Genomic DNA, 63,223 nt, shown 5'->3' on the forward strand with positions numbered 1-63,223 from the left:
TCTAACAAAATCTTATTGGTTATCTTTTGTTTTTAAATTTAAAACTTATTGATTTTTTTGCAAAAACAGATTTTTCAACAAATTATTATTTTTCTAAAAATCTTTAACTGAGACATCTCAAGTTTTTAATTGAGTTTTTTTGAGGGTGATATTTTTAAATTTTATTTTTCTGTTTATTTTCATTTACGTTTTCAAGTTGGAGTAAAAATTTTTTAAAAAATGTTGATTTGACGTGCTGATGAAAATCCGATAGCTTGCTAATTTGCAGGACATCTGTATTTCAAAAAATAAATTTGGTCAAAAATCTAAAGGGGTTTTATAAAAAATTATATGGAAGTATCGGTAAACACTAAAAAAACCTTATAATTACCAAAAAGTTTTTTAAAAATAGAACTGATCCATTATAAAAATAATGAAGAAAGTTGTTTTTTGTTTCCATCATAACTAATTCAAAATTAATCACCTTAAAACTCTATGTTTTTATTTCAAGCGATATTTTATAAGAATATCCAAATGATATATGTCTATTGTTTTATTAATATTTTGAATAATTAAGTAAATGTTCTTATTGTAGACAAATACACTTTAAGTGAATAAAATGGCCAATACTCATATGATTCTAAATAACATTTACTAAGTATTTTAATTGCAAAACAATAATCAAATTAGAATATCTTTCAAGCAGATAATAGTCATGATCCTTCAGGTACATAAATAGTACACCGATAAAAAATTGTCCGGCCTCCATTTGTCCGTCCGTACACAATTGGTGGTCCGTATAAAAAAAGGATGTTACGTGTGATTTCTTGATAATATTGGTAATTATAAAAGTGTTTATGCTTGAATATCTAGACTAAAAGCTTGCGAATGAATAAATAGTAATAATAATTTATTATACAAATAAAGTGGGTTATCAACAGTTTTACGGAGTGCTCTTGATGGTTTTTTATTATTTCTTTCGGTTACTCAAAATGCACTTAGAAACTTAAAAACTGTATTGATTTGATTTATCAAAAAGCAGTCCCTGATTGTAACGCCTGCAATAAATTTGTGGTCTTAAATACTCCAAACACGCTGATTGGTTTTATACTTCAATGATCAGTAAATAAGCTTTACCAGGTAATCCAAATCTGTCAATGTAAAGAACACATACGATTGTCACGGTATTCTTCTTTCATTTTCTTATTCAAGAATAAGCACTCTATGCACAACTGCAGTAATGTTGCAGCAGTCAATCGCTGTAGTAAATTACCAGCAACTACAAGAATGGTCCCCGGAATTGATTTCAATTTCCAATCCATTGACGTCATCTTGAAATATAAATGATACTGTTCCATAATCCGAATGCTCCCAAGTCGAGATGACAAGGTTCTAAATGTTTTGTCGTGACTAGATGATTATATAGCGATCTTAACGTTGTAGGATTGTCTTTCGTACCGATAAGTCTGTGTACCTCTCTACGAAATGTTTAGTTTTGGCCAAGCTAAGGAAAGAGCTTCAAGAATACGGTATCCAAATATTTGTAGGCCTATTTTGCTCACATCTATGATAGAAAAATGTATACTCATTTTGTCAGGTTATAACTATGTGGAATTAAAACAATTTGCCATAAATACGTGAACTACATACGAAAACATACAAATAAAAACAGTCACTCTGCATTCAAAATATATTATAATGATATGCGTTGTTTAGTTGAATATAGATAGATCCCATTGAGTAGAAGTGCAGTGCATAAGAACCGTAACTCTGCCTTGCCTAATTTTGTAGTAATTTCCCTTTTTCATTTTTACATTTTAAACTCTGTCTGGGACATAACAGTGAAACTACAAGAGGTATTAATTAGAAAACTTTGTATATAGATATATCCCATTGAGGAGAAGTGCAGTGCATAAGAACCGTAACTCTTCCTTACCTAATTTTGGAGTTATCATCCTTTTTTATTTTTACACTTTGAACATTGTCCGGGACATAACCCCGAAACTACAAGAGGAATCAACAAAAACTTAGTAGGTAGATAGATCACATTGAGTAGAAGTGTAGTGCATAAGAACCGTAACTCTGCCTTTTCTAATTTTGGATTGAACCTCATAATGCTATATGGACCTTGATTATAATATATTGACATTGATAACAGTATATTGACCTTGATAAATATTGACATTGATATTATATTGATACTTAATATACATAGACCTTGATGATAAAAGATCGAATCTACATTTAAACTTTATATATTGATTTTGATAATAATACATTGACCTTGTTAATTCAGTGGAATAAAAACGACTATTTCTATACTCAGTATTACGTGCTCCGTATGACAAATTTTCGATTTGTATTGTTAGAAATGGCGTTTTTTTTTTCGTACAATTTGTCGTCTTGCTAGATAGTAAATACGTATGTTTTCTGAAACAAAAAGTCCGTTTTATACTGAGCTCTACAAAACCTTGATAAGTTAAAGATAATTTGTCATAACTGAATATTATTCCTACATTCCTTAATTTGTTAGGTTGTCAGGCAAACTGATTTCCCTTGGCTTATATCTGAGAAATGTAGCTCATCATGTATTCCGTGTAACTCATAGTGTTTTAAAAATTCCTTTCACGGAAACAGATTGTCATTGTTTTCCCGTTTCTTTTGGTGGTCCGATGGTTTGTGATTTAAAAACTTCTTGAAGTCCTAAGTTTGGACTTTCCTGTTAAATATTCATAAAATGTAGGCACGGTACTAAGTATTTATCTTCGTATTAAAAGTCATGGTTTGTGAAATAACATTAACTTGATGTTTACTGACGCTATTTTATGAGCTCTGCTATCAATTCGATTGACTTTTCGCTCGGCTTCCTTTGTAGGATTATTGTACTATATGTTGCTTATATCAAATGTATAGATAATGGAGAAATCATTTGTTAATTCAAAATTGTTTATGAAACTATGTTTGTATCTTTTTGTTGGTAAATTGTCAGATGGTAGCAAGAAAATGGCGAGAGAATACTTCTTTTACCCACAACAATCACCAGCAATATTAGGGTAATATAAACATTCTCATACAAAGTTTGCAATAATATTTTTACTTCATTGCAGCAGTTACAGTATGCTGGATTTTAAAAGCAATCGTTGAACATAGAAGCAAAACGTATTTATACTTTTACGCTTGTTTAATTGAAAAAATAAAAGTTTTGATAGGGTATAAATAATAGTTTCTCAGTATTATAAGGTTTACGGTATTTGTTTAGGATAACTAAGCCTATTGTTGTGCTTTATTCATAATTGTCTTTTATTTCTTTGTGTATGATTGAACTGGTAGGTTAAGTTTTATGACGGATGAGTGATTGTTATGAAAGTTATTTATAGTTATTTTGTTTCTGACGTTGCCAAATGAAAAAGACTATCTATTGCAGATTTGGTCCTGAGGGCTTATATGTTTTTAAAGTAAATGAACACTCCTCGTATTGCTCTCGAAATAATAAAGTCACTTAATGATATTAATAATAAGAGGGTATTTTTTCGTTTGAGTTAAATATGGTATATATTTTCACTCAACATGATAAAATATGTGGCATTTTATCATGTTGAGTGAAAATATATACCATATTTCACGAAAAACGAAAAAATAGCCGTTTTATTTAATTTCATCATCAAAGAAAAATGGTTACGAACCCCCTTGCTTGCTACGCAGCTGCAATTGTACAGCGCGCAGTAATATGATTATTACTTGTTTTAAACGCGATATTTGGCGCTACATTGTGACGTCATGTAAACAACTCTTTAAACGTCTGTACAGCGTTAATGACTGAATTAAAGATATTGGTGTTCGGATTGATTTTCTTAGTTAGACCATTTCCTATCATTCTAGATAGTTTTCAAAAACAAAATTCAACAAAAGTTGTTTTGTATTTATCAGATTTTTCAAACAAAATGGCGAAAGAAGTCCCATAAAATAAATATGAGTTTTGACTCCGCCCACTTTCATATTTATATTTCATATTTATTTTTAAAAAATATGAAATATATTTGACTGATATAGCACCATATTTTTATGGGTAATATTAAATAATATTGGTTATTTCTTTATAGAACTACTAAAACTGATATGTAGGTTTATTTATGCATCGATATCGGTACAAATATGAACCTTTATTTTATGCTTTTCAGTGGATTACTGATTTATCCGTGAAAATTATATTTGGTAATTTCAAAGTGAAAATTATCAAAATATAATTTCACTCTTTTCAATGACGAAACTATTTTTTTAAGATTTTCCCCATGTGGTACCTCAATTTTATTTTTGCTGACAATTCTGACAATGTCAGGCTGTTTAAAGAAAATGCAAAGCTGAAATTGATAAACAACTTAAATGTCAAAAGTAATAAAAAGAAGAAAACTTACTTCTATTCATTCAAATTCCAATCACCAAATTTCGTCTCTAAATTTTTTTGGGTTTCATTTTTACAGTCTGAAAAATACATTCCTTCCCCATGCAAAACTGCTCTTGATGACATTTGGGCATATTAAAGTATCCTACGAGCAATAACTGCCGTATGCTTTATGAAAAATTGAAAAGCATTGACAGCCATCACTCGGAGAATAAGTAAAACATCCCAGCGTTCTTGAGCAAGCTTCCAAGTTTTCCATTGTCCTAGCTCCTTTTCTGAATGTTTTCACATCTGTCAACACTTATTTTTTGTCTGTTACAATCCTCAAATAAGTTTTCTTTCTTTTAAAAAGGTGTATGACTAACAAATCCATATTATATCCCTCTGAATCTTACACAATTATTTTCCTCCCATGAAATACACAAATTTAAAAAATGGCTGCCGCTTACAATTTACAAAGCCAGGTCTAATATAAATTCGCAGTAAGTAACAGAAATATGGATGGATGGTTGGACTTTTTCTCCTACAAGAATTGTTTGTTTTTATTATTAAAACAAGCGATCATTCATATTTTTTTAATAAAATGAATAAATATCACCGTCATTTAACGTTAATTGGCGGACTTATTTTTCAGCTCAAGACTTCTTGTTTTTAATGAGAAATTCCGACTAAATGGGGCTCTCAATGGGGGAAACAGTTTTAATGTAAACGTTAAAATTATGGAAATTTCGTTTTAACTTGTTTTTAAGCATAAAATAAAGAGAAAATTTGTCTGTTTGTTGTGTAAGATGTAATTTTATTTCATCTCGTGAACTTTAAAAACAGTATTCTCTCTCGTGGCTACGCCACTCGTGAGAATACTGTTTTTAAAGCCTACTCGATGAAATAAAATTTCATCTTACACACAAACAAACAAATATCCTCTATTTAATGTCGACTAACGCGTTAAAACTGAACATGTTGCAGGCGCGGCCAAATCGTACACATCCCGTAGAAATTGCTTATATATAACGATATAAGTCAAGAATTGAACACTCGGTTTGAATAAACCAGTTTTGCCCAGTAACAAAATACAGTTAACAAAAATCGAAAGAATAGTATAGAATTATATGAATTCTTGAATAATATTATTTTGAGTCTATGAATAAAACAAAAGATAATTTGCTGGTAAATGATTTTTACTGACATAAATCTGTCATTTGCTTTGTGATTTAAAATACAAATATAAGTAATTACGTCTAAAGAGTAATAAAAATAGACCGTCTGGTGGACAATCTAAACATATGTTGCCATGGAAACAATGTGATGCCACGTAGAGTTATTCTGAACAGGCTTCATTTCCCTCTGTTTCGAGTTTAGAAAATTTATAAATGCAATATTTGTTTTAAATGTGAATGGTGATGATGTATAAACTATGCACACAGTTAATATAGGAAACATTTTTCACTTTAATAAAAGTAAAGTCATATTTTGTATCACTTACTAAAAGCAATACATTCAATTTTGACGAAAATGTTAAATTGCCCACATAATGATCCATAGGTTAAAGTCTAGTAAAGTTAATTATAAACTATAATTTTTCACAGTAGCCGGAAAATATCTGAAAGCGGGTGAAAAGAATATGCCATAAATAAATGAAAATATTGATTGAAAAAACACTCAGATTTCGTGATGTTCTTAATTACGAGAAAGGAGCAACGTGGAGTCAGAGACATAGATAACATGTTATCTATGTCTTTGGTGGAATCGACGAAGCTATTTAAAATGTATATTTTTTCTTAAATTCTTCGCTGACTTATTATTCGTAGGCACGTGTAATGTTATCCAGATAGGCATTACGATTTAATGAATGGTTAAATAAACACGTTTGATGACAGTTTAAGCGAAATAGACAGTCAGTAAGGCCATCTCATGGAAAAAAGTAGGACAAAGTCTTGATAATACCATAAATGCTTAAACTTAGAACAGATTATTTAAAAAAATGTAAATTAGAATTAGAAAATTCTTCTTTACGTAATACATGTAATGTATGGTTTACCCTAATAAAAACTGTATTCATAATCTACGGATAGTAACTAGGTTTTTTAAACACAATATCCATTAAATTATCTCCTTGCAATTACATGGAAGTGACATTTTGCTGAATTTTAGGTACATGTAGATAAGTAAATGCCAGCATAAGCAGAAAATTTGCGATGATATCTTTTTTCTAAAATAAATTTCTAGTGTTTGACCTATTGATCATGAACAACGTATCTATAATCCTGTATCTAATGTGTTTCTAAAATATAAATGTTTAGGTCTGCCAACCAACCTAATCATCAGAAATATTACTGTCAAATACATTGAAATCTTTAATGAATAAATGCATTAAAATTGGCGAAGCCATCAATTATACGCTAGATGTAGACAATATATTGTATACCGGTTGACTTGAACAAACAGGCATATTGTTTTTCATGTTGTTTGTTCTTTCCAAAATGTTGACAAGTCTCGTTACCCGTCACCCGGCCTTGGTGTATAAAAACCGGTTTATCTTTTTGTAATTATAAATCAAATAGAGAAGAAGGGTTTCTTAAAGAAGTCCAAAACGGCAAAATTGAAAAAGAATGCAGGCTTGATGATCGGTATTGGAAAGTGCAAGTTAACGTCTACGCACTCGACATTTAACGTTTAAATCAAGTTTGCCAGTCAATTTATATAAAAAGCGACATTCGTTAAAACAATGACATTTAATACGATGCATTTTGTTGACAACCTTGGCCTATAGAACTTGATAAGTGATTTATTCCGTTCATATTTAAACAATGCTTTGAAAAACATGCTGATTTAAGTTTTCCAATAATGCTATGAATCAAAATTATTCTTTAACCAATACAATACAGGTATGGCGTGCAGGTGATGTGTCATCGGCGTTTATTATACTGCTACGGAACAAACATATGTTTCACTCTCATTGATTTTCTACGTATAGTCATTTGTGTTATTGTGAACAATATGGAAAAGGTCTATTCATTGATCAATACATGGATTTACATATTTGTATCAGGTATTTCATGCCATAACTTTTCAATATTTTTCATGTACTAGAATTTCTTTAAAGATTACCAAGTTACCCATGTTATTTAATAAAGAAAAAATCCAAGTGCTACAAGTGCTGTCAGTATCATACGGTAGCTTTACTTTGTTTACTTATTTAAAACATAAAATAGAATAAAAATGAAGTTCCTAATATATGTAGCTCTTATCCAAATAATTCAAACTTAATGTTGAGCGTAAAAATGTGCAAAAGTTTTGTATGTAAGTGATACATTCAAACATTAACAAACAAATGATCAGATTTCTGCAACACATTATCTTTTTGAAAGCAATGATGAGTTTGAGCTATTTACAGGAATAGTAAATTAATACTTTATAAATTGTTTAAAAAAAAACTTGCCCTTATTTGAATGAAATTATAAACAGCTTTTTAAATAAAAGTAGTTTTTGTCTCCATATACTCGACAAAATTAATCAAGTGCCTCTCTTGTTGCATTGACACCCGGTTTACAGAAGCATTTTAATTGTTATGTTATTATACAATATGATAAAAGAAGTATAATTATTAACTGGTTGTGTGAAACGCAGCAATTTAGTAAACAATGCACTATTCTAACAAGATAGACTTTTACGAATAAATACCGTCATATAATATTTGATCATGAAATTATGCCTGTTTTGATTTCTGAATATTTACTTATTAGAATCTATAAGCATATTTTGTATTTTACTGACGGCTAAACTTTATATTTTTGTTTAAAAAGGTGGGACATATAGCACTTAGACAAATCACGATCCGTTCGCATAGATGTAGTACCGTGTAGTTTGTCAGGGTTTTATTTTTCTGTTGGTAGCCATATTGCGATTGATGCAATATGTTTTATATGTAATGTACATGCATAATGCATAATAGGGTATGTTTTAAATGTTTATTTAGATCATTGTTTATCATTATACAATTTTACATTTTGACATTAAGGGACTTTTACCTAAATGAATGAGACAAAATAAACTGTGTCTATCACTTTTATAATCGAAAATTAATTGGATTGTAACAGCCATAGGGAAACGTTTCGCATTCAATATAAATAAGGCATTTTTAAAAAACTTTATCAGATTGAATAAAATCTAGTTACAGTATATATTTTCTCAAATTTCTTAGGGACACATCTGTAGATGCTGCTAAAAGTAAATTAAATCTCATGATTTTGATATTAAATATTGATTCCTGCTGGATATCTTGCAGTTACCACTGTTATCTACGACCAAAATCGAGTCTAAATCATTTCAGCGTGTCCTCATTTGGCGACCCTTGACTATTATATTCAAGATATGGTCACTTGCAATTGTGTTGCCTTATACAAAGTTTTTTAGTCTTAAGGCATTTTCTAACATAAGGAACTATAGAAAATTTTCTGTAACTGTTCAATAGATTCTTTTGATAATGCGTGATGAAATGAAAATCCCTTTCCAACCCAAGTTTTATGCTTTTTCTATGTTGTGCGAAAATCCTCAAATTTCTTACAATGCCATAAGGTAACAATGTTCACAATTTGTCAAAATTTGGACTGGACATCCCTTTACAAACATTCAGATACAGATAAAACACATTGATTTCAATTGACCCATAATTTACATAGATGCAAGTGCTCGAATGAAGGTTTATTCTGATATTCTCTACATTATCAATGTTCTTATAAATGTACAGATTTATTTTATGTTTTATGTTTCACGACACATTACGCAGCGTCATCATGTCTTTTAAAAAGCCATGTTATCAGTAAACTTACAAACAGTAAATTTCTTTTGTTGTCAGGAAATGAAAGGGAATGAGGAAAAATATCAAGAATTGGACAAACGTTTGCTCATTTAGATGACCTATTATATATTTTCGTGAACATTTGTCAGTTCACATTTTTTAAAACAGCTTTTTCCAAAAATGTTTTTTATTGGTAACTTTTGGTAAAAAGGAAATTCAATAAGCATAGAGCTTATTAAAGTATGCAGTAGGCTCTATGTACGTAGCTGACGTTATTTGATTTTATTGTAACAAATAAAAATAAGTATAATTAATTGTAAAGTTTGTAGCTGATCAAATATTCATTATCCTAAACTACATATTTTTCGAAATTTTCGCTGTTGAGGCATACATTCCAACTCGTAGAACAGTTTATACCAAGATTGAAAACTAATGACATCTTATTTATTTGTCGATCATTTCGCCAACTTAGTATTTTTTCGTTCTCGGATGGGCAGAGGGCCTAAAATACTGACACAAAGTCTTACCAAAAGCATAGAGTTCTGTATGCATGTCTTGAAAAGACTAAAACTTTAATAGAAAACAGTGATTGATTTTACTATATTTGAACAACGCTGAAGTAGTCTATTGAATATCTATTAACAAGTTCATTATGAGTTTCTACAAGACGTTTATGGCTTTTGAAGTTACACAATGTCAACATGTATTCAGTAGTTCAGTTTTGAACTATTTAATTATGCTAATGCTAATAATGCTAATGCTGATAAGAATGACCTTAGGTTTCTGGAAGCTGGACTGCACCATTTAGAAAATGTGATTAACCATTGCTTTGTGATCTGACGATCACAAAGATAATCTAAATAGAAAAAGTATTTTTTCTCGATTGAAAATTCCTTTAATTGTATTACATTTAAAGTTGTTTGCTTTTGAGAGTTCTGTTGTATTTGGGTTTAGCAGAACGGATCGTTCATTCCTTAACTGATCTTTTTATTATCGTCGCTGTTGCAATAATTATTTTCAGTAATGCCAGGTAATCTCGTACTTAACAACGAAGACTTGTGTTAGAATCAATATGGTAATAAAATCAAAATGACCTACTTAGATTACATTATGATTAATTAATTAATTCAGCAGTAGATTTCTATTTCAAATGGTTTCGACGAAACTAGTAAATGCATGCATTAAGGGGTACAACGTGAGAGTGTATATCACTTGGGTATGATTTTTTGTTGTATGAAGCTAATACAATCAAAAGAAACAGAAAAAATATGATGAAAAAATATGATGTTATAATACAGCGATCAATAGGGCAATTTTTTCATTCTGATGAATAAGCACTGTTCGATGTTAAATTCTAAAATTCTGGACAGATTTTTTCCAAATGTTAAAATATATACAACCCATCGAAATAAATGGCAAGATAGATTTTACAAAGTTAAAGTGTATACTTTACACTTAAAAAGTCTATGTCTTTTGTCATCTACCTGGCTTGCAGGTCATTTTCTTACATTGAATGGTCATTTGTTTATTTTATTTCTATTTAGTCACATAATCAATTCTATGTTTTAATAATTTTCTTTTATCGAATTTTGTTTTTTAGAATTTCGCGATTAACTCTGTTTCGTTGAACTGGAACATGTTAGGGCTAAGAGTGAGGTTTTGTTTATCAATAACCACCTTAAACTCCCAAATAGCCCTTTTCTGCTGACCATTCCAAGGCGTCGCCATTCTAAGTTACTTAAATGAATGTCTTGTTTATAAAATATATGTGGTGACCTTTTTGTGTCCCTTCTTGCTATTGTCGTCAACGGTATATACCCCGTTTTCTCCTAGTTTTCAAATCACATAACACCTACACCTCTAATTAAGTAACTTCTATAATGTCTTTGTAGCTTAATTGACAAGAATGACCAGAACTATCAACACGTTGCATGCAATGATAAACTAACAACGTCTTTTGTTTAAACGACATAGTTTGAAATATCGCTTGTATGATTTATTAAAGATGAACCTTAAATAACTTTTTTTAATAATATATAATTTCTCTTTACATCTCAGATAGAAAAATCAGCATAGATGATCATTTATATCTTTTTATTTTTTTTAACAAAATTATTGTACCTTCAGAGGAAACACCTACTGACCTGTACATAACACAGTTTCCATCACAAGCACTCTGTTACAAGAATCGTTCTGTTCTAGTTTCTTAAAAAATACCACAAAACGCACCAAAATACCAAAATCAAACAAATCAACAAGAAAACAAAACAAAAGAAGTAACAACACCTTACAACGCCTTTCTAGTTATGATTATGACTTAAAGCAAAAATTACACTAAGTTGTGAAATAATAATAATAATAATAATAATAATAATAATAATAATAATAATAATAAATAAACAGAACAAAATATTATATATATAAGTAACCATGTGCATGATGGCAGACATCTTGAAGAAACCTTGTCAACATTGTTATTTTTTTTTTGTAATAAAAACATTATTTTCGAATATATATTTCATGTTCCTGAGGTTTAAGATATTTTATTTAGAAGCTGAATATACATGTCTTCCAAATTAACAAACAATTCTGTTTGTGAAACATAAATAATCTGATTAAATCAAGCCCGTTTAAGAACAATATTATAAAACCGTATTGGTTACTATGGTAACATTGCGTGCTTCGTGTTGATTACAATTTGATGTTTTGTTGGTTGTTTAATTAAACCAAAGATAATATACATGTATACTGAATGTATAATTTTATAGCAGCTGAATTTTGACCTTCAAATAACAAGAAGTGAAGCATGTAAATAATGTTTTTATCTTATATACATCTATAACAGTACATATTAATTACAAATGGATCATTAGAACATGTTTGCCGCTTATTGTTGTATACGTCGTTTTCAAAATAGTTCTCAATCACACTTAAAAAGTATATTAAAATCAAGGTTTCTGTCGTAAATTTCTTAAAAAATACTTTTTGTCTACTTAAAAGATAAGTCATCAAGAAGATATCTAATTCTTTTCACTTAGTGTGTCCTCAAGCTTTGGCATTACGTATTCTCTACACGTGATTGGTTCATACCTCTTTGAACCGTCAATTGGTGTGATCACACTGTCAAAGTCTGGAACTATGAAGTATACAGCTGACTGGCGAGCTTTGGTTTGTTTTGCTGGATCTTCTGTTTCAAGAATTCTATGCTGTACAGAAACAATTGAGTCACTAGTCCAGCGTTGAAGTAAGTTAGCAGCAATCAACAAAATTGTACCAGGTATGGGAGTTGCCGGTATGTAACCTTTACCCGGGAAAAATACATCCAAACCACCGACTTCATCTTGGAACATAAGTGTCATTGTTCCGAAATCCGAATGCTCTCCTAAACGAACCTGGTTTGGTTTAATGTTCTTTTCTGGTGACATTTGTGGATACATCAAAGTCTTGAGTGTTGTCGGATTGTTCTTTGTTCCAATCAACTTATGCGCCTCCCTTAAAAACAGTTGATGTTTGCCAAGTGCAAGTGAAAGGGCGTCCAATAAGCGACATCCTAGCACTGTACAATGAGCAAACATTTCATTCAAGCTTTGTTGGAATTTTTTATCTGCCATATCACCAGGATCGTCCCCTGGTTGATAGGTAAACGCCTCTTTTAGATCTGCTGGTCTTTTGAAATTAACAACTTCCTTTTCCATCGGCGTGTAACCGAAATCCGTTGTTGGGCCACGCACGTACTGACATTTCATTTCCACCGGCTGCTCAAAGAACGATTTAGCTACTGTCATATAATTGTCCATGAATGCATCGTCAATACCATGATTTTTAAAGTAACATACCCCATATTGACAGAAAGTGGTTTTCAATGATGAAGAAACAGTTTGTAATGCAGCGATGTGTACTTCATTGGGGTTTCTATGCACACCTATTCTATCCAAATCAACAATAGGAATAGGAGAGCACACATCCGACATTCTGTATAAAGAAAAATAACCCCAATCAATCAGTCTTTTAAAATCTAGTTGAAGCTTTATTTGAACACTACACAATTAAATATATAAAAGGTATTGCAAAAGATCATACTTAATATATATCTTATGTAAACATTTAGTCTGTGTCTATTTTTTTCTTCGTTTTAAGACGTGATATATTTTAATAGATAATGCATCATTCAGTTTATGAAACGAGGATGAACTAGTACATACCTGATATATCCTGTAGCTTTCCGTGTGAAATATCTCGTGTTGTTATCTTGCTTGTGTCCTTGTAACTTATCAGACAATCTTACATTAACGCCCTTAATCACATGGTAAGACATGGCCAATAGTTGAGTATTTACTATAAGTTATTTAGTTTGTTGACGAGATACACGGGAAAATACATCTAGGACGACTTCTGTATGATCATAGGCTCTAAACACTTCATATACAAAATGTAATTCGTTTTGAGAGGGTGTTGCACCGTATGTCTATATGGTAAAAAGAGCTTTTATCTTTTAATACACGGTTTGTGCTCAAGAGCAAAAGTTAAATTGTGTTTCATCATTTTATGATATGTGTTCTGGTATCGCAACTTTAGGAAACGGAATTTTTTATGTTAAGTTCACTTGAAATTATTAGCTTTATAAAGTCAGATTTTGTTTCTCTCATGAGCTCAAGAAATATTGTAGAGCGCCTGATTTAAACTCGACCTTAAGGTAGAGAACTCTCATTGGAAATACAATGCATATATGTCACGTAAAATGAAAAAGAACTTTTGTTGATCTGTAAAAAGGCCCTTAATATTCAGCTATAGATAAGAAGCTTAACATACTGATTCAAACATTTTCAGATTTAATCAAACAATTGCTTAACTATAAAACAAAAAATAATAAGGCCCGGAATGACGCGTGAACACAAACATTCCTGATAAGCATAAACAAGTATTCAAGACAGGTTGTACGTTATTTGTATAAGACGGAAAAGTCGATATTTCTTGATTTTCTCAGAGGCAAGTAACTTAAAAGTAACTATAGAGACTGATTAGAGTGGTAAGATAAATTGCTCGATAAATAAACACTATTTAATTATTATTATTATTATTATCATCATCATCATCATCATCATCATCATCGTCATCGTCATCATCATCATTATTAGTAGTAGTAGTATTATTATTTTTATTATTATTATTTTTTATTATTATTATTATTATCATCATCATCATCATCATTATTATTAAGGAAAACCTCAATTTTCAGGCTGTATTTGAATAGCAATATATTGACCGATAAATAAACATGATTTAGGAATTATTATAATCATTATCATTATAATAATTTCATTTCTCAGACTGTATTTGAATAGTCATTCTCGTTTAACATTAATTTATTTTTTCTTTCAATTTCTTAGAATTCCCAGTACATATCAATTATATAGATATTCAAATATAAAATTTGAAATTACGTGAAAGAATACAGAAGTTTTTGTCTGGGACGGGGCCATCTTATAAATCCAGAATTTCTTGTGTCACTCGTAAACTTAATACACATAATAATCAATTAAATTTGTTTTCATTTTTCAGACATTAATATAGCTGAATGATGACATATTAATTACGTTTGTCAATATCTCAATTTCCCTCCCTTCAAAGAAGAAGAAGAAAAAAAAATAAGAATAAGGATAATAAAAAAAAACAAAAAAAAACACAGACTATATTCAATCTGAATCTTCAAATGATCACAAGTTGTACATGATTTCTACAATCAGCATATAGTTGACATAATAAAATGAACGGCCCTCGTAATATTTCGAACTACAAATGTATTTTAACAAGTCGTACTTTTAAACGTTACGCATGTATTGCGGATGTGTCAGTTTGCTGAATAATGTATGTAATTATGGTCGAATAACTAACTATTCCACCATTTAAGTTGCGAAGAATACATTAGTTAACAATATTGTTAATCAATTGTAATCTAATTCAAATGCATACGAGCAAATTAACTTGACCATGTATATCACAGATGTAACTGTACTGTGCTATTAATTTGAATTGCCCTCGATATAAACCTTGACATACTTATGAGCCGCTAGTGTAAAGTTAATGTTACAATCATGTTCACGATATTATCAGCACATGCGTGAATAGAGATATGAAATTTTTTGAAATATTAACATATAGCTTATTATACATCGTACATTATACATGTACGAGGGGTGTTCGGGAATTTTAAGGACTTTTGCTGTATTTTTTCCTAAATGGTGCGTTTTTATCCATATTTCACAAAATGTAATTTAAATATGTGCTCAATATGTAGTATAACGCTCACTAACAAGAAGAGACAAATACCGCTCGAAACTTGTTTCTATAGGAACCGCATAACACATACCCGGAGCACTCCGATTTTATCGTATTTAAGTTAATGGTACCGATATAATTAATTGATAATAATTTTCTTAAATTACAATGGATAACGTCGCGAAAAAGCACGAGCGTTAAATACAATTTCAACGTCATTTCCTGAAAATTATACTCGTAAATCGTTACAATTGTTCAAATAACAACGGTTTTAACATCACTGGTGCTTACACAAATCAAGAGAAAAATGACGTCAATAGGCGACGTTGAAGTCAGGGCAATCATCAAGTTTTGTGTAGTAATAGAAAAAACACCAACGGAGACGTATAAAATGATTCAAGCATCTAGTACAACAAAGAAATGCTGTAGATCACTAGTATTTAGATGGAATTCGAGACACTCGAGCATCCACCCTATAGGCCGGACCTCGCGCCAATAGATTTCCGAGTTTTTTCCGGAAATCAAAGCACAGCTGCGTGGTCGACGCTTTGATTCCGGGTTGGAATTACAAATTGAAACCCAGAGAATAGTTTCGTCATTCGACAACATCTGATATGAGGACACGTACGACAAATGGGTCAAGAGGCATAGAAAATGTATCGCTAGGAATGGAGATTACGTCGAGAAGTGAGTCGATATGACGATGATGGAAATTTGACGTTAACATATTTAGCACTGACGTGACGATAGCGTGCTCCGGATATGCTTTGGTGTATGTTTTGTTTTATTTGTAATTTACTTATTGTTTGATGCATTTCATTGTAATTTTTACAGCTTGCTGTAAAATAATTAAATATTTTTATAGTGTTTTTCTTTTTTTTTCAATTCCTATTTTTTATCAATCTACAGCAAAAGTCCTTAAACTTCCCGAACACCCCTCGTATTATGGATAAGTTTGTCATACATTAATCTTACAAAATTTGTCAAAATGCAATTCTTTTATGTCACACTGACAAGGCCAAGACTTAGTGGCTGACATTTATCATAATAAAATACTATCATGATTATTGCCTATGATGTCACACAAGCGCTCATAAGCATATGCTGGTTTGCATGCTATAAAACAACAGCCTATTTCTTAATTTTCTAGCACATGAATGCAATAGTAACGGACAAGTAATAGAAAGAGCATCGAAACACGAGGCTATCTGATTTGTACGAGGGGCGTAGCCCCAAGTATTTATCAGATTGCCGAGTGTTTTGATGTTCTTTCTCTTTAGTATCAAAGTCAAACATAAAAACACGTTCCCTGTTGTCACAATATGAAACGCCAGCAAAAAGTAACCAATGAACGAGCATCTGAATATGATATTTCTGTCGCTTTCCCTTTCTCTGCCGTCACAATAAGTAAACCCCAGTAAAAATGAGACAATCAATGGGCATGTTCTGGAGTGCGGGTAACTAATAGCTGCACTCCAGTTCACGCACTGTGCATGTATATAGTTTTGTGTTTGTTTGTTTTTACGCCTTTTCCTAACAGTTTTTCAGTCATATAGGCGGGTAGTTTCCTAACCGTCGTTCCTGGAGATTTACACCAGTACTGGACTACCTTCCTCCGCGCTAAACTACAAAAGCATCTCTCGGGGATCGAACCCAAGCCAGGGAGGTAACTGGATTAGAAGTCATCGACTCTAACCCCTCGACCACGGAGGCGGTATATAGATACGATTTAACACATTTTCAACAGAAAGGTCCCCAAACTATGATACAAGCGAATTAAAATTAGTATTCCTTTTTAGATCTCCATAAATAAGGTATCATGAGCTTTGTATTAAGTAGACTAAATCAACTTAATAAAATTAAAGAACGAACTTATTCATGTGCACGCAATAAATTCTTGCACACTAAATTTACATGTACTTTATATGAATATTTATCCTTAAAACGACGGACACAATTGCAAATATTTTCGTATGGACCTCCAACTTAAAGTGGAGTCTACTATTCAGAATGAGTACTAAGCAGAAAGAAAAGAGAAAAGATAGTATTGATTCGTAGAAGTGTCCCTTGCATGTCGAAAAAAATTTTTTTTAGTGATTGGCCTGTCCGTGCTCTGTCTTGTGCCCTGTCCTGTTTTTGTTTGGGGTCCGCCTGGACTCCTTGCCACTAGTTCTTGTTGCTGGGTCGTGTGGGGGTTGCGTTCATTGAACGCCGCCTTTCCTTGTTGATCTTGTTTATCATTTGTTTACCCCATCACATCATGTATTATGCAATGTATATATTTCAATGTTTATGCAATAAGTATGGAATCCATGGCCACGAAAGCCAAAAAGTGCCATCATTGCGGTATTGTATTATTACGCAGGATATAAAGATAACTGTCACGAAAATAACGGCATAATTATACAGCGTCCACATAAACCAAGAATATGTTACATGGTTAGGGAAATCCCGGTACATTAGTTTACGTTAGATGAGCAGATTGTACCTTCGATGTATACGCTACTGAGGAATTAGTCTAGCTGCAAAGAAGAGACAGGGCAACTCCGGTACATATGATGTACATAGCATGTGTCTAGCAATGGGAAAAACACCAAAACTCGATGCTATCTGATGTGTACGTGATAAAATCAAATTTCCAAATGTTTTGATGTTCTTTCTCTTTTGTATGATAGCAAAAATAGATAAAAAAAACACTTTCCTTGCCGTCACAATATGAAACCCAAGAATATATTAACCATTGTACGAGCATCTAAATATGATTTCTGTCATTATCTTTTTACCTGTTATCATAATAAGTAAACCCTAGAATATAATTTGACCAATCAACGAGCATACTCCATGTTTATCAACGACGGACAGTGCGATAACTGGAGTACGGGTAACCAATACCTGCTCTCTAGTTAACGCACTGTGCATGTATGGGTATGCGATTTAACCTCGACACATTTTCAGTAAAAGGGTCTCCAAACTATGATACAATATATAGATAATAGGCAAGATAACAGATAAATTGAGGCTAAATGATAACTGTTATCATAGGAGCAAATTGTAAATGAAGATAACAACCGATGTGTACAAGTTTCCTTAGGATAATAAATCTTCGTACAACCGTCACCATTCTGTTACTTAAGTTAAGGTAGTACATGTACTATTTTTAATACAGACATTGCATTTTTATGAATACAAACGTTTTGTCTTCCTGCTTAGCTTAATGGATTTGTAATCCACAGGTTCCTATTGTGATCCTTGACCTGCGCGAAATTATCTCGGAAATTGAGTCTATTCAGAAATCACTTGCGGAGAAATTGATAATTACTGGCTAGTTATTATGTGGACTTACGGCCGAAATATGACAAACAAATATGTATTAATATCCGTGTTAAAATAGTATTTAATTAGCAAAATGACATGAAAGTTTATCATATAAGTTTTATCGACAATATATCTTATATGGTTTTCTGACACAGTATCCAAATCTGATTTAAACTGTTCATTGCTTGATTTAATATGTACCGTCCACAAAAAATGACATTGCAAAAAACATTTTTTCTTCGATAGACGTGTATATAAACAAACGCATTGATAAATATGTCAGTTGGTAATCCTAGTATGTTACGCCAGCAATGCCCTCGATTATTGGCTGTAAATATTCCAAACATGTGATCGGTTTATACTTCGTTGATCCATCCATTGGCTTTACCAGATAGTCTTGATCCGGCAATAAAAAGAACACAGCCGATTTTTGGGCTTTCCTTTTTGATTTTACGTCATCAGGAATCATCACCCTATGTACCAATGAAGGTACGCTGTCAGCAGTCCATCGTTGAAGTAAATTAGCAGCAATAACAAGAATGGTTCCTGGAATTGGCGTCGCCTAAATAAAGCCTTTATCTTTAACTTCAATCTCCAGTCCACCAACGCTGTCTTGAAACAAAAATGATATTGTTCCGTAATCTGAATGCTCCCCTAGACGAGTTTGATTAGGTTCCAAACTATCCGTCTTGACTGGAGGATAGTATAGCGTTCTTAACGTTGTAGGGTTTTCAAGTGTACCAATTTTTTGGTGCCCTTCTCTTAGATAGTTGGTTTTGACCAAGTGCTATGGAAAGTGCATCAAGCATACGGTATCCGAGTATCTCACAATCATTAAACATTACTCTACACGCAGACGGAAAGTCGTTGTTCTCCCAATCATTTGGGTCGTCTGCGGGCTGGTAATTGAAACTCTCCTTAAAATCCCCAGGTCTCTCAAGATTTTGACGTTCCTGTCCTATTGGAGTATAACCAAAATCACGCCGCATTCCGCGAAGATGTTGTGTCTTCACCTCAAGTGGCTGTTTAAAGAATTTTCCAAAAGTGTTCACGTATTTATCTTCATAATCGATGCCATGGTTTGTGACATAACACGCCCCGAATTTGCAAAAACTAGTTTTAAGTAGTTTTGCTATAGCTTCAAGTACCTGTCTGTTTATTTCACTTGGCTTCTTTTGTAGGCTTATTGTGCTTACATCCACTATAGGAAAAAGGGAACTCATTGCAACAATCGATGTCGTACCTGAAACGATATCTGCCCATAATTATCCACATTATTTTTTAACAATTAAATAAAATGAAAATTGCAAAATAAATAAAATATTGCTAAATTATCACGAGATTATCACAAGAGTCATCTTACGGAGCAGTTTATCAGCGAGGAAACCTTCTATTACTACTACTAACAATTACTAGAAATATTTGAGCAAATAAAAAGTTTGTTACATACATTTTGTAAAAACTTTCCTTTAAACATAATGCGTTAATTGGAGTATGCTTTTCTTTAAAGAACCTGTTTCAAGGAAACGTCAACAATTCAACTATCCATCAATCTTAAATATCAGGTTATGAAAGTAGAGCATTTTTAAAATTTAAAATATGTAAAAGTTTCAAAATACAATATTATCAAATATTATATATTTTATATATGTAACTTGCATAATTGGAAGCCAAAATTATATATTTTTGTTTACACTATGTCAGAAACTTACTTCATTGGTATCAGTCCAATTATATTATGTACGATCACGCATCTGAATGTGACTCCATATACATATATTTACCTTTGATAAAAATGTATTGTTGACGATGTATAAAACGGGATCAGTGCGTAATTGGGTGGGGATGGGATGTGTAAAAGTTGTAATAAATGAGCGGGGATATTACTAGCAGTGTAGCAAGGAATATATGTAGGTGTAAATCAATAAGCTTTATAAAGTAGTAAATGTATTCTAAGTTATATATTGTCCAATGTGAAATTGGTTGTTGAATCTGTTAATCTGTTAACTGAATTATGTATTTTAATGTTATCATAGAACAATATTGATTAGTCGTTGTTTACGCAGTTACAAGTCATGTCGATTCATGTTTCATATTACGGTGATGTTGAAACCGTAAATGCCGCTCTTTATAGTTCTAAATAATTCCTGAATGAACTTAAAGTGTGTGCCTTAAAATTAAAAAAGGGGGCAGAAATATGTAAAATGGAACACAGAGAATAAGACGTTATGACGCTTGCGTATCATAGACAACTGTCAAAAAACAAAAGAAAAAGAACAGCAAGCAATATATCGTTTAAGTGATTTAACAATATACTTAAATTATGTTGTATACTATCCAGATTATAAGACCCACATATTTACAAGAAATATATTTTAAAGAACTAGAAATACAACACACACAATAAGAAAGTCTTGCTGAACGATCTTCTAGGATTAGATATACTACATCTGTGACTGAAAGTACTGTGGTGAACGGCCAACAAACGGCACAATCAGCCCCGAGTGTTGTCAATATATTAACAACCTGACAATGAAAACTTAAAAGATCGCCAAACTCTAGTTAATAAGAAAAACTGCAGGCTCCATTCGAAAGAAAAACATGTTTTTCCCGATCTTCTTATTAGGTATTTGTAAATGTGACAATATAATTTATAGAAGTTATGTAAACATATGAGTCATAAATGCATTGATATTATTAGAACACAAGAAAATCGATTATTAGCCGGTAAAGGCTGCTTCCTACAGGTAATATCAATGCATCAATATCTTGTTGATTGAACGTAAAAATTAATAATCACGTAGTAAAAAAAATCATATATTCTGATAGAAATGCTGAAAACATATTGCCATGGGGATAGATTGATGCCGTGTAGAGTAATTGCTGTCAACAGTTGATGTATTATTGTTTCACTTCCTCTCGTTTCTTTGTTGAGTAAACAGATATGTAAAATAAGTTCAAAAAATTAACTTTCATCACGTATATGAAATTTCAAATTTCAAATTTAAACTATTTGCGTCATCAGTTTATATTTTGATCAAATTTTGGGAAGATTTTCACTATCATAAACATTAATAAAATGCATTATTTTGTGTCATTTAATGGTAGAGAATCATATTCAAAATATATCTATACGTTCTCATGAACGAAATAAAGTGACAAAATTTAACATTACCAACAAAAAAGCAATAACAACAACAATAAACAACAACAACATATTAAAACAAAAACACATTCGTCTTTATATCATGAAAAAGTATGTATTTGAATGATGTACTTTTTTTTTAATTAACGTACTGATCAGTTTGGTTCTTCGTATAAACTTATTAGTAAGCTATTATTAAAAATATTTATTATTCACTGTTTGCCATTTGGATAAGATCTTTTTGTTTTCATTTACTGCATTACTTTTATTATGTATTGAATTCAAAACTGATTATATGGCTTGGTTATTTCTTTATTCACGTTTAATGTTTTTTTGATATATTTGTTTTCTTTTTCTATGGGTATTATGTGAGTATTCTGTGAGTATAATATTGTGTGCAGATATATCGCAGCATATCTAGAGTATATATATGTGCTGTCAGGGATGAATTATTTAATATTTACAATGATAGCAATATACCACAAAGTCACCGAAATCTTTTATCTATTTCCTTTTTTCCCCCTTCTAACAAGAACCAAATCCTTCCCTGACCAACGTCTAAAAAACTTACATAGATTATCGAAAAGGGGCAGTTTTTTATGACTATTTAGCAGTTAGCGATGTAATTTTTTAATTGTACACATGTGTCTGCACTTTCGTCAAGAAAATAACGATGAGGAGGAAAGGCTAGGGACATGTGCTTGAAGCAAAAATAACGAAAGGCTGCTATATGATCCCAATGAAGTTGGTTTTAAACAGAAACAGGTCATTAAAAATAGCAATGGATATATATAACTAAATTCATGTCTTGATATATACTTTTTGTATGTAGAACACATGTTAATATCTTAGTGCTTATTGAAAGTATAGATCTTTTTAAGGCTACAGGATTAAAATATTTTGGTTGATTAACACGCATCTTCTAAATCGGCTTGTTTTTTTTTTCTATTTTTTCAAAAATAATTTAGTTTATTTGTTTGTTTGATTGGGTTTAACGTCACACCGACACATTTAAAAAAACAATTATAATCAGTGAAAATGTACATACATTGCAATTGATTTATTTAACATTTTTAGGTATTACTCAATAGTTTCATTTGAATATCAAACCATTCAAAATATAATAAATTTTAGTTTTATTTTAGTTGCTTTGAACCTTTCAAAGATATCAATCAATTTAGAAAAGAAAACATTCCTGGCCTTTGGAATGATTTTATACAAGTTTTTATCCCTTAAATTTAGGGTTTTTATCATCAACATGGGCAGAAAGCAATTAACAACAGATCAGTAGTTAATTAATTAATGAAAATGATCAGGACGATGATTCAACAAAACTCATAGTATATCGTTTTGTATTACTTAAGAACAATCAATATGCATCTTCATATTAACTATAAAAAAGATCGCAAACTCCATTATGTACACAGTTGAAACAAATACTCATTCATCGAGTAAGTTATTGCTTTTCTGATGTTATTTTAATTGAAATACGGACTATGTAAAATGATATCAGATTTTGATATTTGATACGTGTATAAAATAAGCAACAGTGTATAAACGAGACTGCTTAAAAAAAGGATAAAAGCTATATTTACAATAGCATGTTTCATAAGGAAGTTATAATACGGTAAAAGGTACTTGTTGAGCGAGATTTTGTTATGTCAAACTAAATTTCGTTGAAGTTAACATTAAGTTATAACATAATAGTTAACACCTTAAACGTGTACGTGTTCCTACTTGAATGTAATTATACAACAAAATTACATTTTTGTTTACGTTCGACGTTACGAGATGGAGAAAACTTTATTTGTTTTGATTACGGGTAAGTTTTTGAACATTTTGAGTTATCAAGTTTAATTCAATATCTTTTTTTATGGTTGTGTCGTTCCGTTTAATGCTTATAATATTTTCATATACTTAGAAAATGTTATCTGGCTTTTTTACGAGTTATAACACATTTTCTTATGCTAATTTGTTTTGTACATGTATATAATAGTTTTAATATGAATTACATTTTTTTTTTCACTGAAACGTTTTGGCTGATAACAAAAACAGTATGTCCCATATATTTCCCCCAGCTCTCCCCTTGTGGAGAGAGACATACAGCGTCCATGAATCAGACTAAAAATAAAAATGATATATATAGTCCTTGTTTTCGTGAGTTTTTTTTATAGTATTATTACAAAGGAGTTCATTTCTCAAAATGAAAGTTGCGAGCATGTATTAATTTCAAATAATGATAAAATTCAATACTATCTTGCGTATTTTAGAACTTTAATAGAAGCGATTTATCTCTGCAAACTCATATTCATCTATCTCAATGTACTTCTATTTTGCAAAATGATATTTGGTCTGGAGTTTATATACCCATTAAAAAATGGGTGACAACAATTAACACTTACTATTTATAACTTGATATCGTTTTAGAGAAATTCACCCACGGCTTTATAATCCCTTCGGTGATATAATATCTATCTGAATTTGATTTATATTTATTTTATATGCATCAGACTTTTCTAATCAAAACAGAAACAAAATCTGCCTCATCAAAGTAAACGCTATCTGTTATGGCAAGAATTAATAATAGCGTGCCACTTAACATGTAGAAAACATGACATTTATTGTAGAGAACAGAGATGTAATTAAAATTTCAGACAGATCGATATAAAGTAATTAAGATTGCATGATTGAACGTTTTATTCAGCTTTGAATATTTAATGCAGAGAATAAATCGGCCAACGTAAAGTGTATTGTTCGAACTTAAATTTTAAAAGTAGTTAACTGGTATGATTAGAATAAATTTCTTTTAACACCGTTTGTTTTGCAGTAGGCATTTATACATGTAGACACAGATATTATAAGAGGATATTATATCATATATATATATATATATATATATATACATTCAAATTTCTCCAACATATGCTCACATAGCATGCTAAAATTACAAAAGTTATCAGCGAATGAGTTGATCAACACAACCAATAATCTCATACGTAAATGATGATATATGGAGGTGAAGCTTTTATAGATAAATATGTTGCTGCAAGAATTAGTCTTTTAGCTACTTGCCTAGAAATGGGTATATCATTTAATAGGTCAAGTAACATCTAGTGGTCGTGATATCAATATATGGTGTCATATACATAATCAAAGTAGGTCCATATGATGACGAGGGTTATACAGATGTCCTCGTTCTGTAGGTAAAACAAACGCCTTTACGGTCCTGAAATAATTCAATGAAAATCAAAACTAACGTTTATTTATATGGAAATTTTGCTTAACATTAATTATGCTTCAAAATTATTGATCATGAACGTTTGAATAAAAGCAGTAATAATTAATTAAGTATAATATATTATATTCAATATGTACAATATGTCACACAATTATATTAAATAAACAGATGTTACGCTTATTATTATACGGGATAGGAGAATACAAGTAATAGAAAGAGCACCGAAACACGAGGCTATCTGATTTGTACGAGGGGGCGTAGCCCCCGAGTATAAATCAGATTGCCGAGTGTTTTGGTGTTCTTTCTATTTTGTATCATAGTCAAACATGACAGCACGTTCCCTGTTGTCATAATATGAAACCCCGGAAAAAAATGACCAATGAACGAGCATTTGAATATGATAGTTCTGCCCCTTTCCCTTTCTCTGCCGTCACAATATGTAAACCCCGGCAAAAATGAACCAATCCACGGGCATTATCTGGAGTGCGGGTAACTGATACCTGCACTCCAGTTACCGCACTGTGCATGTACACGATTTAACTCTGACACTTTTTCAACAGAAAGGTCCTCAAACTATGATACAATAATATTTATAATGTCAAAGCCAAAATAGTGGGATAAATAATCAAAAAGCAATTTTATCATCGTTTAGTAGTAGGACAATAGCTAAAATAAGTAGCAATTCCAGACACTGTGTCAAAAATTAATTTATGTATTTGAAGCGAGAAATCCTAAAACGAAATTTATCAGCATCAAAAGTTATTTCTTGTATAATGCAACAGTGTCCGAACACGAATGACATTTGTTAGAAAGTATTTGGTGGTACATAATTTTATATTATCTATTTTACAATATTGTATCTCGTTTTTATACTATATATAAAGAGTGCATGAATAATTATTGTATGCTAACTTAAGCATCAGCGTAAGTACGTTGTTTGCTTGTATGTAGGCATATCTTTGAATATCGTAGAGACTAACCGGAAGTGACACATAGTGCTTACAGTATAAGCTGATCATTACAGGACAGAGTGAAGTCTATGTTTCGCAGATGTGCGGAAAAAAGTAAAATACAAAAAATGCAAGACTATAAATTCATCATTTTTCACAGGCACAGTTATATTCCCACATTATTCTAATAGATCTTTGACAAGTTTCTATAGCGTATGATTTCCAGACGGTGTCTCATACCTGTCCTTATTTTCGCTCTTTCTTAGAATATTTTGGCTGACTTCATAAGTATACATTTTGTTTTGTAATGCACAGACATATAGACTGCACCAGAATATAAGTTTTCAAATAAAATGGAAAAATATAACACTCCTCGTGATTTTGTAACTATAGCCAACGAAGAAAAAACGGTATTAAATTGCCAATAATCACTGGTAAGGGACTAGTTGTATATGCGGCTGTTATGTTTTTTCCCTCGATTATATAGTTTACAAAGCATTTTTAAGCAACATTTTCATTTCTAATTAGCGTTAGTTATTTTCCTTATTTTATCTTGTTTGAATTGAAAAAATATCGGTCTGAGCGGTGGTGTCTATTGGCTATTTAACACCGATTTTGTCGTTTTTATGCGAAAAAAATTAACCACTCAGGCCTACGGCCTTCGCGGTCACTTCCTACGCATCAAAACTCCAAACCGGTGCTAAATAGCCGATAAACACCACTCAGACCGATATTATTTCTGAAATAACATCTTTAAATATATATATTAAGAAAAAGATACACGGCACAGAATGTTTCTTAATCAATATGGCCAAGATGTCGTCTTAGTTATCAAAATGACTCCCAGCCTTTGATATATGAACATTTACTTTGTCTTTTGTAAATTAAACCCGTCTAATTTGACAGCAAATCTTTTTGAAAACTGAAATAACAGTAACTTCGTTATGAACAAAAACAAAAGACACCATATGCAACCAAACAATGGAGACAAAAAAAGAAAATCTAAATCTAATTTTTCTTTAATGCGTTGGAAATAATAAGATTCAACTGTAGCTTTGGATGTTTGTATTAAATCATACAAAACATGTCAAACGCAAGGCTTACGGTATAACAGCTGCACATTTACAGTGATGAAATATAAACAAATTGATTAATTGTAGATTGTATCTTGAATGAAACAGTGTAATGTGAAAAAGAAGGTAAACTTAGAATGAGTGAATACACGTGTTATTTAATTTCATGCCCGTGCTTATTAAAAACAAACAACATTATTTTAATTTCTGCAGGTTTGTAGCTAATGTAACATCAGATACATGCTTTCAATCTTTGTTAGTGTTATAAAACTGACCATGAATATTCTAATTAACGTTCACAAGATGGTTTTTAATCTAAAAAAAAATACATGATACATTAAAGATTTTTCTTTAGCTTTTACTAATTGGGGGAAAATTTTCTTTTTTTTTAAGCTATGGTTTTATAATTTTTTCTTTGGAAAAAAGCATCATACCGTTAACGTTTCTGGAGTATTTTTAACAATAATGTAAAATTTAGAAAAACTGAAACCGTTTTAAATGTAAAAATACATGTGTAAAATTGGCATATTCTGAAAAAAAAAACACTGATGTACATAAATCAATGGAGTATTCATCTATAGTTCTATGATACCAAATTAGAATAACAAACTAGGTTATATGTCAACATGGTGTGTTATATTTATATTAGCCGCATATGATTTTCATTATTTTTATTGCAGGAATACTAAATGTAACAGCAAAAGATGTTGAAATAAACAACGAAGTAACAATTGTATGCCCACTTCCGGGGGTTACTTTCCCGAAATGGACTGGTCCAGCTACACTAGCTACACCTTTAACGGATGGCCAAACAATCAACGAACCGGGCATTGAATGGGATGGATGACAAGAACCTTAAGATACTGAGTGTGGAGACAAAACATACAGGACAATACTCATGTTCTTCTGGTGATAAAGAGGGACTTGCCGAGGGGATTAATGTACTAAGTGAGTTTATTGATCGCTTTTCTGTAACAAAAAAGTTTTAATAAGATCTATTTTTCTTGGTAAAAGGTGTCCATCACAACAATGGAATCTGACATTGATATTTGGTTCTTTCAAATGTATTTCATTAGATATTATGCAGAAGCAGAAGAACTACATTATAAATGATTTTATAATTTCTCTATGTTCACTTACAGCATATAACGTAACAGTTTCCTTTTTGAATGTCGACAAAGAAGATGTTACCAATACTGAACGATTAGTAGGAGAGATTGATAAAAATATGACCGTCACATGTCAAGCAAATGGCGGCAATCCTGCGCCTGATGTCACTATTGTATTTGATGATGACGCCACAAATGCACCAGCTATAGGACCCGTGACAATAATAAAAGAAATGAAAGAAGAAAATACATACCAAGGTATCTATTCACAGTCTCTTATGAACATACTTTATCACATCGAGTCTCCTAAAAAAACCAAACACTGCGTTCATTATTCCTGATTAATTTCAGCTGTACAGATCTTTTACAATAAGTTTTGTATGATTAGAAAATATTAAGCAAAGGAATACATTTACGTTGTACGAAATTCTGTAAACCAATGATATGCGACATAACAGAAGAGACATACTATATTTTTAAATACTTATCATTTACTGACTTTATTCTGTTGGTACAAGATATATCAACTTTTTTGTTTCGTTAGAAATATTGAAATATGGATAGGAAGATCAAAATCAACAACAAAGTTGTTAAACCTTTCTTATATTTGATACATAAGTGAGCCACTAGTACGGTACTATAGAAATTTTCACAGTGTCATATGACATGACCAAATCAGAGCGGTAAAAAAGGAACAACTCGGTCAAAGTGTTTGCATTTTAAAGTTTCTAAAAATTGCATTTACAGTTAACGCAAGTGTAACATTTAATGCAAATGGATCTGTCGATTACAAATACATCATCTGCTCAGCTTCTTATCCGGACAAAAACTCAACAGATGGGACAATTTTGATATATTTATTGCGTAAGTATAAACAATATTATGTGTTTTAGTATTATAGAGATAACACATTCAAATGAAATATACATGTAGTTTATACATTTAGTTTACGCATGCTTATGGCAAATACCTAAGTTTATGAACTAAATTCCCATTTTATTTGATATAATAACTTTAAATATTGATATCACATGACACCTTTTATGGAAGTCAGGGAAATATAAACATACATTTGAAAATGAGCATGAATATTGTAGAACGGACTTGTACCTTATTCACTCTGGACAAAACCTTCCATCATTTTAAAAATTTATTTCAAAGTATGTACTGGCTGAATAGGGAACAATGCAGACAATGAACAGACCGCATGGATATACCAGGTGATCTTGGTATGCTCTTGTTGCATGGTATAAATAGTTGCCGCCAGCAGGCTAAGGATTAAAATTTATTGTTCTTCCATTTAAACAATCATCAAGTATATCTGTTCCTCGTTTCAGGACCACCTCTGATGAGAGCTTTGACGATTTCCAAGTTCCCGTCATTGACATCAAACCAGATGAAGCTAAGCTGTGACACGACTAGTAGGCCTGAAACACAACTCAAATGGTTAATAGATGATAAAAATATCACGGAATCTGGACTTAATATTGAGGAAGACAAGCCTGAATGTATTGAGGTAAATCATATTGTCTATTTGAGATAAATGGACAATGTTTAAGTAGGAAATACGGCAATTTCAAAAGCTTCCTCGAATGAAGGATATGACAAATATCTACCAGCCTCATTATTACAAAAGGAACTTGAAGGTTTATGAGTAGAATGTTATATTCGAGACGATGTTAAGATATAAGGTCTAAAAACCTTAAAATACATTTTCTATGTTAAAAAATCTTTTTATTTACATTTAGTTTTGTATTTTGATTATGATCAATACCATAATATAGTTCACAATAATCAACAATATTACATATTATTAATTATACCAACATGACACACTCTTTCGGGTTAATACAAAATTAAAATTGGTGGCTATGCATCAATCAAAACAAGACCTTTTTTGTCAAGAAAAGGGAGGCAACATCTATTAACCAGCTGTTACCTTTTTTTTAAGAAAAGGGAGGCAACTCCTATAAACCATCTGTGCAGTACTTGTTGAAATTGTTTTAAAACACTCAATCAAACTAAAGACGTCAGACATTTCAAAACGTAAACAATTTCTTTACAGGATAGTGCAACTCATATTTTTACATGTATGTCAAATATAACGATCAATGATATAAAGAAAGAAGACAATGGTAAATCAATCTATTGTGAGTCTAATTATCGCGACGATGTGACGAAAACATCACCAGCAAAAATCAGTCTTCCGTGTAAGTATGCTTCGAACTGACCTTGATTTTATTTAAATATTTTGTTTTAAGTGAAACAACGAAGTTGCAAGATAAAAAGAACAAAATGAACAACATCCAAAAGGCATCAGAAAAGAATTAACAACAATAATAAAAGAATAATAACACACGCTGACCTTATTGCTTCTTAGTACAAATAAACGGTATCATAAAACTTACGGATTTCGTGAAGCTCAAATAGATTTTTACTTTGATCTTTATTCTTTATGAAACTATTTCAGACCGAGCGACAAACATAGTTATCTCTGGAAACACAAGCGGTGTTGTAAACAGCGTTGGGAAGGTCACGCTGACCTTAACCTGCGCAACTGATGCTGCAAATCCAGCAGAAAAACTTAACTGGTATATTGGGTCTGAAAAGACGGAAATAAATAGCACGTATCCTGTTGTTGAAGTTGATGAAATGTATGATGGTAAAAACGTATCTCAAGACATAGACATTGTCGCAGACCGGACAATGAATAAACAGGAAGTGTCGTGTTGCGCTGATCCAGATCTATGCACAATGGTGACATTAGATATACAGTGTAAGATTGACAGACTTGATTTATTTTGTTGTAATTTAATGCATTTACGGTTCACTTTTGCATGTTTTCATTATTTTGTTACTTTTCAACTTGTATACAAACTATTTGAATTTATCACATTGTCATTATGGCAAAAAACACATTTAAAGAAGGTAAGGTATCCCTACACTAGTGCCAGTTTTCGTTAGATATCTTCTTATTAGTTTTGTCTTTCCTTTTCTTAAGGTAGGATCATTACGCCAGGAAACATTTTGTAATTGTTTTCACATTGAAAATGTTTTTATAAACATTATTTGAGTCTTAGAGCATGTGTTCTGAATGTGTTTTTATTTTTATAGATCCGCCAATATTGCTTGCTCCACAGCTAAGTCATTACCGGGCTTACACCACTGACAATATATCTATACCATGTATAGCAGACAGTAGTCCTGTCGCATATATTGCCTGGTTTAGAATGGAAGGCCAAGAGTCTGTGCATATAAGCAATAACACGGATGATCCATCAAATATATTTTATCTTCAGGTAAAAAAGAAACATATTTTACATAATTATTTAATGTATTTATCATTATATTATTTTTTCATCTTTCCGGAGAAAAGTGATGTGACAAAGATCCATTTAATTACTCTTGTCATCATTATTTTGGATAAAATTAGACTCTATATTTCAATATTTTATTTCCCTAGGTAGTAAATATATCAAGCACAGATGCAACTACATATGAATGCAAAGCTTGGAGCCAATTACAAGATATAAGTAAAGCAGTTACTAAATTAACTACACTAACAGTATATGGTACGTGACTTATATCTTATAATAAAGTGTATTCCTTAAACATTTATAATGCGAGACAAAGCAAAGCCTGAGTGAAAATAGTGGAATTTTTACTTCTATACTCGTATATAGTACATTAAAACAATTTAATTTCTGTATATAGGCGTCATTCACATAGCGTTTGATTTCCTTTCAATTTCAATTGGTTTTGTCTATTGTTTTCACGTTTATGACACACACTTTTCTTTACTTTGGAACTATAGTTCCTTTTCATGGCATGAAAGGGAAATTATAATGACAGGCTCAATCAAATCGATTGTATTCTTTAATTTTACCGTTTGATTGGTTTCTTTCGGGTTTGAATGTTGTCTGTTTAATTATAGCGATTTCTTTATGTTAATATGTTCGTCATTGGCAATGTTCAAACTTATTTTGTTTTTGTTTTGGTATGGCAGGTATAGTGAAGTATGAGAGCTATTAAAAGTTGATGCGTACTTCATCTTCGTTTCGTTGTATTTTTTGGTTCATTAACGGACAAAAAATCAAATCCAGTTGGCAATGTCCCAGAGTTTTATTGCTATTAAGATATTTTTCTATTTCCAGTTTTTGTCTGTACTATTTTCATTGTAGAAAAACCTGCTGAGCCTATAATGGAAACTACTTTCGACGCTGATAAATTCTACATAGAAATTAAAACCGGCACTGATGCACCGGATATACCTCGAAAATTTTATATTCAGTACAAAAAGGTTGACGAGGAAGCATGGCGAGAGGTGGACACGGCCTATGACGATACATTACCTGGTCAAGAATCAACAACTTACAGTTATGGTTTCAAAAAAAGTAACCTTGATCCTGACTGTGAATATGAAGTTAGAATAAAGTCTGTGGATGATTATGGATTAATATCATATACAGCAAAGTCTTCTTTTAGAACGGACAGTAAGTGTTATTTGTTGCTTAAATATATAGAGGCTATCAAATGAGTGTATATTGAATGCTAAATTTATTGAATGAGTTGAATAAAATCATATTACGCAAGTCTGTGGCGAGCATTATATTACTTTATTCAACGAGTTTAATTAACTTTGTAATGAACCTACACGAATTTTAATATTCCATTTATCATATAATTAAGCTAAATTTAAAAAAGAAGCATTTTTTATTGTAATTTTTTTTGTAACCATTGCAACTTTTTTAAATTTCGCTTCCGGGGAATCAGCTTGTTTGTACTGCCTCTTTTTATAAAAACTTTAATGGCTATGATTGAAGGTTTGTGCACCCTTTTCTGCTTTAAACTAGTACCCGGAATTATTTTTTCTACTTCTATGTTACATGTTTTAACTTGTTATACGCCCTTTCCCGATATGTCTGGTCCGTTATCAAAAAGTATTCAGCGTAGATAATTAAATATCTTTAAAATCCATGATTTCATTTATGTTCATGGTGCACTTGTGTGATACCTGTTTAAACTTGTCAAAAACTGTTCTCTCCCGATATGCAATGTCCGTGATCAAATGTAAAAGAATGATATTCAACGTAAACAATTGAATGTTTCTTTTTTAACTTAAAATAACCCATAATTAAGTAATTAAGCCCCGTACTTCACTTCAGTGTTGTTATACTTTCTGGTCCTTCGGGATCATTGTACCAGCACTATTAAGTGTTGAGAATTGAGTACCGCTCAAGCCGGTGCTAGGGGGCGTGAGGGATGTTGCACGTATTCATTATCCCTCATGTACAGACTCAATCAAACCGAGTTTGCAATTCTCTTGTAATTTTGTTGTGATTAATGCTTCCGAGGGATCACTTTGTTTCCAGAATTTATTTTCATTGTAATGCACACACAAAAAAACAACAACAAATAATTCGATTCTCTGAATCTGTTCAAAATTATTTTCTTGATTAATCATAATTATTAGAGCCGAACAACTTTATTTATCCTTTTTCTAGAAGAAGTCGTAACATCTGAGGAGGAAATGGTGAGCATGACGAAATATAGAAACGCCATCCTCATCTCCGTGTTCGCCACAGCTGGTGTCTTCCTCATCATTCTTACCATTTTTGTGTGTGCTGTGAAAAGAGGGAAATGTAAGTAAATTATAACAAAATGCTTTAGTTTCTTTATAATAAAAACTTGTAACATGATACTAGTATATCTAAGTTAACAAGGTGAGATGGTGTGCTAGAAAAATGAATAAGTTGTTTGAAAAAATATCGCAGATACATTATATATGTTAGTTTACTACGAATTAATTTCCAGATAAGCAACGATTTGCTTTGCTTGTAGTTTCGAACGTTTATTTAGTAAAGCTCAGTGTTCAATTGAGTGCTATTCAGAATGTTAAGGGTTGTGGAATCAGTTAAAGTCCTTCGGTAAACCTTCTGTGTCATTTAGTCTTAGAAATCAATCGAAAAAGACAGACAAGGCAGACGATGACCGGGAACAGGGCAGATACAAGTAGATTAAATCAGAAGTGAAAATTTCTTGAATGAAAAATGTAGTTACTAAACTAAATAAATAATACATAAGAGTTCCTAGCGCAAGTCAGCTTTATGTGGAAAAATGTATAACTACTACCGTCCATGAACAGGCTCAATCAAACCTTTCAACTTTGCCGTGTTCGGTTTTCTTTAGGGATTCGTCTTTTTCTATTTCATTATCATATTTCTAACCACCCTGAAAAAAAACACGTATATCAAGCTAATTAATCCGTGATGATATAACTGAATCGCAAAATATGTTACCTTTAATTGCAACACTTTTTACAGTTCAAGGACATTCCTAAAATTGTGTTATATCTTACAATCATTATTTGATTGATTGTATATAGAGCTATATGTAATTTTCTTAACTAGTTGGTTTTTTATTGCTTTATTGCCTCAGTTTCAATAAATGTAAGATGTACCAGTATTTTCGATTCTATGCTAAATTGTCTCAAATTTAGAACACATAATTTGCTAATGAAACAAAATATTTTACAGGTTGTAATACAATTCATTTCTTGTAAATAGAATATATACTAAGTTACTATGACAATTAATTGATTTAATTCAAAACGTAAGTTCTAGCTGCTGTTTACTCGAACTTTTTATATTTTTGAGATAACACTATTTAAAAAAATTCGAAATGAACATTCTTCAAACATTTTAATTTTGGCAGCATCTCAGTAGAAAAGTAAGTTATTCAATAATTCCCCTGCTTTTAATTTTCATTATGAAATAAGTTCAAAGTCTATTGTTTCCTGTTAAGTCTAAACATTTCAAATTGGAACAGCATGTATTAAACTATTCAATACTAATACTTAAGTTCCTTCTTGGGAGTAGATATAAAATTGAGAACAAAAACAGCAAGACAAAGGCAACGTTCACAGGACGCTGTCCTCGACACAAACCAGCCACAACAGCAGGGTATATGTTGCAAAATAAAAAAGTGAATGTTCCATGCGGGGTGTAGGGGATAGGTGCATTAAGTTGAAGTACTTGCAACCTATTTAACCGCTGGATGCCATATGATGACCACTTTTCAGTTTCATATATTTCAACATGAATTTCATTATTTATTTGCAATTTAATACATTTCTTCTCACCAAGAGGTGTAAATTTACTAACATATATTAGGCTTACCATTAGAAAAAACATAAAATAATTAATGACGCATTATCATAAATGTATTAGAGTATGAAATATGTTATTGAAACAAATTACACATTTACATTTATTTAGATGAATATTCATGTATATATATGTTTTCTTTTACCTTTTTATTTTTATCTTCTTCATTTATTTCTTTATTTAGCGCACTTAGTTACATATAAAGGGAAGTAATATAAAGGGATAAAGGTGTCTGCGTGATACGGGTGTTATTGCCCTTCACACAAGAAGAAAAAAACAAATAAAAAAAAACTTTCTTGGATTTATATTTTGATAATTTTGATCGTTCATTTCAGAATATGAAAGTAGACCTAAAACTGTTATTAAACCATTTAATTAAAAGGACAAAAATGATGAAAATGTCAAAGACCCCCTTAACAACGCCAGGAATCTTAAAATATTTCTTAATTTACATAAATTTACATAAATAAAAACAAATACGAATAGTCTGTCTAACTTGGTGATTCAGTTTTAACTGTTCATATGCTGTTGACACCATTTTTTCATACATGACAAATTAATGTAGTGGTAATATAGTATACTTGTTTTTGTTTTGTTTTGCAGGTGGGAGCTTCAACAGCAGTAAATCGTAAGTTCTTCTTAAAAGTATTTCTCTGTTATCCATATTTTTTCAGATATAAATCTAGAAAATAATTATCTTCATGTAATGTGTCAGCTATAGATTAAATATACACCCTTGTGTATATTATGAATAGATCTCCATCATTCGTTCGACTTCAAACCACTTGCCCCTCACTGCAGTGGGTTTGCCTTCCACTATCGGTTCTACTCACGTGTATAAAAAAGTGCACGAAGGGGTCACCTGAGGTCATCAGTTAAGCTGGAGAGTCCCCATAATTATGATCTTTATCTTGTTGGTTAAAAACGAAAAAAGATACTATTAACGTCAAATTTAAGTAACTTGTGTGACTTCATCTTTTTTAAAGGCAAGGACAGGATCTTTCACCTATACCTTTTTATTGTTCCCTCATTACAAATGCGTGTTTAATAGCTTACGCAACAAAGTGAGTTAATAAATGTGGCATAGAGGAATAAAATAGTGAACGTTTGAAATTCAACTCTTTAATAACACAGCAAATATTACTAAGGATTTCATCCCATCAAAGTCAAATTGATTGACTATGAGAATCATTCTTTAGACTTAGAAAATAAAACATACACAAGCATGACGTTTTTTATTTGATTTTATTCAAGAAAAAAAGGGGGTCAAGCTAGGGCACCATATCACTTCAAAGTGTATTTTACACCATTTTAAGAAATTAGGGCAACATATATTCATTTGTAAAACAGAAGTTTTTGTCGTTTTGTCGGCAAGAAACCTTTGTCATTAGACTGACAAGTACTATCTTTTACAAATACGTCTTTTTGTTTACGCTTGTGTTTGTTAAAAATAATAATACATAAATAATTTTATTGCAAGGCACACTTTTATTCATTTTCTTTTATTTCAGGTATGTAATGTGAAGAAATCTAAATAACATAAAGATACCATAAAAACTAGTAATTACGTCTTCAACGGAATGGTACCTTTTGCTGAACATTTCGATCGAGATTATCATTATTGTGCAATATTTTGTAACACACCAGGGTGTTTGATTTTAGAATTAAGATATCGCAACTTGTTTATTTACATAATTTAACTGTTTCGGTTAACGACGGAATGGAATGTTCAAATATTCTCATAACATCAATTTCAATATCATTTGTACTTTAAACGTGTTGTACTTTAAGTATGTTGCATAGTCGTTATGGAAACGAAAGATAAAATTGCGTTTCAAGATAAATGTATTGTCATATTTCTATATTTTCGAAACATTACCAGGCAAAGTAATCGAAGTTATAAAAAGGATTAAAATCAAATATATTTCAAGCAAGTCACATATACTGCCGAACTGTATTTTATACATTGTAATCTATAAGAAGAAGGCCTTTATAAGCTCAGACCTTTTACAACAATTCATGGCTGTATAGTGTACATAAATTATTGATATAATTTCTATTTATACTGTTAAGCTGTTCGAAATGAACTATATTTAAAGAATTTAAAGTTAGCGTACAATCATCTACTTTAATTTGGTCATTTTTTTTTGCTAAACTTCCGATAAATTTATATATATAAATACCATAAAACAATTGTTGAAGATATAATTATGTAAATACGTAGTCGTAAAGAAATAGCTCAAGCAAGGAGTACTTACATAATGGCTTGCCTGAATAAATAATGTTGTTTACTTTAATTATAATATAAATAATGTCTCGTGAAATTCTACTCTTCTCACTTACATCCAAATATAATATTTTTCGAATCTATTCGGGTTCATTGATTTTGATTGTCCTCGAAGAATAATTCGTATAAGGTGGATAAGAAAGAGAATAATTTATGAGATTTTTAATCAAACTGTTTAAGATATATATAAATAGAAATATATTATAGTATTGGTATAAGTAAAATTTCATGTGATGTTTTGATTTTGTTAGAATATATAGAATATACATGTATAAGGACTGTGTACATATCTATCAGTATTAGCGGGGTTATCACAAATTGCATTTATTTTAGAATTTTCAAAAATATTAAAAACGTTTTTGTATCTTTTCGCTTGTTCATTATAAATTTTTATGATTATATTGGTTAAAAGATTGACTAGTGCTCGAATAGTAGTGCTTGCAGAGACCTTCAGAAAAAATTGTTTAAGTATACATGTAACGCTTAGGACCCGAATGTAGACAAACCAAAAAAAGTGCTTATTTTGTATACGGTGGTGGATTATTTAGTTTGTACATTTACGATAAACTTTGACAGAATGCTCGCTTTTATTTGCTGCTTGCCATATTTATTTATGAATACATTGTATTTAAGTTATAATAAACATGTTTATGCACATTTAATTGTTTGAATTCTTCACAAATTTAATAATCATGTCGGACGTACTTAATTCAATAAAACAGCGGATATTATGACAATTTTTATCTCACTTTTTATAATATTCATCGCAGATTGTAATAAATTGAAAGACAGATCAGTATAAAGTTTTCTTTAAAATTATTTTTTGCTTGACAGACCTTATGTCAAGAATTTATTTTTTAAATGCTAGGAAGGAACATTCATCTATGGTCAATTTAAATGGATTCTGTACGTATATTTATATTGACTCAATTAGGTGCCTTATATCACCAATATATAGCATGGATTTAAACCGTTCTTTAATATTATTATAGCCAATAGCATATTGTGTGCCTTTGAAATGGTTAACTCTAGAAACTACATTAAAATCGTGCTTTCAAAACTAACATGCAATGATATATTTTCTTATTTTGTGTAACTTTCGGCGAAGAACTTTTTAAAAAATTGTGCATCATTTTGTTATGTCATGTAAGGTTGATAATACGGTCATATTTAAGTTTTTGTATTTAACCATACTTGCAAGTCCCCTAGATGAATGGATTTTATATGATGTATGAGGAAATGTTTATGTGTAAATGACGCCTAGGGCTGATACACGAGGCTGTTTCATATTGCCAAATACAATTATTATATTGGTAAGCTAATATATATCAATGCCAAGCTGAAATATTGCCAAGCTGTTGTTGTGGAATAAGATGTTAGGCGAGACTTATGTCTTTGATGTATAATATTGCCAGCATATTGCTAGGCGGATATATCGTAAGGTTAAAGAGTTATAACTGAAGACCTGTATATGTTAGGTAGAGTTATAACTGCAGACTTGTAAATTGTTAGGTAGAGTTATAACTGCAGACTTGTATTTTGTAAGGCAGAGTTATAACTGCAGACTTGTACTTTGTTAGGCAGATATATAACTGCAGACCTGTATATTGTTAGGCAGATATATAACTGCAGACCTGTATATTGTTAGGCAGTTATATAACTGCAGACCTGTATATTGTTAGGCAGTTATATAACTGCAGACCTGTATATTGTTAGGCAGTTATATAACTGCAGACCTGTACTTTGTTAGGCAGTTATATAACTGCAGACCTGCATATTGTTAGGCAGTTATATAACTGCAGACCTGTATATTGTTAGGCAGTTATATAACTGCAGACCTGTACTTTGTTAGGCAGTTATATAACTGCAGACCTGTATATTGTTAGGCAGTTATATAACTGCAGACCTGTATATTGTTAGGCAGATATATAACTGCAGACCTGTACTTTGTTAGGCAGATATATAACTGCAGACCTGTATATTGTTAGGCAGATATATAACTGCAGACCTGTTTATTGTTAGGCAGTTATATAACTGCAGACCTGTATATTGTTAGGCAGTTTTATAACTGCAGACCTGTACTTTGTTAGGCAGATATATAACTGCAGACTTGTATATTGTTAGGCAGTTATATAACTGCAGACCTGTTTATTGTTAGGCAGTTATATAACTGCAGTCCTGTTTATTGTTAGGCAGTTATATATCTGCAGACCTGTATATTGTTAGGACGAGTTATAACTGCAGAGCCTGCAACCTTTTAAATTTTGGCGTTTTGTGCGATCTTTAGGAATTCCGTTTTTCTCTATTTTATACAATATTTCACGACTGACATATTGTTAAATTTGTTACTGATATTTTCAGAAATACATTATTTCAGAATTGTAAATTTTATTGCCAAACTAAACTTAAGGACAATGAAAACGCACGGTCGGGATAATTGCATTTTAACAAGTAAATTATATCTCTTTTAAATATTTTTTATCTGTTTCATAAAACCGAATGCATTCCGGTCATTTAGATACCAAAGTTATGAAGAATGGTTGCATTTTAATGAAGTTATTGCATTATAAAGACAGTACCTGAAAAATCAAAAGTAACACTTTTGGCTAATTGTGATAAGATTTCAAAAGAAAAACAGATTGAACCAATTCATGGTTACTTTATAAAATGAATTTTTTTAAACTGTTAATTATAAACTTGTTTTTCACACCTTTCTAGAAATGTTAGACACAAATGAGTAATTAAATCTTTATGAAGATGAATATTAAAATATTCCAATGGTCAGTTTTAGAAATCGTAAAAGCTCAATTGGATATTGCATATACACACTTTTCCTCTATAAAAGGTGCTAAATTTCAAACACTACTGAAGACTTGCTAGCAAATTGTATGCAAAGTTTTTACAAGGAAATAACCGCTGTGTTGATTTAGGACAGATTCAGTCTGGTCTATCGTACAAAAAAAAGCGCCAAACGTTTTGGTGTCCATCGGTCTACAATTACTCGGCTTCACCAGCGTTTTCGCTCTACACTACTGGCCGAATGGCGTCAGATTCCATAGGCGACTATCCGCACCGTAAGGTCTATAAGGCGACGATTTACATCTGTAAGAGACGCTGATGGAGGACATTGTCGTTTCTAAAGATCCCGACGGAGACATTACTAATAGACATTTAGGAGTGACTTTGTTTTCGATTTTCATTTTGGTTTTTGCCTTTGTTAAGTTTGCAGTACTGTGATTAAAAAGTGTGATTTTGTGATTTTCACATTAGCTTCTTCGATTTACTGCTGTACATTTGATTTCAAACATTTTGAATTATTTTCAGTTATTAAGTTTGCGTTTTGTATTAAAGATATGATATATATCTAATGGAATCGTAAGTGTTTTGTTTTTATGTAATAAAATGCATATAGTGCGGGCGTGCGTTTTCATTGTCCTTAAGTATATATTTTCAAAGTTGTTGATAATAATGGCAACATAATGATATAATGCTAGAACTGATAAATATTATTTATTGCTATCAAAGAAATAATCATAGTCGCTGATACACTATATTTTATGTTGTGTTTTTAATGTTTCAAATTTAAGATAACTTGTAAAATTGCATTGATAACTTTATATATTAAAATTTGACATGTTAAGCTATGTTTGTTATATATTGACGCATAATTATGCGGTCAGAACATCAACAAAGTTATTTGCCAATTTTCTCAGATCGCTAGCTTTAAAACGTGAATAAGACTTTAAAGTATCAAATGTATTGCCGTGTAAACTGAACCAGATCAAATTATTTCGGTGCAAGAGTGTTAGTTTTTGGTGCCCATTTTTGCCTTAAAAGTAATTGTTTCAAGAAAGTGGAAATGAAGGGGCATGTAAAATAATAGCACGGCATCAACTTGTTTATCTTGCTGGCTTAAGATTTGGGACAAATGTTTCACTAAAGAGGTAAAACCGCAATTACCTAATAGTGGTTTCAACCCAATGCATTAAAGTGGGTGAGGGAGTATTTTTATGTTAACTTTGCTAAACCATGACTTTTATATGAACCACATTTAGTGCACTTATTTTACAGGTTTATAAGATGTCAATAATCATGTCTGTTTTTGTTGTTGCTTTTAAATACGAATAAATATTTCAACCTGTTTTCGTTGTTCCATATATCCCATTGAATATCAATCTTGCTACTTAAAGGTACATTATGCACAAGGAATTTATCTTCTTTTTTTCTTTCATCATCAAGGGCAAACGTGTTTATAAATATGGTTACCATTGACTAAATTCTTGTGAAATTATATGTGACTTCGATACAAAATACTTATTCATTAAAACTGCCCTGATTGCCAAAACTACGAAAGAAGCAAGTTTTTCAAAGATGGCTCAAATATACAAGTTGAATTTTGGACACGCAAACTGGACACAACAAATAATAATAAAAGCATATTTAAAAATAATTGGTCTTCATCAAAATGAACGATGGTCATTTACATGCATATAAAGGCAAACCTTAACACTTTCAGATTAATAATATGAATTTCAAATTTCAAGTCATAGACACACCAATAGCAATTTGAGCCGCGTCACGACAAAACCAACATGATGGTTTTGCGACCAGCATGGATCCAGACCAGCCTGCGCATCCGCGCAGTCTGATCAGGATCAATGCTGTTCACTATCAGTTCCTCTACTTGTAATAGGGTTTGTAAGCGAACAGCATGGATCCTGATCAGACTGCGCGGATGCGCAGGCTGGTCTGGATCCATGCTGGTCGGAAACCCATTATGTTGGTTTTGTCATGACGCGGCTCATTTAATTCAGTCATCAGCTTTTCAATGTAACGTTTATCGTTCTAGTTAAGTTTAAGTAAGTTTTCATAACAGTAAGTATTTCACAATACATGACGTAGAAAATTGTGTGGATTGCGTACCGCATCGCCGCACGTGATAGGCTTCAATGCGACCAAAATGCGTTAATAAACCTGTTTTTGAGTTAAAAAAGTTATAAATATATCATTCACAACAAAAAATCATTGAAATTTCTCTTATCCTAACTTAAACTTAACTCTGCGTAAAATGCATTTAGAATTTTATACAAAATAAATCGTATGATTGCATTTCTCCCGTCTTTTTGTGTTTAAAACATATAACATTGTAGACTTATATTAACACTTTGACATTCCTTACATATTTAGCAATGATAACATAATGTCGAATGTACGTACCTACGCTGAATGAGAACCCGATCTTTCCCCTTGCATTGTGACTAAATCTATAGTGATAATGCAAGTAATCTATAGTGATAATGCAAGTTAACTTCTTCCATAATACTTCTGCAAATCTTTGCCACTTTGAGTAACAAATACGATCCTGACACATATCGTTCAATTCTATTCATTTATGCCTTAGAAACAAACACGTATACATTTCTTTAGATAGAGCAAACGTAAGTTTTGTAACTTTAAAATATGGGCTTTGGAGTATGCTTTTGTTTACCGATATTGACCTGAGACATTTGAATATCCAATGACCTTTAATGGTAATTATCAGATTCTGAAGTAAACCATATGGATATTTAAATGAATGATGAAACGATGTATAAAATTAGAATTGCCAGAAATCACTTGCCTCACTAGCACCGCTGCAATTGAAGTTCAAATGAATGAATGAATTTCATTATATTTTGCAAAACTTGACCTTGTGTGTTGTGCATGCGTATCACTATGTAGTCATACTTATTGAAATTAATTAAATGAAATAAATATGTATTTATCATAATTATGAAATTTAAAAAATGCGTGAATTGAAACTCACGATTCATCAAATCTTTCAAATAATTAAAATAAATAATAAAACTATTAGTATATGAAAACTACAAAGGTGCGAACTAGCAACTACGTGGTCACAATTCCGTCGTAATTATCACTTAGGCCATCGAGCAGTTCTTATTGATTTGATATCGAGATCTTTACAGTTATTAAAATCCTAAGCGTAAATTATAATGAATTACGAAATCTAACGAAAACCCTCCCATACATTAATGAGTCTAAGGTCAATATTACCAAACAAAAAAAAATGTTACCTGAATGAAGTCGCGCTTAATACAACAAAATTATTTGTTTCACAAGTAGCAAAATGTAAACAAAGAAGTATTATGACGTCCATGCAAAATACTAAATCACTAAATGTACTTATTGCCAAAAATCATTCACGTAATCGGCCAATTAGCAACTTTTTTAGAACTTATAAATACATAAAAAACGTAAACTTTTGGGAAATAAAAATAAAAACACTTTTTTGTTAATTATTGGCCTTCAAACAATTTTATTATTGATCATATTTAACGAAATTAAATTGACGGTAAAATGTTTTATTTTCAACGTTATAAAATAATAAATCATAATGGGACTTAAAAGTGTGGTGAACAAGTACCCAAACTCTATATTGATTTCATAGAAAAATGCTATGGATTGTTTGCAATCATACGATGGCTCCGTCGGACACACCTTTATCATGGTGTTATGTGTATTGTTTAGTGCAACAGTATCTTAGCTTTTCTAAATGGTATAAGGCATATGCCTTCTGATGATAAATGTTTTTATACCACTTTCCTAGTGTATCAGTTCAAATAAGGCAATAACCAACACAGTTTATTTGTGCACTTAACTTACAGGTATATAAACTATCACAACGTTTCTCGCATGATCAAACCAAGGCTGACAGTTAAATAAGGTATGCATTTGTAATAATGTTTAATTTTTAAATAAACATTTTGCAATATATATGGGTTAGGTGCAGTCATCCTTACAAACTTGTCAAGATAAAATGTACTTTATAGACTGATAATTTAGCATTAAGTATAATATGAAACTTCATTTTTCAAGCAGCAGAAATGTAAAAATTTGAGGATTGAAAAAGTTATTTACAATACTAAATTATATACACATACAAGTCAAAGTCACTTATTTGAAATGAATACATTTCATAATTAATATAAGCATAAGTTAAATCATAAAAGAATCAACCATATATGCCAAATTTTAGTGGCCTTATTATTCATTCTTAATTTCATCGCGAACACAAATATAGTAAAATTTTCCTGTCAGATATTAAAATCATATTAATGTATGAATCGTACACTGCATTGCTTCCGTTACACTATTTTTAAATTATAATAAAACAAAATGTGTCCTGCACTCCATTTCTCCATCAAGAGAATCCTCCTCTATACTTTTCTTCATCTAGATAATCCTCCTGCACTCCATTTGTCATCTAGAGAATCCTCCTCTATACTTTTCTTCATCTAAATAATCCTCCTGCACTCCATTTGTCATCTAGAGAATCCTCCTCTATACTTTTCTTCATCTAAATAATCCTCCTGCACTCCATTTGTCATCTAGAGAATCCTCCTCTATACTTTTCTTCATCTAAATAATCCTCCTGCACTCCATTTGTCATCTAGAGAATCCTCCTCTATACTTTTCTTCATCCAAATAATCCTCCTGCACTCCATTTGTCATCTAGAGAATCCTCCTCTATACTTTTTGTCATCTTGATAATCCTCATGCATTCCATTTCTCCATCTAGAGAATCCACCTCTATACTTTTCTTCATCTCAATAATCCTCCTGCACTCCATTTCGTCATCTTGTTCGGTACGAACACTTCAAAATGATTGATCCCTAAATCGGCATAAATACTTCAAAATTTGTAACACATATCTAGGGATAAATACATCTGAATTCGTGATACATTTTTTATGCTGGTATACAGTTTTCTATATAAGTGATACACATGTACCTTACTTGGTGAGAACTCGAAAACAAATGAGTGATATATACTTCGACATTTGTAAATTTAAATAAAATATGCATATGCCGGTATCTCAAAACTTCTATGAGTGAAACATACACTAGTGTAATGGAGAAAAGTGACCCCATTAACAAAATGACCCCAAGTCATTATTCTATATAAAAAGTAACCACTTTTTTCCATTGAATATGACTAACCTAAAGAGAAATGACTCCCTCAGACACATATGGAATAATTGACCCACATCTAATCGATATTCACCTTGGGCCAGTCTCTCAAAGCTCTGTTAAATTTAACCGTCTGTTAAATAAACTAAGACATTTAAATTTAATCTTTGTGTTAAATTCTGTTGCTCAAATTTAACTCTCATTTTAACGTTAACTTTAACGGCTGAATCTGTCTGTTAATTTAATCGAGGATTGAACCTCCGTTAATATTTAACAGAGCAATCCTAGGAATGTTTCTGTATGTGTGTTGTCTATTTTTATGCATTGACAGTCGTATTTAAATGAAACATATGCAAATTATCAAAAAAGATATAATGAAGAAACAAATTTAACCAATTCTTTATAGTTCATTTTTCTCCAATTGAAATTTCTTCAATTAAAACATGACATTTTTTAAATGTATTTAATCATTACCATAAATTATTTGTTTTTGTTCAGGTTTAAAACACACAATTATACTTTGAATGAATAAAATAAGATATTTCAATTTTAAGTGTCTATTAAAACAACTATGCGTGGATGTTTTTCTGTAACAATATTAGGTCTACATCACTATTTTCTAACTAGTGTTAATTGGAATTCTGAGATATCTTAAAAAATAATCAATCCAAGCAAAAATTGTAACGATAATTGGTTACGATTTTGTTACGATTATTTTTAAATCTATTCTTCAAACATATTTATTTTTGCTTCCGACACTGATCTCTCAGAGTGTTAATTATATTATATCCTCAATCAACTCACATGGTAAATAATCACAGGTCAAAGTTCAATGTTTATTATTGTAAAAGAGATTATTCTCTTTGAATTATACATCTAATTTGATTTCATTAATTGCCAGTTTCCAGCAACATGTATGTTAGAAAATTATAAGCCTAAACATAACAAAAGCCTGGTCTTCTTTAGCCTACCTTTAAGGTTGACCTAAATGTACTTTTCAATACACGCTTGCTCTGTTTGTTGATTATATCCTACAGCTACTTACCTTGTGTATTTCCTATTTTCAGGTTTCCGTGAATTTGTCACTGGTAAATTTAGGTTGTTGATTGCTTTGTTGTAGAATAATATGCATGGGCGCAGGAATATAATCACGCCGATAGACCTGTATCGTTAATAAATTACAAAGCCTTTGCATAATAAACCCAACTACATAATTTATAGCGTAGAAGTAATTTTCCTGGATTAACTCATTACAGGATTGTAGCAGTACCTCTAGACGCTTGCAAAATTTATGATCACAAAATAAACAAATATCGTTTTTTTCGCCGATTATTACATTTTTCATGCATTTACATACAAAAATCGGTGTGAAAAGATGAATTAGACCTTTTAAAGTTCATTCCGTTGGGTAAAAAGGCAAGATTTTAGCATTTTATCATTCAAGCGCCTTGTCCGGTATATACTTGAATGTGATGCTCCAATCCTTTTTTTTAGTCTCACTCAATTTTCCTGACGTTATTTGGTTTAATGACGTCAAGCCTGATGTCATATGTGGTGTAAGCATCCATTTTTTATGCCGTGTACATATCGTATATATGTGAATAATGTGAAATGTGTCATAATTTGAGTTAACCAATCAACATTTCCATTTACCAATTCCTTAAGAAGAAGAGTTTTGTTAATATTGAAATTTGTTGCTCCTATTTTTTAAACATGATTATTTTAGACTCTGGTAATTCAGACGCCATTTTGCAAATTACAGAATAGGGAGTTATGAGATTGAATGAACCTGTTAACAGCTGGTTAAAACTTAACAGGCGTGTTACTTAATACTCCTGTTAAAAAGTTTTGAGCAACAAGTTTTTAACCGACTGTTAAAAGTCGGTTAGCTATTTTAATGGACTGTTAATTTAACAGACGGTTAAATTTAACAGTGCTTTGAGAAACGCATGGAATCCGGGATTTTATCAAACATATAGCGATACGGATAACCGCTTTTGTTTTTATATTTGTAGTAATTCATGGCACTGAACATTATAATTGATTAATTATTTCATATATATGATGACCAATTTATTGATTTAACCTTTAGCTTGAAATGAAATAATTAAGGGCTTACTTTATAACGAAAATTGATAAACGATCCCGGACATACCGGATACTGGGATTTTTACGGATCACTGTTGCGACACGTGACAGCGTTAAATGAATTATCTTCTCTTATTTATATTGGCTACTGCGTTAGTAACGTAGTGGAAAAGAAAACCCGATATATGAACGCTTTTGTCAACATTCTTTCTTGAATTCAGGTGTCCACTTGAAATTTTATTTCATTTTTTTAATTTCAACATCAGGGGCCAGTTTCTCAAAGCTAACAGTCCGTTAAAATAGCTAACCGACTGTTACTTAACAGGGGCCAGTTTCTCAAAGCTCTGTTAAATTTAACTGCCTGTTAAATTAACAGTCCGTTTAAATAGCTAACCGACTGTTACTTAACAGCCTGTTAAAAACTGGTTGCTCAAAACTTTTTAACAGGAGTGTTAATTAACACCCCTGTTAAATTTTAACCAGCTGTTAACAGGTTCATTCAATCCCATAATTCCCCATTCTGTAGTCTGCAAAATGGCCTCTGAATCATCTGAATCCAATGTCTTTTCACAAAAAAATAATGTAAAACGGATAAGAGCAACAAATTTCAATGTGAATGAAACTTTACTTCTTGAGGAATTAGTTAAAGAAAATTTTGAAGTGCTCAACTCAAAATTTACAAATCAAGTAACAAATGCCCGAAAGTCGGAAATATGGAAAGAGATTAGTAACAAGATATCTGCTCTTGGATACGCGCAGAGATCAGAGCAGGCCTGTGTGGATAAATGGGCAAACTTGAAACGGAAGGCTAAAGAGGATCTAACGAAAGACAAACTAGAACGACGCAAGACCGGTGGTGGGCCGTGTGTCGGGGTGAGTCAGCAGTCGCAGCGTATCGGCGACTTGCTGTCAAGTTCATCAGCTTTTTCGGGAATAGAAGGTGGACTAGATACTGATGAACAAGGTATTAAACTTATCTGTAATCTTTTAAACGCAATACATCTAGTTTACCAGTTTTGCTTATTGTTCAAAAGTTCGTCTGCTCTCATTTCTACTTTCACTTTACTGTTTATAAATAAAAATCTATAAATAGATTTCAAAATTTCCCACAAACTGAAAACGTGTTTTGCGCAAATTACTATGTTTATCTGGAAGCTTTGTAAAAGAAAATAAAACAACATGCTACACTAAGATTAAAAAGTATCCATAGACACGAAAACATGTCAAATCAAGTACCAAAATATTGTTTTTTCCCCACCAATTCGTCTTAGAAATGGGTGTGCATGTACCTACAAGAAGGCCGCTTGTATCATTAACAAATAGACAAGGACAAGTTGGACTATAGGTTACTCGGACTATCTCTGTCCCACTTGTATTCTAAAAAATTGCATACCGGAAAATTGTTCTTTGGACACAATAAATATTAATTAATAATAATCATTAATTTACTGCTAAAATTTTATTGAAACATGTTTTTTATAGCCAGAGAGATGCAGATATCTATGTCTCTGGTATCTTAGGCTATAATTTATATTTATGCAATCAAAGTTAATATTAAATCATGGGTTGTAGGCCATGGTAATCTATATTAAGGCTTAAACTATTATCATTTCAGATGGACTTCACTATCTGAGTAACTCAAAGGACTGTGACCTACAACAAGAAACCAGCAGCATTTCTGAAGCACTTTCAAAGTCACCCCTGCCTGCAGCGTCTACAAGCAGCACTGTAAATCAGAAAAGGTTTGTTTATTAAATGTCAATTTTGCTTAATTGTTATTGCTGAATATCTTAAATTTTAAAGACCAATTAAGCCAAAAAATTATATTATTTTCATTAATAAAAAAGCAAATAAAAACCATTTTATTATTCTAGTGGCTTGTTACAATATGAAACAGGTGGTATAATATAAGGCAAGATAAGATGAGATAATCTTTATTTATAGTCTGTTACAGAAACAGAAAAAACATAATAACATTAGCTATATAAGATATTTTTCGACCTTACAGACTACTTCAACAATGCAAACAAAAAACCTGTATAAAAGAAAAATATATATAAAAGAGGATTAAGAAGATCAATGTTCATTTATGAGAGACTGTAAAACAAATAAGATTTATTAGCACAATTATATCAATATGAATAAGATACCAATTGATTCAAAGCAAATATCACACTATATAAGCAAATATCCCACTACAATCAAACATCATACTAGAATTCCATGTTATGTACATTTAACCTTAAATAATCTGAATTAAAAAAAATGAAAATGAGGATTCAATCATATTTCAGTATGACTGACACTAAGACCAACATGCTGCTGGAGCATTTATCAGTTGGCAGGGCAATATACACCCAAATGAAAATTTGTTGGACTAATCTAGTCAATTTCATTAAATCATATTGCTTTATTAGAGGTCTACAAGGCAATGACACACATGTTAACTTATACATCAATTAATATTCATAAGGTATTATGACCCAAAGGGCATGGCCAAGTTTGATCTCAGGGTCATTGGTAATGTAACTTTTGTAGAAATTAACAAATTAATTCTATATGCAATATCAAAGTTCTAGATTTAAGCTGATGATTTAGCCAAAGTTTCACACAAAAAGACTTATAAGTGTTTTGCAATATAATTCCAATAAAGATTTTTTTTTCTCATTTATATGGAATTATGTGCCTTTAAATAATACAGTTCATTGTGGTGACTGTCTTCCTTTTGTCAATGTATTCTGATTATCTATCTACCTGCATCACATACTGTGAACCACACTTATCAAGTCACTAAATGATTACTCAATGATAAAAAACTATTTGTTTTAAATCTTAAATCTAATGAAAACATTGAATTGATTTGAATTGAATTAAGGAAATCTGTATGCAAATGTATATTTTATGCATATTTGATATTTAAATTATTCTTAATTTTAGTCATTACCAATTTTTTGTCAATGACAATAGTTATAGTCAACCTTTTTAAATATATAGGTATTTTGTCCCAACTTGACAGTGAAACAATTAGCATAAGGCCACTTAAATATTGACCCAAACTAGATAAAAAATCTCAACATTAAATGCTCTGGAAATTGAGAGAGAAAGAAAATAAAAAAAGACTAAGACTATACATACAAACATAATAAAACAACAATTACAGGCAGTTTGTAGGCCTGCATTTCTGCATCAAAAGTTTTACTACCCCCTCTACCCAAATTTTATAGTAATACAAGAATTTATACTTGACTTTCCTTTGCTTATAAACAAATAAACTCACTTCCTGATTACAGAGTTAATAAATGAAACAACTGATAAATATTATATTTTCTGCTGGTTAACTTCTATCCTTCCAATTGATTATGAAGGTTATATATCTTGTGATGTTGTCTGGAGATTTTGTGATTCAAGTACTGTCTAGTTTCAAGATTTAAAATTTTGATGCTACCTATAATTATAACTCATGAATAATCTTTCCCACTAAATGCCTTGTACAAAATTTTTAACACTTGGTAGTAGATAACATACTGAGTTAATTGATACAATTATAACATTGTTCTTACATGTATAAATATATATTAAATACAACTGACAGTCTGTCATAATAATTTATTTTATGATACTTAATTTAAGCAAGTAACAATTGATAGCACAAGAAATATCAAAATGCAAATTAAAGACTGAAGAATAAAATAAAATATAACTCATTAGCCAGATAATAAAATGTTATTTAAAAGCTTAGTTATTATATTTCACCAACATCATGGAGAACTATTCAAAAAAGGCTACAATTTTCAATCAGGGACAAACAACAACAGACAAGGACTACTGTAGTACAGTATGTTATAACAACAACTTTTATTTTGTAATGGTGAAATACAAGTTGTTTGTTCATACAAATTTACCATGCTCATTAGTGAAGCATGTAAGCAATGATTATAAGAATATTCACAATGGAGACCACCCCACACTTAAGAGCACTTTGGTTGAGGACCAATGGTGGTCTTAATTGAAGTTTTTCTTTAATAAATACCAGTACTAATGTAATGTTATAAATCAATACTCAGATAGGGAAACTATTATACAAATTATAGCCATATATAGATTTGTTCAATTAATTTAATCATACAAATAAAAAATTTATCCCAACCCTATGCATGTAGTCTTATACTTTCATACATGTATACATTAATGTATTGATTAAAATTTAAGAGAGAAAAGATAAAGTACTTAGTTATTAGATAAGCTTAATAATTTTATTAAAGATACTAGGATACTTTAATATACCCAATTTAAAATACAGAAAATAAATGTTTATATTCACAATTATGTATGTTATTTTTAAAATTCTTTGACAATTTTTGTTTGGTCAAATTATCTTATCTTTTACTGATGAAAAGATATTTGTTGTTGTTGTTCTATATACCATTAACTAATACAAAAATTATCTTAAATTATCAATATTTAAAATAAAACAAGATGGTTAACTTTTGTTATTTTTGTGTATGTGTCAGGAATAATATTTAAATGTAAAGTTTTAGATGATTTTTGAAACATTGTCAATTATACATGTAAAGCCTTGATGCAAGTTAATGAGTGATCTTAGTTGCAAGTCACTATCCAAGGCCCATAATTCTCATTTGGGTTTTGATTGAATAAAGTTGTCATGTTTATTATTTATACTTTGGATAAAAATGTTTTGATTTTTATTTTGACTTCTATTTCATTTTTTTTATGAAAATTTTTACCAAATATAATGCAAATTTTAACATTTTAGGATTGATGACACTGCAGAGAGTGAACAGAGTAGTGTTTCTATATCAACTAGTGGAAGCAAGACCAACAATGGCTTGAAACGTTCGTCCAATAACAAATTGTAAGTGCATGCACTATTCTAGTTACATAATATATTTTTCCTAATCTGATCCTCCAAAATTTTGCTGGAATAGGGGTATCTGGGGGCATATTGAATTCAGTGCTCCTGTTTGGATTAAAGGGGCTCCAATGAGTTTGGAAATGGAAATAATTTTTCAGTATTATTGTTTTATTTGTTATAGCTCTAGACCAATTGGCTAAGTTAGCTAATTTTCAGATCTTTCACTGACTTACTTTTTCAAGAATAATATTTGTATTTGTGAAAATGATCTAACAATAATTTAAAGAGCAGTAGCATGCATTTTAAACTAAAATCTGGCAAATAATAGAACAAAAATACTAATTTCAATATATTTATGAGTAAACTCAATAGCTAATTTACTTTTTTGCTTCAAGTGCCCAAGTAGTACTGCTTGTAAGAAATTCAAATTTCATCATTTTGGACTTTGGTGGGTTCTTTCAATGTTCATTTTTACTTTTCCAGAGCTATGCACAAGCAAGTAAAGAAGAGTAAGAGCGAAATTCTAACTGACTACCAAATTGCCTATTTCAAAGGAATGGTTGAAAGACAAGAGCTGGAGAAGGAGCTTTTGGAAGTGAAACTCCGGGTCATGAAGGCAGCAGAAGGCAAACTTAACGAGATGAATGCTGCCGATTTACTTCATTTACTTTGTGAACAGTAACATGATATTTATTTTTTATACTCCCCAAATGGTGAGCATAATAGTTGCAGCTTTGTTCGTCCGTCCGGTTGTCCGTCATCAACATGAAACTTTGTAGGTACAGTTGAGTTCACACTAAACTTCCCACCCTTGTACACTACTTTGTGTAACCTTTAGTGTGAACTCAACTGTAGATGGATTTCATTGCTTAGAAGTGCAGTGCAAAAGAACCATTACTCAGCCTTGCCTAATTTTGGAGTTATTGCCCTTTATTCATATTGATATTTTGAACTTTGTCCAGGACTTAACTCTGACAATATAAGAGATATGAACAAGAAATTTGTAGGTAGATAGATATCATTTTGTAGTTGAACAATGTAAAGAACAGTAACTCTGTCTTGCCTAAGTTTTGAATAATTGCACTTTGAACCTTGTCCAGGACATAACTCTCAAACTACATAAGGTAAACTTTTCTGTGTCCAAAACCTATTCTGGGAGAATCACCCGGTTCAACCGGTTCTTGTTTAACTATGTTATGTTAGTTATAAAAATTGTTGACAGGTTATATGTCCCTATATAAATGACTGTTCGTAAATTTAACCCGAGTCGCTAGGCGAGTGTTATATTGCAAACAGCCGTTTATATAGGGCCATATAACATATCAGGAATCTTTAATACAGCAAGCATCATTTTGTTGATATCTTCATAAATCGACAGCAGCCGTATATATAAATCTATATACACGTCACGATTATCCAATAAAAAGCGACTTTACAAACGTGCATGCAGTATTATAATGATATATAATTTATATATTTATAATACTGCACGTTTGTTACGTCGCTTTTCATTGGATAATCGTGACGTTTATATAGTTTTATATACACGCCTTTTGTTGATTCATGAAGAAATCTAACAATTTTTCTCTAAATGCTTGCTGTATTATAAATTGGTTATAAAGATTGTTGATGGGTTATATGGCCGTATATAAACGGTTGTTTGCAATATAAACCTCGCGTTACGGCTCGGGTTATATTTACAAATAGCCGTTTACATAGGGCCATATAACCTGTCAATGATCTTTATAACTAGTAATATATGTACAACAAATTTATGTCTCATTTTAACAAAAGTTTACTGACAATATGTAGTTTGTTATGGATTTTTTTCACGTTTTATGATATTTTAATACATTGATACATTTTGTATGCCTGACTCTGTGATCTTGTGTTTAAGTGTAAAGCAATAAATTCTTATAAAGACACACATTTGGTCATTATTCTGTAAATGTGATTTCCCAATGGGAAATAGAATTCATGCAAAATATTGCTGTACAAAAAACTCTCTAACTGCTGCCCCATCTCGCCTATCGTTTAAACATCTTTCATTGTCGACATCCAAGTCATTTACTTCAAACTCCTCTACATCTGATTCATGAAGAAAATGAGCTATGTTATGCAAGATAACACATGCAGTAACAACTCGACACACCTTAGCAGGAGCAAGCCGTATCTGATGAACAGAACAGAAATTCATAACTATATAATTATATTAATACAAAATACCAAGATAAATTTTTAAAGAAAATTCATGATTTAAAAAATCACTTGCCTGGTAAATATAAACTTGTGTAATACTTCAATAAAATCAACATTTTACCTTTTAAATTGTAATTAGGAATATTTTTAATTATTTATAATTAATGAGAAAATGAATTTATGACAAAATAAGAAATACATTGCACAATGTGTAAACATGTATGTCAACATTGTGCTAGATTGAACAGAAAACCATTTAAAATGTATCCTTGTTGTATGTTTATCTTTTCAATGTCCGATCAATTAATGTGACAATTGTATTTTTACAATTACATAAATATTTACACAATTCTTTATAAAAAAAGTCCGCTACCTCTGAATGAAGAACATGAAAGCGACGCTTCAACTGTCCAAAAGCTCTCTCTATAGTTACACGTGTCTTTGTGTGACTCTCTTGGTAGCGCATTTTTCCAGCTGAATCTGTCGCCAAGAATGGTGTCATTATGAAAGGTCTACATGGATACCTACAAATGTAATTTCAGTGTAATGTTATTCCAAGATAATAAGAAGAGCCACCATTGAGTGGGGACATTATGCTCCCACTTTTTATTACAAATCGGAGGAAGAGCACTGAATCGTCATGGTCAAATAAAGATTATGTTCATTTTTATATTAGCCGTCTTTGCTAAATGGAGGTTATGCACAAGCATGAATAAGACACTACATAAGTTAATGACAAAAATCAATAAAATCCAACCTAGACAATTAAAGCACATTTCAATAATTTAACCTTCAAGTTATAATAAATATCAAGCAGCATTATAACTTGATTATCAAGATTATTCAAGAGTCATGGTCTACTCACTTAGTCGTATCTTAAGATTAAGTTTGAAGATTGTCCGTTAAGAAACAAAACTATATTATCACTGAAAGTTTTTAGGTGGCAACTGAAAGAAACATGCAGCTTTATGGCACCTCGAGCTGTCATCAATTATCTATTTCATAAATAAATTCCCGTTACAATTATTTCTGTTAAGCGCATGAGGCCCTTTTTAATATAAATAAATCAAAATTGCATAACTAGGCTGTAAATTGAATTGACAAACCAAATGTTCCATCTTTTATAAGATGTTAAGCAATAGATTGAACCAAATAACATAAATACCCGCTATCACCGAGAAGGACCCCATCTGAAAAACTTTTGTTTTCTTTCTCAAGACGCTGACAAAGTCCCGATGTTCTGAAAACATGACTGTCATGGCAAGAACCTGGCCAACTTGCATTTACACTCGTGAATTTACCTATAATAGAACATACTTGATGAATACATAGTTAAAAATTAAAATATTGATAATACTTGTGAGTTATTATTATATTAGCTAGACACACTGGTCTTGGAGTACTTTTGGAGTAGTCTTGAGGTGTCATATGAACTTTTGGGGTAGTTAAAAACAAACCGTGTAGAGTCTCCCTACACAAGAAATGAATGACTTTTAACAGTTATGTTATGAATTCATCTTATTTTTAATGACTTCATGGTACCTTCACGAAGTTGAAAAAATCTCTTTTTTTAATCTTAGAACTTTAAAGATTGAAGAATTCCTGTACGCGTATCTGATCAATATTAAAAAGTTGTAAGTAGGTTAATAGAGGCGAATTTTTGAATTTTTAAATTTAATTATCCAATATAATTAAGAAGTTGACTGTTTGCACTAAGTATATAGATATCCGTGAACATACGGAAAGTGATACCGTTTCATCTTTAGACCGATTTGCCCAAAGTTCGTTTATTATTTATTGTTGTAAGCAGCTTTGACCTAGATCGTGATACACAATTGGTTGTGTAAAAAAGTGAAAATATACCTTCATTATCACAGACAGCTTGTACAGAAATACTATGGTAGCCTTTTCTGTTTACGAAGGAGGCCTCATCGGTCTTTGGTGCCTGGATTCTCACATGTGTGCCGTCAATGCAGCCGATCACATTTGGAAAGCCGGCGATATCGTAAAAGTGTGAAGAAATTTTCTTTTTATCCTCATTATGTGGCCAGCGCACAAACTCATGGATGTGACTTACTAGTGCATCTGTGACACTGTCAACCGCTCTTGACACTGTACTTTTGCTAAATCCGCAGGTATCCCCAATAACTTCATACATGGAACCAGATGCAAAGAATCGTAATGCTAGCAACACCTGATTACGTGGTGAAATGGCATGGTTCCTTTTCGTACTCCTTTTTATGTCATTTTCTAGTAAATTTACAATATAATTCACACCTTCATTACTAAATCTGTATCTGCGTATCATTTAACTGTCGGTCATTTCATGTAAATGCGAGGTATAGCAAAACTGACGTACTCTTCTAATAGGAACTAACATAAAAGCAGCCATCTTTTGATTCCTCTGTTAAAATTTAACGGAGGTTCAAACCTCGATTAAATTAACAGACAGATTCAGCTGTTAAAGTGGCAGTTAAAGTGAGCGTTAATTTTGAGCAACAGAATTTAACACAACAGTTAAATTTAACCGCCCGTTAGTGGATTTAACAGGCAGTTAAATTTAACAGAGCTTTGAGAAACTGGCCCCAGGAGTGTTAATTAACACCCCTGTTAAATTTTAACCAGCTGTTAACAGGTTCATTCAATCCCATAATTCCCCATTCTGTAGTCTGCAAAATGGCGTCTGAATTACCAGAGTTAAACAAGTTGTCTAAAATAATCATGTTTGAAAGATAAGAGCAACAAATTTCAATATTAACAAAACTCTTCTTCTTAAGGAATTGGTAAATGGAAATTTTGATGTGTTAACTCAAATTCTGACACATTTCACATTATACACATATATATACATTATGTACACGGCATAAAAATTGGATGCTGACACCCCATATGACATCAGACATGACGTCAATAAACCAAATGACGTCAGGAAAATTACTTAGAACTACGCTATAAATTATGTAGTTTGGTTTATTATTCAAATGCTTTGTAATTTATTACCGATACAGGTCTATCGGCCTTTGTGATTATATGCCTGCGCATTTGAATTCGAACCATGCATTATTCTACAACAACGCAATCAAAATTGATATCTACTGGTTTGGGAGATAAACTCGGCCGAAAATCAGTGTTTTGGGGGCATATTTCATTTATTTGTTAACGTATTCTGATGAATCTTGCACCATAATAAACTTCAGCTCTTCGATTTTCCGGTATCACCATAAAAGTTATATTTAGAAACATAACGGGTAATTTTGAGAGGCCCTGAAAGAGGTACGTAAAAAGGATATTTTTAACGCGCGTGAGTAGATAATTCCGGCTCTTTGTTTTTCTTCTTAAATGAGTAAGTTAAAACGTAAAATAACATGTTTAGACCTTTTATTATTTCTTTGCTGTTTATTTATGTCAAATAAAAAGTATTTGTTACCAAAATTGTTGAACATTACGTTAGTATAATGAACATCAATGATAACACGATATTTATATGCAACGTACTATGTAAAATATAAATCATTTTTACGTAAAAACACATGCATTATCATTTATTAACGTATAACGAAATATGTAGTTAAAGAATTAGTGGTTCAAATTTTTGTGCTTAGCTTAACAGAGTGAAGAAGAAATTAATTTAGTGGTATTCAACCTACACATTAACATATAAAAGGAGCATTTAACATCAGTCTTTCAACCCATTCCACATAAAGATTACAATTGTGTAATCAGCCTTTTTTCTGAGTTCACAAGACAAAAGTGAGTCTGAATTTCATCTACAAAATGTATACGTAAACGTCGTCTGCTTTAGTTACCGGTAGCCGGTCAATAAATAAAAGTACCCTTGTGCAGGCCTCAAAATGAGCTCCTAGCTGCTGCACATGCGCACAACAATGAAATTCCCGTACTTTTTATAGGCATGTTTTGTAAACAAACAGGTAAAAGTCGGTGTTATTTTTTAAATATCTTACCAAACTTGACAAAATGTCCAGATATTGTCGAATTCCAGCGATAGTATGAGATGGTGAGCTTGATTAGATTAAAAATTCCGATAACTCGATTTTATTATAAAAAGCCGGGTTTATCAACCAGCCGAAGTTATCTCCCCAACCAGTATTTCCTAAATTTATCAGCGACAAATTCATGGAAACCTGAAATTTAGAAAGACACAAGATAAGTAGCTGTAGGATATAATCAACAAACAGAGCAACGTGTATTGAAAAGTGGACCAACCTAAAAGGCTTTTGTGTTAAGGCCCATACATGTTGCTGGAAACTGGTAATTCTATGCTACCTGCTGAGTAATGAAATCAAATTAGATGTATAATTCAAAAAGCATAACCTCTTTAACAATAATAGCCATTGAACTTCGAACTGTGATCATTTCCCATGTGAGTTGATTGAGGATTTTATTTTATTTAATCTCTGAGAGATCAGTGTCAGAAGCAAAAATGATTTATAAGTTTGAAGATAATCGTAACATAATCGTAACCAATTATCATTACAATTTTTGCTTGGATCGATTATTTTTTACGATATCTCAGAATACCAACTAGTTAGAAAATAGTGATGTAGAACTAAATAAATATGGTTACAGAATAACATCCACACAAAATTGTTTTAATGGACACTTAAAATTGAAATTACCTTATTTTATTCATTGTTTGTATCATTGTGTGTTTTAAACCTGAGCAAAAACAAAAAACCCTAACCCTATAACTTATGGTAATGATTAAATACATTTAAAAAATTTAAACAGCGTCATGTAATAGAAGAAATTTCAATTGGAGAAAAATGAACTAGATTCTCGATAAGGAATTTTTTAAATTTGTTTCTTCGTTATATCTATTTTGATTTTTTGCATATATTTCATTTAAGTACGACTGTCAATGCATAAAAACAGATATCACACATACAGATTCATTGCTAGGATCCCTCCGTTAAATTTTAATGGAGGTTCAAACCTCGATTAAATTAACAGACAGATTCAGCTGTTAAAGTGGCAGTTAAAGTGAGCGTTAATTTTGAGCAACAGAATTTAACACAACAGTTAAATTTAACCGTCTGTTAGTGGATTTAACAGACGGTTAAATTTAACAGAGCTTTGAGAAACTGGCCCCAGGAGGTCAGTGGCTTTAAAGCATACCTGAACCATTTATCATTGTTATCCATTCAGCATTTCACAGTGTTATAGCGTAAAGATAGAGAGCATCAAGTGAAGTGACCCTGGTTCGAATCCAAGAAAATATTTTAAATTTTATTCATTTTTTGTTTAGATATTTTTCAACTTTAAAAATATTCGATTGAAGTTCCTCATGAATTTTTTACTTGTAGGCTTTTAAAGAAAATAAGTTTACAATAAGTCGCATTAAACAGAACTGAAATAACACAAATCTATAGCTAATAAGCTTAATTGCACCGTTAACTTCAAACTGATATAGCTCTCCAGAGAGCATCATTATTTACTTGTCGGCATCCTATTACAATTGCAATTAATAAAGTCCTCAACAAACGGAAGCTGTATACGTCGAGGTGTTGAATTTTGATGGCTAAAGCTCCCAAAGTATAAGCATGCAATTTATATTTTTGCAGATGTTTATGCTTTTCATATATAACACAGTTATTTTAACGTCGTACATCATAATCAGCAGCATCATTGAAACCATGAATACATCATCATAGTCATTATAAACATCATTGTCATCATTATCATTGATATAATTATCACTATATCACTTCATTATCATATCAAAATCATCATTATCATCGGTACATGTATACGTCATAAGAGTCATCAAATTCATCTGAACATGATCATTGTCATTATCAACATCATTATCAGTATCAGTTTATTTTATCATGATGATGATCATCATCATCATCGCCGCCGCCGTCGTCATCATCATCAGTTCTTAATATTGAAGACCATTTCTTCCTAATGAAAATGCCTCATATTTGAGCATGTCAAGTTATAGAGGATATTTATTGGTGTTGCATGTGAGATTGAAATATAATTTCACTTTTTTGAACACCAGATGCAATATTTTCACGAGTGGCGTAGCCACGAGTGAAAATATTATAGCTGGTGATCACGAATGAAATATATTTCAATCTTATATGTAAAACAAATAAATTTTCTTTTTATTTCATGCTTCTTCGGTGATTTTAAGTATTTATTTTACTGATTTTGCCGCGTAACGTCGCGCATTCTCCTTTGTGTCGTCATTACATTTTGACGTCACATTAATTTTGAAATATAGGTCTGTTAAATTTCATTAATTTTGTTACATTTTTAACATGATGTATGATGGCATAGTCTTTCTTTTCATAAAGAAACAAAATTTACGCTTGACGGCATTTATTTCTGCCTGTTATTCCATTAAGTTATGATTTTCTTTTCATCCGCATTCAGATATAGTCCGGCTACAGTGAAAATTGTATTTTATAAATTTCACTAATGGTTTATCAGAATATAATCATCTGAAAAGCATAATTTAAAAACATTTATCTGACTAGCATTTTACCGTGTTACGATTGATGGTCATTAGGGCTTGTTTGTGTGGAATATTTACCCCAAGGAAAAAATTTATTCTGGTTATACTAGAAACAGTTACTAGTATTTCATAAAGATTTCTGTGAATTTCCAACTCTATAGATTACTCGCGGAGGTCAATATGCTTAATTATTCACCTTATCATCATTATGTCTGATTATTTTAATTGAAATATCGATCATAACAAACAGACATTTCGGTCCCCGTTCTTTACATTAATCATACAGTGAATCGGAAACCGGCATTTTTGTATTAAAGCAATGACGTTATGATTGAAATGATTTTGATGAAGATTTTGATAATGGATGTGATGATAATATTATCTTTTTTTTAATAATTATGATTAACGTGATGATAATTATAATGAGCGTGATGAAAGCTATGGTTCTGCTCTACGTGAAGAGGATTTTGATGATGGTGATGAATGAATACTGACGACACAGGAGGTGGTGATGACTTTGATAATGATTGGCTCGATGGCGATTTCAAAACTTATAATGAATGATATGACGATTAAATTTTCGACAGACGTGATGAAATTTTCTACGATGATGAAGATGATGAATTATAAGATGATAATAAGTTAAATTTCGATGACGGAAATGGAAAATATAATTTTAATGATGATGATAACGGGAAAGATTATCATGACTATGGTTTATTGCTGAAGTTATTTGATGTGATGAAGTTTGACGTAACCATGATAATGATGATGATTGCGGTGATTATTATGGTGACTTTAATGATGATGATGATGATGATGATGATGATGCAATTCAAAATTCTTCTTGGTGTGTATGTTCCTTTCAATCGGCTTCATGGCGAGGTGGTTTAGTTGTTTACTTGTTGAAGCGAGGCAAAACTTATGAATCGATACATGCTGTTTACGAATAAATACCTTTGAACATAACTAATAGTTATCGGAGAGCTTTATGCGTTTCCATGCCAACAGTTAAAGCGCTCCTTTTATTCGCCGAGAGCTAAATCACCGAGAGCGAAATCAATATTAGAGTTTGTGATAAACACTTAACATTCTGTTTATTGACTGTAAAATTATATTTTACTTGTATCACAATAAAAATCAAAATTGGAATTACGTGCACAACCAATTATATCTTAATGGTACAGCCGAATAATGTAAACATTAACGTGTTCTACTTGTTGTGTTACAAAATGTTCATTGTTTGTATTTTGACTATGTTTGCATGCCACTCGATTTCTGGTAATGATTTACAAAAAACTGGTTACTCATGATACACCCACTTTTCTTAAGATATAATTGATAGACAAGGTGGTTTGGTTAAACCAGGCCTTGTTAAACAGGTATCATGTGAGTGTCAACAATATTTATTAATTGCTTATCGAGTGTTGATGGACTTCATAATTATGTTCTAAATATTCTGAAATTTCAAAATAGTTCAACAAATTTCATCACTGCTGTTAAATTATGCATTAACTGTTTTATGATTCGTGAAAACATCAATGTACGAGTACTACACTAATAGAAAACAGTGGGCCCGTGATGACTCTGGATCCATTGCTACATTGCCAGAAATGGTCACAATTCTTATACTTCACAACAGCAGGTTTCAAGTGCTGGGTGGCAGTTGTATAAAATTGCCCCGTACTTCACTTCAGAGTTGTTATATATTTCTGGTCCTTCGGGATCATTTATGCCAGCACTATTAAGTGTTGATAATTGAGTATCGCTCAAGTCGCTGCTAGGGGACGTGAGGGTGATTCATTATCCCTCGTGCACGGACTCAATCAAAACGAGTCTGCAATTTTCATGTTATTTTGAGGTAGGAAATGCTT

At 31.4% G+C, this 63,223-nt stretch overlaps 5 protein-coding genes and 1 long non-coding RNA gene across 8 annotated transcripts; 2 read left to right on the top strand and 4 right to left on the bottom strand.

The window, feature by feature from the left end:
• Window positions 1-7,189: 7,189 nt before the first annotated feature.
• On the top strand, window positions 7,190-39,321 carry LOC132714906 (uncharacterized). 3 transcript variants are annotated; one of them, XM_060697826.1, is made up of 14 exons: window positions 7,190-7,427; window positions 27,854-28,121; window positions 28,316-28,540; window positions 29,030-29,146; window positions 29,620-29,798; window positions 30,348-30,492; window positions 30,753-31,058; window positions 31,397-31,581; window positions 31,746-31,854; window positions 32,464-32,775; window positions 33,787-33,924; window positions 34,997-35,011; window positions 36,052-36,076; window positions 36,960-39,321. In XM_060697826.1, the coding sequence occupies exons 2-12, from the start codon at window positions 27,977-27,979 to the stop codon at window positions 35,005-35,007; spliced, it is 1,872 nt and encodes a 623-aa protein (XP_060553809.1). In that variant the 5' UTR covers window positions 7,190-7,427; window positions 27,854-27,976; the 3' UTR covers window positions 35,008-35,011; window positions 36,052-36,076; window positions 36,960-39,321. The 3 variants fall into 3 exon arrangements, with proteins under 3 accessions (XP_060553809.1, XP_060553806.1, XP_060553807.1); XM_060697823.1 differs by lacking the exon at window positions 34,997-35,011; XM_060697824.1 differs by lacking the exons at window positions 7,190-7,427; window positions 34,997-35,011 and adding an exon at window positions 23,370-23,734.
• Window positions 11,256-13,530, bottom strand: LOC132714905 (uncharacterized). The gene is made up of 2 exons (XM_060697822.1): window positions 13,379-13,530; window positions 11,256-13,148 (listed from the first exon to the last, which is right to left on the bottom strand). The coding sequence occupies exons 1-2, from the start codon at window positions 13,489-13,491 to the stop codon at window positions 12,197-12,199; spliced, it is 1,065 nt and encodes a 354-aa protein (XP_060553805.1). The 5' UTR covers window positions 13,492-13,530; the 3' UTR covers window positions 11,256-12,196.
• On the bottom strand, window positions 19,499-19,990 carry LOC132714914 (uncharacterized). Its single transcript, XM_060697840.1, has one exon. It carries the CDS (start codon window positions 19,988-19,990, stop codon window positions 19,499-19,501), a length of 492 nt encoding a protein of 163 aa, XP_060553823.1.
• LOC132714907 (uncharacterized) lies at window positions 38,739-41,663 on the bottom strand. Its single transcript, XR_009623627.1, has 2 exons — window positions 39,336-41,663; window positions 38,739-39,200 (listed from the first exon to the last, which is right to left on the bottom strand). It is a non-coding gene; the product is annotated as an uncharacterized LOC132714907 (long non-coding RNA).
• A 6,467-nt stretch (window positions 41,664-48,130) lies between these two features.
• On the top strand, window positions 48,131-54,070 carry LOC132714918 (uncharacterized). The gene is made up of 4 exons (XM_060697845.1): window positions 48,131-48,757; window positions 49,409-49,535; window positions 52,568-52,666; window positions 53,150-54,070. Exons 1-4 carry the CDS (start codon window positions 48,328-48,330, stop codon window positions 53,346-53,348), a joined length of 855 nt encoding a protein of 284 aa, XP_060553828.1. The 5' UTR covers window positions 48,131-48,327; the 3' UTR covers window positions 53,349-54,070.
• Window positions 54,071-54,641: 571 nt separating this feature from the next.
• Window positions 54,642-57,173, bottom strand: LOC132714915 (putative nuclease HARBI1). Its single transcript, XM_060697841.1, has 4 exons — window positions 56,729-57,173; window positions 56,031-56,166; window positions 55,239-55,389; window positions 54,642-54,839 (listed from the first exon to the last, which is right to left on the bottom strand). Exons 1-4 carry the CDS (start codon window positions 57,171-57,173, stop codon window positions 54,642-54,644), a joined length of 930 nt encoding a protein of 309 aa, XP_060553824.1.
• Between the last annotated feature and the right edge of the window lie 6,050 nt (window positions 57,174-63,223).

The sequence above is a fragment of the Ruditapes philippinarum genome, unplaced genomic scaffold (genome assembly GCF_026571515.1).
Source record: "Ruditapes philippinarum isolate M1 unplaced genomic scaffold, ASM2657151v2 ctg633_1_1_1_1, whole genome shotgun sequence".
NCBI lineage: Eukaryota > Metazoa > Mollusca > Bivalvia > Venerida > Veneridae > Ruditapes > Ruditapes philippinarum.

Excerpts from the sequence above, each read along its gene's own strand:
- LOC132714914 (XM_060697840.1), bottom strand. The coding sequence starts at position 19,990 with ATGAGTTCCCTTTTTCCTATAGTGGATGTAAGCACAATAAGCCTACAA.
- LOC132714915 (XM_060697841.1), bottom strand. The coding sequence starts at position 57,173 with ATGATACGCAGATACAGATTTAGTAATGAAGGTGTGAATTATATTGTA. Across the intron at positions 55,390-56,030 it reads GTCCTTCTCGGTGATAGCGG|GTATCCATGTAGACCTTTCA; the intron begins GTATTTATGTTA and ends TTACATTTGTAG. Across the intron at positions 54,840-55,238 it reads TTCATGTTCTTCATTCAGAG|ATACGGCTTGCTCCTGCTAA; the intron begins GTAGCGGACTTT and ends TCTGTTCATCAG.
- LOC132714906 (XM_060697823.1), top strand. The coding sequence starts at position 27,977 with ATGGCCAAACAATCAACGAACCGGGCATTGAATGGGATGGATGACAAG. Across the intron at positions 30,493-30,752 it reads AGCAAAAATCAGTCTTCCGT|ACCGAGCGACAAACATAGTT; the intron begins GTAAGTATGCTT and ends AAACTATTTCAG. Across the intron at positions 31,582-31,745 it reads CAAATATATTTTATCTTCAG|GTAGTAAATATATCAAGCAC; the intron begins GTAAAAAAGAAA and ends TTATTTCCCTAG.
- LOC132714905 (XM_060697822.1), bottom strand. The coding sequence starts at position 13,491 with ATGTCTTACCATGTGATTAAGGGCGTTAATGTAAGATTGTCTGATAAG. Across the intron at positions 13,149-13,378 it reads AAAGCTACAGGATATATCAG|AATGTCGGATGTGTGCTCTC; the intron begins GTATGTACTAGT and ends TTCTTTATACAG.
- LOC132714918 (XM_060697845.1), top strand. The coding sequence starts at position 48,328 with ATGGCCTCTGAATCATCTGAATCCAATGTCTTTTCACAAAAAAATAAT. Across the intron at positions 49,536-52,567 it reads AGCACTGTAAATCAGAAAAG|GATTGATGACACTGCAGAGA; the intron begins GTTTGTTTATTA and ends TTAACATTTTAG. Across the intron at positions 52,667-53,149 it reads CGTTCGTCCAATAACAAATT|AGCTATGCACAAGCAAGTAA; the intron begins GTAAGTGCATGC and ends TTACTTTTCCAG.